Genomic DNA, 72089 nt, shown 5'->3' on the forward strand with positions numbered 1-72089 from the left:
ATACCTCACCAGGGATACTGTTCCTGACATCTTGTAGTCCATCCTCATGTGGAATATTGGTGTAAAGAGCTTCTACATCCATGGTGGCCAGGATGGTGTTTTCAGGAAGATCACCAATTCATTGTAGTTTCCTCAGGAAGTCGGTGGTGTCTCAAAGATAGCTAGGAGTGCTGGTAGTGTAGGGTCTGAGGAGAGAGTCCAAATAGCCAGATAATCCTGCTGTAAGAAGGCCAATGCCTGAGATGATGGGACGTCCAGGATTTCCAGGGTTATGGATCTTGGGTAGCAGATAGAATAACTCTGGTCAGGGGTCTAGGGTTATGTATGTGTAGATTTGTTCCTGTGCTATAGCAGGGAGTTTATTGAGCAGATGGTGTAGTTTCTTTTGGTACTCCTCAGTGGGATTGGAGGATAGTGGCCTGTAGAATGTGGTGTTGGAGAATTGCCTGGCAGCTTCCTTTTCATAATCCGACATGTTCATGATGACTACAGCACCTCCTTTGTCAGGCCCTTTGATTATAATGTCAGAGTTGTTTATGAGGCTGTGGATGGCATTGTGTTCTGTACGTCTGAGGTTATGGGGCAAGTGATGCTGTTTGTTCACAATTTCAGCCTGTGCACGTCTGCGGAAGCATTCTATGTAGAAGTCCAGTCTGTCATTTCAACCATAAGGAGGAGTCCACGCAGGATTCTTCTTGTAATGTTGGTAGGAGGGTTCCTGTGGGTCAGTGCACTGTTCAGTGGTGTGTTGAAAATATTCCTTGAGTCGGAGATGGCGAAAGTAGCCTTCCAGATCACCGCAGAACTGTATCATGTGCATGGGGGTGGTGTGGCAGAAAGGGAGTCCCCGAGATAGGACAGACTCTTCTGCTGGGCTAAGTGTGTGGTTGGATAGATTAGCAATATTGTTGGGTGAGTTAAGGGTACCACTGTTGTAGCCCCCTGTGGCATGTAGGAGTTTAGATAGTTTACTGTCCTTTTTCCTCTGTAGAAAAGTAAAGTGTGTGTTGTAAATGGCTTGTCTCATTTTTGTAAAGTCCAGCCATGTGGAAGTTTGTGTGGAAGGTTGGTTTTGTATGAGCGTCTCCAGTTTTGAGAGCTCATTCTTGATCTTCTCCTGTTTGCTGTACAGGATGCTGATCAGGTGGTTCCTCAATTTCTTTGAGAGTATGTGGCACAATTTCCCACCATAGTCACTGTAGTATGTTGATTGCAATGGATTTTTTAACTTCAGTCCATTTGGTATGATATCCATCTGTTTTCACTTGGAGAGGAAGATGATGTCTGCCTGTATCTGTGATAGTTTTTTTCATGAAGTTGATGGATTTCCACTTCATATGGCTAAATTCAGTGCCTTGCATGGTGCCAAGTATCAGAGGGGTAGCCACGTTAGTCTGTAACAGACTAACGTGGCTACCCCTCTGATACTTGGCATCTCTGCTATGAATCTCAAGAATTGTATTCATGTCTGTATGTATCCTGATCCTTTAACCAACACAGTCTACCTTTTCATTTTAAATAAATGTTAGTTTAGTTAATAAGAATTGGCTGTAAGCATGTATTGGGGAAAGGTCTGGTATATTCATTAACTTGGGAGGGTCCTTTGTGATTGGTAGAAACTTTTTGATATGATGAATAAGATTTTCAGAAATCCTCATCAGACCTGACTTTGGTGTCTAGATGGAGGTCTGTGGCTGGGTTACTTTAAGGGAACTGGGTTGCTGACTTCTGAGTAATCAGTGAGGTATAATAGAAGCTGCTTTGTGCTGTCCTGGTAAATCTAAGTATTGGAATATCCACCAGCTTTGGGGATTGCCTGGCCCATTCTTTGCAGTTCACCCTAACTGAGTGACCTCAGCTAGCTCCCCTGGGATTCCAGTCACACCCATCCTCCCCACATATGTCATCCAATCCATCCCTGCCACCACCTCAGCCCTTCTGGTGCCTCCATTCCTAATTTCACTTATATCCCCCCACCCCTCTCCCCTTCTCTTGCCATCTATGGAACTCCTACTCCATCTCTAAAATGCCATACACCATCTTCATATATCGCTCCCTCCAGCTCTTGGCTGTCACAAAAACCTCTGCAAGTGCCTTCTCTTTCACAGGCCTCTCCTTTTCTTACACCCCCAGACCCTGCATGAGACCATGGTGGGGCTGTTGGACTTCTCTCACATTCCTACCACTTCCAACCCTGCCTCCCTCCTCCCCCTTCCCACTCTTTCACCTATTTTGAACAGCACTCCATCCTTATTCTTCTCTCTCCCTGTGAGGTAGTACCTCAGCACAACAGCGTCCTCTCTGGCTAAGTGTGGCACACAGTGCCTGGGTTCACATAGCCTAGTGGGGCTGTCTGTCTATCCCTGGTGTTCAGGAGTCTTGAAAACCCTTTTTTCACTTCCAAATCCATCAGGCGGTCAGTAGAGGAACCCAGGCTGCTCACTACACTGGGTTCCAGCTCAGGGCCCTTAAGCTAAATAAGACTGCCAATCCGCAGTGGCCAGTTGCTGGGCTAGCGTTCGATACATATACATCATGACACTCCTCTTCCATATTTCTGTCATCTATTGTCCCCCCAACTCCCCTCTTTTGACTTTGACTCCTGGTTCTCTCTTTCTCTCTCACTCTCTCTTCACATTCTCCCACATTCATTGTTGGGTGCCTTCAGCTTCCATGTTGATAACCTATCTGATGCCTTAGCTGGACATTTTCTCACCCTCACCTCTTCATTTGACTTACAGCCCTAGTTCAACTCACCCACTCATCAAAAGGACTTTTCACTTGACTTCATCTTCACCAGGCACTACTCGCTCACTCTCTCTGATCTTTGTGATCATCATCCTTTCTGATCATCATCTGGCCTCTTTCAGCATCACCCATCAGCCATTGCTCTCTTGCGTTATCACTCAGCCTTTCTGTGAGTTCCAGTCCATCAGCACATATGATGTCTGGGCTGCTCTCTTCTATTTATTTCATTGAGATAGTTGTTGATTCTTTCCATGGTTCATTTGCCTCCAACTTCTTGCCCTTCTCTCTCATTGTAAGGTCCATTATTTTAACTTCAACACCAATATTTCAACTAGTGTCAACTACCTTTTGACTATTATTTTCTACTACTACAGACATCTACTACTGTGAGAGTCATATCCTAAGGTCCTTGTTTAGTTTTCTGAGGGCTTAATCAGGCAAACTCCTATTGGAGAAAACTCTCATTGAAGCAATTCTCATCATACTGGGGCCATAGATTATAAATCATCACTGTAAGGAATAATAGACACAATAAACATTTTTGGTTCTTGACAAAAAAACCACTTAAAATATTTTCTACTTATCATTGCTTTTATTTCTCTTAAATCTTTGACAGTTACTAACGGGTGGGTTGGTGTTGGCTTTAGGCCTTGTGGTTATTCTTTATATAATTGTTAGTCTTTCTGATATTATGGATGCCAGCTTTGTCATGTGTAATTGGCTTCATTTTACAAATAAAAAATGAGTTAGATAAATATCGAGTCAGATTTTTTTTTTTTTTTGCTATGGTAATGTCATGTCCTTTAACAGTAATAGAGACATTTTGCTGAGGGAGATTTAAACATGAGCACTAATAATGTACCCTTCTTGGTCAATTTCTGTCTTTTTTGACATGAACAATAAACATTTTGTAGCTGTGCTTCAGAATGACCACTCCAAAAGAAGGGTAAAAACACTGGGGTGAGATCCTGTCTGTTTGAAATCAGTGTGGTTTAGCCATTGACTTCACCAGGTATTTCAAGTGGAAAAAAATTAATACTTTGGGATACTATGACCTAAAAGAAAAGGAGGACTTGTGGCACCTTAGAGACTAACAAATTTATTTGAGCATAAGCTTTTGTGAGCTACAGCTCACTTCATCGGATGCATTCAGACTAACACGGCTGCTACTCTATGACCTAAAAGTAACTTTTACAAACCACACTCGTGAATTAGGGTATGTGTAGCATAGATAGATTACTGGAGCCAGAGGAAAAAAAAATCTTACTGAAATTCTGTCCCTAAAAAAGAGTGAGATGTGAAACTCATGAGGACTGGCATTCTATTTTGGTTTTGAGAAGCATCCACAGGCCCAGTACTGAGCTATCCTCACCTCTTAAGTCTGTAGAGTTATTTGGAAATATCTGAAGAACATGCTTTTCCAGAAGATTTATGATCTTTTGTGTTTCTGGTCACAGTAGAAATACTGTAGTCTTACTCATTATATTTTGGCACTTTTGCTTCTGGTGTGTAATCATTGCTTCATTGAAGTAGATAGATAGATCTCTTCCATATCATATCCCCTCTAGGAAAACTGCAGCTAAGGTGAGGTCATGTAACAACCTTCTGAGGAAACTGGCCAGCACTTAATGGGGAGCAAAATGCTCACACTCTCTGAACATCAAGTTTAGCCCTCAGTTACTCCGCAACAGAATACTGACCTGACTCCCTTCGTCTCACATCCAGTTGGTTGACACACAACTATATTAAACTATTCGCATTGTAACTGGGATGATTTGACATACACCAGTACCATAGCTCCAGTGTTAAGCAGCATCACTCCTCCACGCATTTGTCGAGGATGCTACAGCCAGAAAGGTTGAGAAGACCAGGGCAAATCTGACCTAACAGTATACAGAGACATCTTCAACCACCCAAGAGTGTGCTTGTCGTCAAGGCACCTATTGTGGGCCCACTTGCCGTGCCCAGATTTCTCTGGGAAGTCTATGTGGCAGGAAAAATGGTCTGCAGCTGATGTCAGAAACCAATCTCTTATAACTGACCTGACCATGTTTGTACCCAGCATTGATGCTGCTCCTGGGTGCTCCTGAACAGATTTAGAAGGGGCCAGGGTCAATGGGCAGCCATCCTTAACACCTGGGCCAATGAGAGGATCCCACATACGGCTGTGGCCAAAGACAGACAATGTCTCACATCACTGTTGACTGCCCTCTGCTTAGATTTGATGGTGGTCTGAGGGCTCTGCACTTTGCTGAGAAGGCTGCTGCAAATTCACTTGGCAAGATCTGTATCTGATAAGATGAATTGAAGTCACTGGGGATTTTACCTTGACTTCAACAGGTCCAGGATTTCACCCATGATCTCAGTCATAACATAGAAATAAAGAGGCCACAGAAAAAAATGGAAAATAATGGAAAAAAAGCAGACAACTGAACCTTAAAGAACTGAGAAAGTTGGATTAGATCTGTAGGTAAATGACTTTGAGGAAGTTATTTAACTTCTCCTTACACAAATGCATGGTATTCGGTTTAAAATAACAAACAACCTGCAGATATAGAATACTCCACCGTCTAGGAGAAATTACTTAAATATATCATATTGACTTGTTTTGTTTCTATAAAATAAAAATCAGATCTCTACAAGATTGAACATTCTGGGAATGGCTACTCAGTTTTTATTTACTTATGTATTTTGTGTTGCTAAAATCATTAAAAATATTTCATGAGCTCATGTCACATGATATGGAGCGCTCACAATCTTTATTTGTGTTTATGTGTAGAGAAATTTGGGGGATTAAAAATTATTTGCTCTGAGTGCTAGTTTTTGATATTATTATTCCACTGAGGGCTATTCGACTTAATTATATTGTAGATGCTTAGTGGTTCCACTATAGTTATTGAACCAACTCCTCTGTGTTACTTAGGATTACTGACCCAATCCTGCAAACACAAACAAACAGGCTTGACTTCAGTGGGACTAGTCACATACTGAAAGTTAAGCAAGTAGGTAAGTATTTACTGGGGGGAAGGAGAACAAATAAGCACAAATAGTCCCCATTCTAATGTTCATAGAATCATAGAATATCAGGGTTGATATTCTATGATTCTATGATTCTTGTTTGATGTTGTTTAGGTCTACCAAAAAGCAACCATCTAAAGTATTGAGAAATTACTTAGCTTAACCTTGTTCTGTAGTAACATTTCACCAGATTTTATGTGGATAGTTGAAGTCACCCACTGTTACTATTTTATTCGACAGTGTGCACTCAATATCCTTTGCCTGATCAGGAAGCTAGTGCAGTAAACTTATTGGTATACTTGTACAATTGCAACTTGGATTTTATATTCATACAGATTCTGCTTATTGTCCACTTCACTCCGTAATTTTATCTTAGATTTTATATACTCTTTTTTGAATATCAAGATACTGTTTGATCTCTCTTATCTAATCTTCCCTTTCTGTATATTTTGTAGCAAGGTATTATAATATCATATTAATTGCTATTTTGCTATGTTTCAGCAAAGCCTTTTATGTCAAGATCTTCTCCCATTGCCAGGAGTTCTAGTTCACCTGTTTTTGTGTTTTAAAAGTTCTCACATTGGCATATAATGTGGTACCAGGCATATTTTATTGTTTTAATTGATTGTTAGGATTTTCTCTACTTTACTCCAACTGCTACTCACTTAGGAGCCTGCTCCTCCTCAGTACAAGATTCCCACTCAGTTTTAACATCTTTGTGCACACTTTCTCAGTGCCCCCCTCAAACTATGCCTGGGGTTAAAGGCAGGATATGTAGGTTCCAGTGACTTAAATGAGAATCTATTGGTTTCAAGGAATATGAGCCCATTTCTATTAAAATGTTTTGTCTGGAGAGCTGATTAATTAAATGTTAGATTAATTAAACTCTAGCTGGTTTCATTAGACTTAATTAAGCATTTGTCAGGCAGACCTGAGGTCTTTAATATTGTTCCATGCTCTCTAGAACAATGAAATGAAATCACAAATTCCTTCTTTCCCTCCTTCCAAGAGTGACTAAAATGCAAGTACAATCTTATTTTTAAAATAGTTTACACTTTTATACTTTTATAATTTATTTGAATTATATTTATATGAACCCGTGCATTCCTCAAGAGGAATGTCATCTCCTATAATGTATTAGGTTTTGTAATAAATAAATAAAATAAAGGATTCATAAATATCTTACAGGAGAAAGCAAGAGAATGTCACTCAGGCAAACAGACATGGGGCAGGAGGGGAGGTTGCCTGGATAAGGGATGAGTGAAAGCTGAATAAGAACTTAATGATTTTGCCCAATATGTATAGATGTGTTTTTTCATTAATTTTTCATTCAAAAGTATTTTGTCTTTAAGCGTACCCTTACAGTACATGCCGTCTAAGCATTACCGAACTGTGTTAGCATAAAAGAGCAGGAATGCAAAAGTGATTCAAGGCTTGTTACAAACAGAAATGGAACTTACTGTTCTATTTCCATTGTTGTTTTAGCAGCATTGGTCCTGGGATATTAGAGAGACAAGGTTGGTGAGGTAATATCATATCTTGGACCAACTTCTGCTGGTGAAAGAGACAGACTTTTGAGTTACACAGAGCTCTTTCACCAACAGAAGTTGGTCCAAGAAAAGATATTACCTCATCAACCTTGTCTGTTCTTTTTTCATTATCCGGGGGGAAGAAAAAGTAAACAGCATGCATTAGGTTTTTTTTTATGTGACATCAGTTTTGGATTCTAAGGTCTGATTACTATGTAACAGATCCTGATCACTTCTATGACCTGTGTGTGGAGAGGACTCTATACATTGATATCCCACACATGTACAGAAAAGGAGCCGAGATGCATTTGTGGCAGAATCCCCTCTTGGCATGTTATGAGGTGGTGTTTGTATGCTTGGGTATAACCAGGTGTGTGTGCTCCGTGAGATAATAGGACCAAATTCCATGGCAACAGTCCCTCAATTCCATAGCAATGTTCAATTATTCTATTACTGTGAAATACCCTTTTGTCCCATCCCTCATCCTCCATATTTACTGCTTCATAGTAAAAAAAATAAATAAATTCATGGATGTAAAATTGGTCAGTGATGATTTTCAAGGACACTTGTATAGCACAGTACGATGGTGCCGCACAATCTGCTAATCTGCACACAGCCCTGGAGGGAGGAAAGTCCTACTACGCACCGTTTACAGATGAGAACTGGATTACTAAGAGACTACATGATTTTCACAAGAAAGTCTATAGCAGATCTGGGAATTAAACCCAGGTCTCCCAAGTCCTAGGCTAATACCCTAACCATTGAACCTTCCCTCCTCCTCCCTATGCTGCTCATTTCCAGGCTGCCAGGAGATATAAGTGGTACAGGGGCAAGAAGTGTGGGGAAGACCATTCCTTGCACTGAGCTCTAGTGACTGACTGATGCACAAAGCAGTACTGAAGTGCTCTGGAGAGAGCTAAATCTTGCTTTCCCTTACAGAATGGAGCATAATTGTAATATAGAACCATTAAGATAAAAATTAAGGCAATACTTGGGGGGAATATTTAAAAAATGAAATATTAAACTGCATATAGAAGCCCCTGTAATCTTTGGATTAATTTCAATGTGAACTAGATAAAGTATTGGAGGAGATGCAGTCGGGAACTATCCTGTACTGGCCCCAAGGGAACAGATGTGATAGCCCAATATGTCTTTTCCATCTCTAATTTCTGTGGCTAAATTGAAAGATGGTCCTTGGATTTTTTTTAATTGGATTTTTTCCCCCAAGGATGCTTACAAGATTTTTACGTGATCAAGATTAATGTCAATTAAAGACACCGTATATATTACTGCGAAACTGTGCTGCCTCAGATCACGCACAGTTGCTTTCTGCTTTTTTTACTAATGTTCCGATTACTGTAGCAATAAAAGGGAATCTGATAAAAACAGGCCTCTTTTATGCTCTTTCCTTGATGGAGCTGTTCAGTGGTGTATTGTGTCTGCTTTGTGACTCTTTCTCACTCGAACCCATCCCTGATTTGCTGTAATGAATACTCAATAACAAAACGAGTAAAAAGAAAAGGAGGACTTGTGGCACCTTAGAGACTAACCAATTTATTTGAGCATACGCTTTTGTGAGCTACAGCATTCCACTGAATGCATCCGATGAAGTGAGCTGTAGCCCACGAAAGCGTATGCTCAAATAAATTGGTTAGTCTCTAAGGTGCCACAAGTACTCCTTTTCTTTTTGCGGATACAGACTAACACGGCTGCTACTCTAACTAACTAACCTAACAAAATGAGTGTTTCAGTTTTTCTGTGCTTTCTCCTCCAGCCACTTATCCAGCACTGAAGTATTTGGTTTTAGTTTCTCTTTCATGGTGTTTTTCTTTCTTTGCATGCTAGGAGAAATGGTGGAAGTCCCATCATTGCGTTGTGATAAAGTGGCCTAGATGAAGCATTGGAGAATATATAGCAGAGAAAAATCCTGTACAAATATCTAGGAGATAGACTAAATAACCTTTTCCATCTCAGTGTGCTAGGGTTTTCTTATTTCTAAACAGCAATGGCATATTTCCCATCACATAAAATGTGGCTATCTAATGTACTGAGATTTCCAGAATGCTCAGGACACATTCAGTGAGTATCCATTTCTGAAACATTTCACTCAGACACTGGGATGCTTTTCCCATAAGCAATATATTTCTGACATTCCAAATGAAAGGTCCTCCCTTCTTGGCATTCCGACATTTTAATGCCACCTCTTGTCCATAGGTATTAGCCCCCATCTCTCAATTTTATAAGGTGTGTGTTAGAATTTTAAATTGTACATTTTAAAAACAACAGACCCCATCAAAGTCCGATGTAATTGTGATGGAGCTTGTGCGAGTCAGAGTACTTTACTCATTGTTTTCTGTGAGATTTGCAATTTTGTCTTCCTTTCCCAAAGTACTCTGGAGGAAGAGTTACCATTTTCATTTGTAACATAAGATTTATATGCCTTTGATATTAGATATGTACAAATCCTGTCTTTAAATCAGGGATTTTTCCATCTATTTTATTTTCAGTTTTCAAAGGTTTGGACTTTCCTGCCAGTACCTTGTAGCTACGTTTGATTTTTCCACATGATAACTTCTCTTAAAATTGATCATGTAGGCTTAATAATACATCCTCCTGGTATTCATTATTGGACTTGTATACCCAGGGTCCCCCTCACTTTTAAAAATCTATTTGGAAACAACCAGGATAATCTAAATACTCCAAATCTTAGACTGTGTAAAAAAAAAATTGTTTAACTTCTGCTCTCTTTACTACTTGTCACATTTTCAAAGGCACATAAGAAGAGTGAGCATGCAAAATGCATGTGCATCTTCTGCACCTGTGATATCCCATGTTTGGGTGAGCAAATATTTAGCTGTTTGTGCCGGTACCCAGTTTGCCCATGCTAACAAAAGTTTGCAGGCATAAATACAGGGCTTCCATCTAAGATACTGATATGGCCCTCATTACAGAGCACCTCACAATCTTTTATGTATTGTCACAAGATCTGTGCGAGGTACTGTTATCCCCATTTTACAGACGGGGAGCTAGGGTATAGGGGGGCAACGTGACCTGCCCAAAGTCACACAGGAAGTCCATGATGGAGCGGGGAATTTAACCTGGATTTCCCAAGTCCTAGGCTAGTGCCCTAACCCACTTTCCTTCATCTCAATTTTTGTGGGTTCACTAGCTATATGTACAATTTAGGCTCTTGCACAGCTCTTTGAAATCTTGTCTTCATACATTCAAGTTCCTGCTCACTGTTATTTTCAGGAAGTTTGGGGGAAATGGTGAGAAGTGTTTTCGTCTGGAATTTGCTCAAATTACTTTTAGACTTGTCCTGAAGGAGGTTCAAATGTACTTGACTTGTCCCTTACCATGGGGTCTGGGTGAACTCTAAAATAATGAGGGAGCATTTTCATTTTAGATACACAGTACTGGCATTGAATTTATAATTGAAATCGTTGATTCCCCTGTTGTCTAGCAGCAGAATCAGCTTGCTTCTGTTAATTCCTGCTGCTTTGTGATTCCATATAAAAGGAATACAATGAGTAAAGGTTTTAAGGAAAAAGTTCTATGCTGGATCTTCTCCCAATCAGAATGGGAATGAATTATGCTAATGGCTTTGAGGAAAAAAATATACACCATTGATTTACCCCCTTTTAGGCTTTATATCACAAACACAGTTTTTGCTAGCTGCTGCCCTTAAAGTAGCTGCTCACACTCTCTCTCTCTTGAGTTCAGCTTTTGACCCCCATACTGAGATATAATTAGTTGATGAATTTTTATCATCTTAATAATCCAAATACACATTGCAAATAAAAACAAAAACAAAACACCAAACCAACCAAAGCCTGCCTCTCCTGGCTTACAAACATGTAAATTTCATTTCTCTGTGGCAGTCAGGTTTGTGGTACCCCACTAAGGACTTATCAGAGGGAGAGAGGCATATAGTGACCTCTCAGGGCTTTCTCCAGGGGTGAGGATTCACTGTGTTCCTCAGCCACCTTTACCACACCCCTTCCATCCCTTTGCACTGTGGGGGCAGGCTTTGCTGAGCAACTGCAGTCTCTTCTCAATATAAGTTACAATATTAATAAATAAGTCCATAATACATCTAAATCTGACTCTTATTTTTAAATTATTTTTATAAAGTAATTTTATTCTTTTTAAAGACTTCTATCTGGTAGCCCATCTTCCAAACTCAAAATTCCTATGGACTTTACTGGCACTTTCACAGTTAAAACAGCTACAGGATGGATCACACCTATTACACTGAGTTGTCTCGTTCTCTGAGCCAACTTGTGTCTGGCCCGAGTGCAGGTACAAAGGGGAAAAGAAGCAAGGAGCCTTTCTGCCTGTGCCTTGAACCTCCTGTGCAATACCCAAGGACAACTGTAGTCCCTGCATTTAGGGAGCCCAGGAATGGATTCTTCCTAGCATCCCTGGGGAACACAAATAACTCTACAGGGAGGACTGGAGGGCCAGGCTCACAGTTCCATCCCTTCTCACTGGCCTGAAGAGCTAGCTGGTTATGCTGTGGGGGCAGCATTCTGCATTGTCCAAATGGATGGTGCAGCACATGTCTATTTCTTGAATGTGGGCACACACTGTCAGGAATCAGGGCCTGTAACAGAGCCAGTCTCTGGTTAGCACAGCTGGCCTGTAGTAGGCTGCCTGATTGGCTATGCTGGCTGACTAATGGGAAGAGTCAGCAGCAGTGACAGATTAGCCACTGGGCCAATGGGATCCATGGCCAGGGGCCCCGACCAATTGTGGGATCCTTGAAAAATGAGCATCCCCATACTCCCGCCAGGGAGTGGAGTTGGGCTGCGGGGGTTTGCCCTGTTCCACCCACCTGCCATGCTTTGGGGGTGGGTGGAGCAGGGCAAGCCCCTGTACCCTGACCCACTTCCTGCCAGGAACTCCGGGTGGGTGGAGCAAGCCCCCACTCCCAGGCCCCAGGAGCGCAACACCTTACCCTGTCCCTGGTTAGTAGGCCAGGTCTTAAGCTCAGCAGGAGCAGCACTTTGGTGGCTACTCAAAGCGTATACCCACAGCTGCAATAGTTCCTGCCTCTGCCTTGGTCCCAGCCCTCCTCCTGCCTTCCCTCACTCCAGGTAACCTGGCTCTGACCCATGGTTCTGATTCCTGACTTTGGTTCTGACCCCTCAGACCTGGCCTCTGACCCCTCAGACCTGGCCTCTGACTCCTATTCCTGGCTACTGACTTGTGCTCTGGCCAGTAGGTATGATTCCTGCTCCAGCCACTAGGCATGATCACCGAAGTTCAGGTTTCTGGCACAAAGAAAGGGTTTCTTTGCCATTGGAGACCCAATCCCTCTGGAACTCCACCAAGGGTAGAGGTGACTTTGCAGTGCGCCAGTGAAGGCCATTGTATACATAACAGTCTGGCCCAGTCTCTCATACAGGTGGTGGAAAACCTAGAGTGGTATATCTTTTTCTTGTTGTTGAAACAGAACCACCTTTTCACAGAGCCTGTCTCTTCTTCTGTATGAGATTGTTTCAGTTTGCTGAATGCTGCTTCATGGCCTTCTCACCCAAACTGCTTATAGGATACGACACTCTAACACAACAAGAAAGAAGATTTGGTGAGAGAATGAACATATAACTACACTCCACCATCACTGCATTACAATCATTCCCTTGCATCGATAGAAAAATGTCTCTAATAGGAATAACATGGCACTGCCTGGCACCAATGAATGCCCATCCTAATGTGTTGATTCCAAACTTAGGTGTTCCTGCCTTAACAGTGCAGTCAGTAACAAATATGTTTTGAGTAAAATACGATTATTTAAGAACTCAAACATAATTTTTGCCACATAATGCCTTGTATAGCATGAAACCTTAGGTTATGTAGAGGGATGTTTTCTATGGGAGATTAGCAGCACGGTGTTGTGTGGGAACACAAGGCACGCTTTGATACTGGAACCTGACTCCTCATCTAGTTGGAGGCCCCTTTCATTCATGAGCACCCAGCCTATTGCATTTGTTGCCTCATTAAGATGACAAGGGCTGGCCAAGATAAAGGCAAGGGTATTATCTCTCTGCTGTAATATCAGTGTTATGTTTAATATTTAGGGACTGAGGATTAGCTTCATCTTCCAAAAAGGGATTAATATAATAAGGTTTTTGTTCTTTTGTGTTCACTGTAATGTGGAATTAATTTCAGCCTGGATGCACAAAGGTCCCTGCTGGCTGGTGTCACAGTAAGGTGAGTATTGGCAGAAATCCAGCAGGCTTCACACAATAGAGTCAGGCAGCCTTGGCTGAGCATGGCTGGCTTACTGGATTTTTTTAAAAAGCACTGGACATTTCTTCACCATATGAGTGTGAATGTTTAATGTGACTTGATTTTTTATTATTTTAATAGTATGATAATCTATGTTCAGTAAAACCCTCTACAGCAGGTTTCCCTCCCCCTCATAATGCAGGCAGCTTCCTGGCAAAAAATAAAAAAAAAACCTCTACATCATAAAATGATGGGAGAAGAGTGAAGTGAGATGGGTTGGGGAATAAAATGGGTCTTTGCATAGTCCCTGACACACTTTAGATAAGTGAAGATTGTAATGTAGGCAAATGTGAAATGTTAGAAATGAGGAAAGCACACATGTGTATGACAGAGACAGATGGAGAGAAGAAAAAGGATAATATTATGCAGCACTGGAGTACACTATTCCTTATAAGGCTATCACTCCACTGAGGGAGTGTAGAAAACTCATGCACAGTGATATTCATGTCCTTGTCCATGTGATTACCACCACAACGTGAGAGCGGGGCTTGATTCACCTGTTTTTCATTGGTGTTGCCCTAGTGGATTCAACAGAGTTCCACTGGCATCAAATTGCAGAAGTAAAATGGAGAATCAGACCCATACCATACAATATATTGTTCATAGATTTCAAGGCCGGCAAGGACCATTGTCATCATTTAGTGTGACATCTTGCATAACATGGGACTTAGAACTTCACCCAGAAAATTCTGCAATAATTCCTGTTTTAAACTACCAATCGATTACCTCTTACCACATGGTGTCTGAATTCCCCTTTTCAGGTATCTTGCCCTTCAGTTTTTTCATTTCTTTTCCCACAAATGTTATATTAAGATTAAATGTTGATACATTTTATGATCCAAAAGGTATAAGACAAAGCACTCAAACCAGCTCAGCTGAAGTTAATGGAAGCCTTTTCATTGACTTCAGGAGGAGCTGGATATATCCCATATGTGATAGCATAGCACACAGGTTCGCAACCTTTTTCCTTCTGAGCCCTCCCTGCACCCCTCCCCCGCACATGCTATAAAAACTCCATGGCCCACCTGTGAAGCAAGAACTGTTTTTCTGCATATAAAAGCCAGGGCCAGCGTTAAGGGGTAGCAAGCAGGGCAATTACCTGGGGCACCATGCCAAAGGGGGCCCTGCGAAGCCATGTTGCTCAGGCTTCAGACCCAGGCCGTGGGGCTTTGGCTTTCTGCCCTATGCCCCAGGGATAGCACAAGGAAGAACTGGGCCTCCAGAAGCACAATTCCTTCCCCAGCTCCTTGGCACAAGGTAGAAATGGGAGCACAGTATAGTGTAGGATTCTCCATTTTGTGTGACCAGCCAGTGCAGAGGTGGTATGGGGCCCACAGATACACATCCATCCCAACCTCTTTGGGTGGGGGTAATTTCCAGAATCAAAGATCCTTCATTCAGGAAACTGTCGTCAGAGATGAATGAAAACAAGAATGAAAATGCACAGTTTAACTATCACAGCTTCCAATTTTTAATAATTGTTATTAATTCATGTGTTATGTCCTCAAAAAACCCCCACAGTAAAGACATTGCCTCTGCCCTAAAAAGCTTGTAATCTAAATATGACATAATACAACAAATGAGGGTTGTGAATAGTCAAAAAGTGGGGGGGACAACAAAGATGGTATGAAAGGAGGGACAAGGGACCAATAATAAGATCACTTTATTACTCTGTAAGGCATGCATACATCTGTTAACACTGGGTTTTCAGTCCTCCTTTCCTGTCAGTGAGATGGCAGAAGTGAGTTTTTAGGATGGATTTGAATGAGTCAAGGTTAGCGGCTCAGTAATAAAGGAGGGTGTTCATCTGGGGCAATTTGGAAGAAAATATGGCGAGTGAAAGAAAGGAACAAAGAAGAGAAAGTTTTTCACCATTTGTGGAAAACAGATGACAAGGAGACTTGACAGAAGATAAGGTCAGAGATATAGGCATTATAATATTTCACTATTTCTATTATTACCACATTTCTTGGCCCTTGTTTCTATCAGTGTGGTTTGCATATTAACTGATGGACTGAAGCTGATGAGATCTGGATCTGGATCTCAACCTCACACAAATCAGAGGTGTTCAGGGTTTTAGTGTAGCCTGTCATAAAATTGCAAATGTTGAATTCAGATCTATGTTCAGATTAGGGATAAAATCAATATTCTGAAGACCTCCAAAATAAGTTCTAGGGGTCTCTTTTTTGTGGTTATTTAACTCTTACAGCATATATAATCTCAGTAGTAAATCTTTCCTTTTCCTTGCTAGTGATTCATTAAGAGTCTATTGAGTCAAATCAGCAGCTAGAGTAAATTGGCTTCTCTCTGTTGAAGTAAAGAACTCTATGCCGATTTACACTAGTTGAGTTTCTGTCCCAACTAAATGTCCAGTGGACAGGAAGTAGAAAAATGGAAGCCTTGTACAGAGAGAGAGAGAAAGTAAGTAAGAAATCAACAAAAATCAACAAATTAACAGGGTTACTGGGGAAGCTTAAGGAGAAATTAAAAATAAAAGAAAAGTGAAATAAGGTGGGAGAGAAAATAAGTGAAAGAAAGGGTGGAACAGAAATGAACAAGCAGCACTGTAAGTCAAAACTGCATGAGATCACCATATAAGTAGCACTGCCTTGACTTTGCAACTTACATGGCATTATTTATTAAGAAGGTTTAAAAACAAAGAGCCTCCTGTGGCTCTGAAAGCCCCCTGTGTGCTTCTGGAACCCACTGCAGCTAGAGTAACTAGTAATTAAAACAACTGATATGGTGCACACTGCTGCATTTCTTACCTCTCCCAGAGCTGAAGAAGAGCTCTGTGTGGCTCTAAAGCTTGTCTCTTTTACCAACAGAAGTTGGTCCAATAAAAGATATTACCTCACCCACCTTGCCTCTCTGTTTTCCTACAGGAGACAGGGCTTGTCTTTTCTATCAGGCTTGGTTTATTTGACTTTCCTAAGTGTAACCCTTCTGCCCGTCAGAGTTGGCAGCAACAAGGGCCGGGTTCAATATCTAGGGGTTCCATTCCAATAACACAATGCAAACCGGCTCGAGCCCCCACCCAGTGACCTGGGACAAATATATACCACCCCCGCTGGGCGCCTCCAAGAGGCAATACTTCCCCTCTCGCAAGCACATAGTCTGAGTGTAGCAAAAGTCTTTTAATAACAGAGAGAAACAATGTGGCATTATGTTGGGGAAACACCACCAACCGGATTCATAACACAACCCATGAGCAAAAACAACCCCACCCCAAGCAAATTGGGGCATGCCCTTTTCCCTTTGGTTCTTGAGTCTAGCAACCCCAAAAGTCCAATGCCCCAAAAGTCTCTGTCCCTGGTCAGGGCAGCCCCAGAGTTCGAAAGTTTATCGGCGGAGCTTTACCTCCCAACCTGGGTGGAAATGGGACGGGGGTAAGAGGCACCTTACGTGATCTGAAGCTGACCGCCCCATAGCTCCATAGCGGCGCTCCGCTCCGCCAGCCGCCCCACAAAACTCCTTCGCGCAGCTGCACTCCGCTCCACCAGCCGCCCCACGAACTCCTTCGCTCAGCTGCGCTCCGCTCCGCCAGCCGCCCCACGAACTCCTTCGCTCAGCTCCACGGCCCACAAGCAGCTCCTGCCATCCACACACTGCTCCGTGTCGAACTGCTTCACCAGCCGTCCCGCAAACTGCTCCACAATATATCTTCAGGCTCCCCCACTACTTAACACAACACTAAGTGATTTCAGCTCTTAGGTGAATTCAGCTTATAGTAGGGGAGCCCCAGTGCTGGTGCACTGTCAGCCCAAAGTGAGCTCAGCAGCCTATAACTAGACTTCTAATGAAATCAAAATTAGCTCTGATATTCCACAGTGGAGAGAGGAGGAAGTGCAATCAGCATGTAAGGCCCTCACCAAGGGGCCCATGCCACCAGTATTAATACTTGTCCCCAGCCTCTCTCCATTCACACAGTTTTGGAACCCATGACCCTTGCCTAGCGAGTGCTACTTAGATGATGGTGAATCCCTCCATCGTAACAAAAGGCCACGTACAGTTCCAAGCACAGTTCCCATAATCAGGGTAATAACAATTTATTCTTCCTGCCCCAATAACAGAGACACTGGGGATCCCACAGCAGCCAAAGTGACCATTTGGGCAGCTATGGTCTCATTCTAGGCGTGGTGGGTGTGCCTATGCAAATGAGATTGGCCCCTGAAGTTCTTTTCCACAACTTGCCACACCTCACCACCAGATGTCAGGGTGGAGCTCATCCTGACACTGCTTACATCCTCCCCCCAGCCGAGACTTTGTCGTCCCGACAAATCACACTCCCTTTATACCAACTCATTGGTTTCCTCCAAAGGGCCACAGGAAGCCCACTTTAGCTTCCACAAGCCTGTGTGCTAAATGTATTGGCTCCTCACTAGTCACCCCAGGTGCATCATAAGTTAACCGTTTCACTGGTCTTATCACCCTGTCTCGTCTATTGAGAATCTCTGTTGCCGAAGTAAGGGGAACATCCTCTTGAGTGACGGATGGAGAGGCTTCCCTGGAGGGTCCCTCGGCTACTGGCGTAGGCCCCTGCACTCCTAGTTCTAACGCTGGAGGGTCCAAGGTGCCCAGGACATCCTCTACCTGTCTGTCCCCATTGTCCAATAACCTGTGTGTGTCATCACAGGGGGGTCTCATCAGCAGCACCGGGGTATCAGAAAGGGGCCTAAATAGTTCCGCCATTGGGTTTAGGGCGGAAGAGGGAAAACTCTCGTTTGGTTCAGCTGATCGAGACTGAAATCTTGTCTCCATCCCAGGATACACCAGGGTTGTGTCTTCCTCCTCAGACTCACTCTCAGATGTGCAGAATAGGGGTAAGTTAGCTGCAGGGGGCCCACTGTCTGTGTTGGATGGCGGCTTTGGTCTAGCACCTCTGTTCTGCCCGGCGGCCCTGCCGTGGCCCATCTCACAAGGGGTGCTTACCAATTCCCGCACAGGGAGCAAAAGGTTTCTATGCACCATCTTTATTTGCCCTGGACCGTCTTCAGGTTTGATCTTGTAGACCGGCAGATCTCCCAGCTTTTCCATCACAAGGTAAGGTATTGCCTTCCATCTGTCAGCTATCTTGTGTTTGCCAGCAATACCCAAATTTCGCAGCAGGACTCTGTCCCCCGGCTGGAGCTCCTGCGAACGCACTCTAGCATCATATCAATGTTTGTTGCGGTCTGCGTTCTTCCGAGCCGCAGCGGTAGCTAAGCGATAAGCATCCCGCAGCTTTTCTCTTAGTCGGGATACATATTGCTGATGAGTTTCATAGCTATCTCCATCCTCTGATACACCAAAGCACAAGTCTATGGGTAATCTTGGTTCTCACCCAAACATCAAGAGATATGGGGTGACTCCCGTAGCATCGTTCTTTGTGGCATTGTAGGCATGCACCAGAAATGCGACATGCTGGCTCCAGGTTGCCTTCTGCTCTGGTCGCAAAGTTCCCAACATATCTAATAGGGTTCGATTGAACCTCTCTGGCTGAGGATCACCTTGGGGGTGATAAGGCGTTGTCCTAGACTTTTTAATTCCTGCTATCTTCAGCACCTCCTTCAGAAGGTGACTCTCAAAATCCCGCCCCTGATCAGAGTGTATCCGAGCCGGAAATCCATAGACTGAGAAATATTTGTCCCACAATACTCGAGCAACGGTGGTGGCCCTCTGATCACGTGTGGGATATGCTTGTGCATACCGTGTAAAATGGTCAGTCACTACTAGAATGTTTCCAACATTCCTCTTGTCTACCTCTACAGACAAGAAATCAATGCATACCAACTCCAAAGGTTTGTTGCTGGTGATGTTCTTGAGATATGCAGCCCTCGTGGGCAGAGTTTTCCTTTGAACACATCGAGCGCAAGTCTCACATTTCCTGTGAACATCTTCAGCCATTCGGGGCCAATAGAACCTACTACGAATAAGTTCCAGGGTCCTCTCCATCCCTAAATGCCCAAAGTCATCATGCAGGGCCCTCATGGCCAGGGCTCTGTACTTTTTTGGCAGTACTAGTTGTGCTCGTTGTTTTTTGTAAAGGGTCAGTGGTCATTCGGTGTAGCACTCCCTGAATCAGTTTTAGTTTGGTCCATTCTCTCAATAGTAGTTTACCCTCCGGGTTAGGTGGGACAACCGCAGTTGGGCTTTGCCCCTCCCTTTTGGCAAGTAGTGTATCACGAATGTCAATATCTTGCCGCTGGGCTTCTTGCCAGTCAGCCGCATTGAGCATGGGCAAAGGAGATTGGTCTAATGCAATATAGTTCACCGAAGCAGAAGGCATGCATTCAGGGGGCAGGCCCAAAGCTTCTGCAACACATCCCTGAAAGTCTTCACGGGCCTCTGGCTCTCGGCGACTCACACTGCAAATAGCTCTCACTCCATCTGTGGGTATCACAGCAACTTCTGGAGCCTGCGGACGCCTGGACAATGCATCTGCATCTACATTGCTTCTCCCTGATCGGTACTGAATGCTGAACTCATAGCTAGCCAAGGCGGCCACCCATCTCTGCCCTGTAGCATCCAGCTTAGCACTTGTTAACACGTAAGTCAGTGGATTGTTGTCTGTCCACACCTGGAACTGAGCACCATACAAGTAGTCTCGAAATTTCTCAGTGATGGCCCATTTCAAGGCCAAAAACTCCAGCTTGTGGGTGGGATAGCGAGTTTCACTATCAGACAATCCTCGGCTGGCAAAGGCTACAGGTTTACATTTGCCTTCCACTTCCTGGTACAGGACTGCTCCCAGACCCTCCAAACTGGCATCAGTATGCAGGATAAATGGTTTGCTTGGGTCAGCAAAAACTAGGACTGGAGCATGAGTTAGGCAAGTAATGATTTCTTGAAAAGCCCTTTCACATCTCTCATCCCACCGTGGCCCAAATGGTGCAAAGGGGCCATTGTGTCTCTGCACAGGAGGCTTTGGGGACCTCCCCTTATTCTTGGACTTAGATTTGTTCTTGCTGGACTGATGTCCCCTGGTAAGATCATTCAGAGGCTTTACAATCGTAGCATAGTTTTTCACAAATCTGCGGTAGTAGCCACTAAATCCAAGGAAGGTCTTGAGTTCTCTGTAGTTACTTGGACGTGGCCATGTAGTGAGTGCTTCTATTTTATCAGGATCAGTACTCACACCTTCTTGGGACACAATGTGACCCACATACTTCACTGAGGTTCTGCAGAACTGGCATTTGTCAATTGAAAGCTTCAGACCATAATCCTCCAACCCATCAAGCACTTTAAGAAGTCTTTCTTCATGCTCCTCTAAGGTTCTTCCAAACACAATCAGGTCATCCAAATAAACTAACACTTGCAGTAAATTCATGTCTCCCACAACTTTCTCCATGAGACGTTGAAAGGTGGCAGGTGCTCCAGAAATCCCTTGGGGCATGCGTTCGAACTGATAAAACCCTAATGGGCAGATGAAGGCTGTCTTCTCCTTATCTTCTTCTCCCAGAGGGATCTGGTAGTATCCACTTCGAAGATCCAACACAGAGAACCACTGGCTTCCCAGCAAACAGTCTAAGGCGTCTTGCACTCGAGGCATAGTGTACTGGTCGACCACCGTACGGCTGTTTAGGGTGCGGTAGTCAATACACATCCGGATTTTCCCATTCTTTTTGCGGACTACCACAATGGGTGAGGCGTATGGGCTGCGGGACTCTGTAATGATGCCATTCGCAGCCAGCTCCTGAAGATGATGTCGCACATCTTCCATCTCAGAGAGAGCAATCTTCCTAGATCTCTCCCTGAGAGGTCGAGAGTCATGTAGTCTGATATTGTGCTCTACTCCTTTTGCACATCCCACTCATGCAGTGAGAACACCTTGGATCTTTCACAAAGTTTCTTCCTCAGGCAATCTTTCCAGTCCTCGTACACTGGTGAATCTCCAAAGTCAAACTTTGCTGGGTCTATTGCCGGAACTGGAGTTTCATACTGGGGTTTTACAATCGACTCAGGCTCAAAGAGGTCTGCTATCTTTTGTCCTTGCTTCACAAAAATATCACGACTCGTTTCATTAGCAATCAGTATAGTCACCCTTTCCTGGGCTTCAGCAGGTAGGGTTATGACTCCACTGGGGACCAGCACTCCTTCAGGGAGCTCTCCTCCCATCGGCTGCTCTATCATTGCTAACGTCCCTTTACTGCCTTTCAGACAGGTACTCATGACAAGCACTTCTTGCTCCGTCCTTGCAGGCACTACTAAGGGGGTTGTGCCCGCGTACTTCAGTGCCCCAAGCGGTAGCTCAGATGTGTCCCTTTTAGCGCTCTCAATTTTCCTATAGGCTTCAGCACAAAGCGTATGGATCATCAGGGTATTCAGGTACTGGTCCCCAGCCCGCCTTCTGCAGTAATCCGCGAGTACCTTGAAGAGACTGGAGTTGGTCCCTATCAGCACAGACACATCAGAAGTCCCTTTAGGGTCAGGGCATATTAAGGCAGCTGTGTCTACCTCTTCTCTTACCCCAGCAACCTCCTCTGGGAATTCCAGGTGCACTATGACATACCCTTGATAGGGGTATTCATCCATGCTAAGGCCACATAGGCCAAGGCCAGTCAGTGGCTGTATAGGCAGGTGCCTAAGCATCTGTTGGTAGAATGACTGAAATATAATAGTCACTTGAGATCCAGTGTCAAGCACTGCTTTACACTCCACCCCTTCGATCCTCACCATGACCTCTGCTCGAGGCCCTATCAGTCCTGCAGGGATCCCAGCTGGACAGTCTTTTCTGGGGGAATCTTCAAATCCTGCAGACCTGGGGGGGTCCCCGTCCCCAGACCCTCTGGCAGCTACCGGATCTCTCCCAACTGATCCTCAGCTTTCCATACACTAAGGAGGGGTTTTCTTCATTACGGCACTTGGCAGCACTGTGTCCATCCTGACCACATCGGTAGCAGAAGAATTGACCTTTCCCCCTTCGCCTGGGGGGGATGGTGGCTCTAAGTGCGGGCTTCTCAATCGCCACAGTTTGAGGCTTCTTATTCCTAGAAGTCTTAACTCGGTCAACGGTACTTTGCAGCTCAGCTATCCGTTCCGTCAGGACCTGCATTTGTTGGGCAAGTTCCTCTCTGGTGCTCACCATCAGTACACTGGCCATTTGCAGTGGTGTTGTGCTGGCTGGCTCCGATGTTTGGGCTTCCCAAAACTCACTGGCAGCCTGCCTTTCTTCCTCCTCTCGGACCTCTTTTATCAGCTGGGAGTAACTTGGGGGATGTTCCCGTCGTTCTCTTAGCCGGAGATGAAGTAGAATCGGGTTCTGATACTGAGTTCCTCTTACAATTTGAGCCAGTCTGGTCTGATCCATCTGCTCAGCAGTCACTGCTCCCCTCATGACAGCTCTCTGAAGCAGTCTCTCCAGTCTCTGTATGTAGGCTGAAGCCTTCTCGCCCTTTTGTTGTCGGGAATTAAGGAACTTACAGTAGCTGTCTTCAGGGCCCTCTACGCTCCCAAAGTTGTGTTCAAGGGCCTCTAGGCAGTCCTTCACACTGACCCCAGGGTCAATGAGCTTCAGGGTGCGAATCACATCTAATGCTGGGCCGCCAAGGCTCTCTATAAGGCATCTTCGCTTTTCTGCATCTGGTACGGCCCACTCTTGCAGCATTTCAGTGGTATGCTCTAACCAGGGTTCAAACTCCTCCTCCCCAGCAAATAATCTTAACTTACGACAAGAGTCTGACTCAGCATGGGGCAGCACAACCTTTTCCAATATTTGCCCCAGAGCTTTTGTCCAATCATTAGCCGAGGCTGCAGCCTCCGAGCTAGAAGCTGCTGAGCCAGGGCCCAACAAACCTGACGTATTAGCCATTATACAAACAGTAATTTCCTCAAAATATAAGCACAAACAAAAAAAAATATAAATTGTTTCCCAATGTAGTGGATCACTCAACAGGTGCTTGCGAGGGGTACTGACCCAGGCGATCCCGGACGAGCCCCCAAAAATGTAACCCTTCTGCCCGTCAGAGTTGGCAGCAACAAGGGCCGGGTTCAATATCTAGGGGTTCCATTCCAATAACACAATGCAAACCGGCTCGAGCCCCCACCCAGTGACCTGGGACAAATATATACCACCCCCGCTGGGCGCCTCCAAGAGGCAATACTTCCCCTCTCGCAAGCACATAGTCTGAGGTAGCAAAAAGCCTTTTAATAACAGAGAGAAATAATGTGGCATTATGTTGGGAAAACACCACCAACAGGATTCATAACACAACCCATGAGCAAAAACAACCCCACCCCAAGCAAATTGGGGCATGCCCTTTTCCCTTTGGTTCTTGAGCCCAGCAACCCCAAAAGTCCAATGCCCCAAAAGTCTCTGTCCCTGGTCAGGGCAGCCCCAGAGTTCGAAAGTTTATCGGCGGAGCTTTACCTCCCAACCTGGGTGGAAATGGGACGGGGGTAAGAGGCACCTTACGTGATCTGAAGCTGACCGCCCCATAGCTCCATAGCGGCGCTCCGCTCCGCCCGCCGCCCCACGAACTCCTTCGCTCAGCTGCGCTCCGCTCCGCCCGCCGCCCCACGAACTCCTTCGCTCAGCTGCGCTCCGCTCCGCCCGCCGCCCCACGAACTCCTTCGCTCAGCTGCGCTCCGCTCCGCCAGCCGCCCCACGAACTCCTTCGCTCAGCTCCACGGCCCACAAGCAGCTCCTGCCATCCACACACTGCTCCGTGTCGAACTGCTTCACCAGCCGTCCCGCAAACTGCTCCACAATATATCTTCAGGCTCCCCCACTACTTAACACAACACTAAGTGATTTCAGCTCTTAGGTGAATTCAGCTTATAGTAGGGGAGCCCCAGTGCTGGTGCACTGTCAGCCCAAAGTGAGCTCAGCAGCCTATAACTAGACTTCTAATGAAATCAAAATTAGCTCTGATATTCCACAGTGGAGAGAGGAGGAAGTGCAATCAGCATGTAAGGCCCTCACCAAGGGGCCCATGCCACCAGTATTAATACTTGTCCCCAGCCTCTCTCCATTCACACAGTTTTGGAACCCATGACCCTTGCCTAGTGAGTGCTACTTAGATGATGGTGAATCCCTCCATCGTAACAAAAGGCCACGTACAGTTCCAAGCACAGTTCCCATAATCAGGGTAATAACAATTTATTCTTCCTGCCCCAATAACAGAGACACTGGGGATCCCACAGCAGCCAAAGTGACCATTTGGGCAGCTATGGTCTCATTCTAGGCGTGGTGGGTGTGCCTATGCAAATGAGATTGGCCCCTGAAGTTCTTTTCCACAACTTGCCACACCTCACCACCAGATGTCAGGGTGGAGCTCATCCTGACACTGCTTACATAAGGAAGAAATTTATTTGTTTCCAGATTTTCTTTGCAAGTGACTTGCATTCCACTTCTTTACCTTAATGCAAACTGAAAGTGACACTGACGTGGCTTTTGTCAGTCTATCTAAAGTATCTAGTCTACCCAAAGCTCCAGGAAGCAGTGGGGAGCCATGATTTTAACACCTCTATGTTTAGACAAGGTGTTATACTGTCAGGTAAGAGAGAATCCCAAAGGAATGCTGGTTAACCTTTATGCCACACCATATCATCATTAACTTTCTATATCAGTGGTTTTCAAACTTTTTTTCTGGAGACCCAGTTGAAGAAAATTGTTGATGCCCGTGACCCAACGGAGCTGGGGATGAGGGTTTTGGTCTGTGGGAGGGGCTCAGGGATGGGGCAGAGGTTTGGAGTGCGGGGATGAGAGCTGCCGGGCAGGGCCAGGGATGAGGGGTTTGGTGTGCAGGAGGGGGCTTGATTTGGTGGGCTCAGGGCTGGGGCAGGGGGTTGGGGTACAGGTGGGGGTCAGGGCTCTGGCCTGGGGGTGCAGGCTCTGGGGTGGGGATGAGGGGTTTGGGGTGCAGGAGGGGGCTCCGGGATTGGGGGGCTTAGGGCTGGGGCAGGGGATTGGGGCGCGGGGTTCGGGCACGGACTTACCTCGGGTAAGTGGGGCTTCCTGCCTGCCCTGGCACTGCGTCCCGCGCTGTTCCCCGGAAGCAGCCAGCAGCAGGTCCGGCTCCTAGGCGGAGGTGCACAAGTGGCTCCGGCAGCTCTCTCTCGCAGGCACCACCCCACCAGCTAGGTCCCATTGGCCAGTGTCAGCACCACGGCGTCAGAACAGGTAGGGACTAGCCTGTCTTAGCACTGCTGATGGGACTTTTAACGGCCCGGTTGGGGATGCTAACCAGAGCCACCGCAACCCAGTGCCTTATATTCTGCAACCCAGTACTGGGTCGCGACCTGCAGTTTGAAAACCACTGCTGTACATCTCTTATGTTACTGAAAAACTATTTTAGAAATGTTTTTAAATCATTTTTTTAAAAATCTAACGGAGACTATTTTTGTAACCCTATTCCTGTAAAGCGTCAGTCTGAGTCTGATAACGCTGAAACACCTCTAAAGAATTACCTAAAATAGTCTTTCTGTACCTAAAAATGTCATGATTCCAAAGCCCCACAGTTGCATGTGAGTGGTGGATCCCATTGGGAAGTGCAGAATCTTTCCTTTTTGCAGTTGCTTCTAAACAGATGACATCATGTACTTCAGAAAGCATGGTAGTGCATGGTTACCACCCTATACCGGAAACCTACTGACCGCTATTCCTACCTATATGCCTCCAGCTTTCATCCAGACCACACCACACGATCCATTGTCTACAGCCAAGCTCTACGATACAACCACATTTGCTCCAACCCCTCAGACAGAGACAAACACCTGCAAGATCTCTATCAAGCATTCTTACAACTACAATACCCACCTGCTGAAGTGAAGAAACAGATTGACAGAGCCAGAAGAGTACCCAGAAGTCACCTACTACAGGACAGGCCCAACAAAGAAAATAACAGAATGCCACTAGCCATCACCTTCAGCCCCCAACTAAAACCTCTCCAACGCATCATGAAGGATTTACAACCTATCCTGAAGGACGACCCATCACTCTCACAGATCTTGGGAGACAGGCCAGTCCTTGCTTACAGACAGTCCCCCAACCTGAAGCAAATACTCACCAGCAACCACATACCACACAACAGAACCCTAACCCAGGAACCTATCCTTGCAACAAAGCCCGTTGCCAACTGTGTCCACATATCTATTCAGGGGACACCATCATAGGGCCTAATCACATCAGCCACACTATCAGAGGCTCGTTCACCTGCACATCCACCAATGTGATATATGCCACCATGTGCCAGCAATGCCCCTCTGCCATGTACAAACTGGATAGTCTCTACGTAAAAGAATAAATGGACACAAATCAGATGTCAAGAATTATAACATTCATAAACCAGTCGGAGAACACTTCAGTCTCTTTGGTCACTCAATTACAGACCTAGAAGTGGCAATTCTTCAACAAAAATACTTCAAAAACAGACTCCAATGAAAGACCGTTGAATTGGAATTAATTTGCAAACTGGATACAATTAACTTAGGCTTGAATAAAGACTGGGAGTGGATGGGTCATTACACAAAGTAAAACTATTTCCCCATGTTTATTCCTCCCACCCCCCACTGTTCCTCAGACTTTCTTGTTAACTACTGGAAATGGCCCGTCTTGATTATCACTACAAAAGGTTCCTCCCACCCCCAGCCCCGCTCTCCTGCTGGTAATAGCTCACCTTAAGTGATCACTCTTGTTACAGTGTGTATGGTAACACCCATTGTTTCATGTTCTCTATGTATATAAATCTCCCCACTGTATTTTCCACTGAATGCATCTGATGAAGTGAGCTGTAGCTCACGAAAGCTTATGCTCAAATAAATTTGTTCGTCTCTAAGGTGCCACAAGTACTCCTTTTCTTTTTGCGAATACAGACTAACACGGCTGCTACTCTGAAACCTATCCTCAAAAATGTTTTCACTTATCCCAGACACAGCACTCCTTCATTTCTATCATTTCAAGTGTTGCTTCCATTAACCAAGTTTCATTTTCATTTTACAAAAACCTTTGCTGTTTTTTGTTGTGGACAAAAAGAGAGAGAGATTTTTGTAACAATTATGGGGCCTACACAGGAACTATAAGGACCCCCACAAACCTCACCATCTTCCACTCCAAGTGCACGGCACATTTCTTCAAGCTTGTCTTCACTATGAACACATTTAAAAAAACCCCAAAACACTACCAAAACAAAACACTGCACACCACACACAATTTTCATGTTGCTGAGAGAGAATGAACCACATGTGATAGACATGATAGATGTAAGTCATGAGAAACCACTATTAAAATAAACTCAGATACTAGGGTGATGAAGGGGTATAAGATCCTATATAGAACGGAAAAGAACAGAATCATGACACAACTTGTCTCTGAAATAGTTTCAACATGATTCCACAGTTAATATACTATAAAATTAACACTGAGGATCAGTTGTTTTTTTCTTCCCATTTTACCCCATTGCCTCATAGGATTTTACCATGAAATTCAAGAAACTTCCCAATGCTATTTACTGAATTAGGCTGATAAAGACCATGGGGGTGATTGGGATGGTTCCAGTAATCTGCAGAAGGTCACATTAACTGAAACAATTGCCACAACTTCACTCTTTCAAACAGAAGGTTGATATAATCCCTTTTGCATTTCTATTTTGGCTTCTTGGGCTGGGTTACTCGTGTGTGTGTGTGCGCACGTACATACATAAGCAATTTGTATAGGTTTGTCCCTGTGGCACTACATCAGTTTTCTAATGTCTGTAAAACAAATCCACCAACAAGACCAAGAAAATGGAGGAGGTAGGAGAAGGAAGTGAACTGTATCAAGCCTGAGAGAGGTTCCTGGCAAAATTATTAATCTTTTATGAGCTTTGCAGCTGTGATTTATATGGTAAAACTTGGACTGAATTTTCATATGTACAGTAAACTTAAGTAGTTCAACTGAAAAAAATTAATGTTACAATAATTACTAACTTAGCTTGTGTCATATCTATCATTAAAATGTAACGAACACTCTCATTCACTGTGAATGCCCACTTGGAGAATAAGTTTACCAAGCAGTGTGGTAACAAGATGAATCCTACTATAAAGCCATATAGATTGTAAATAGCCAAGAATCCAGGTGGTGGGAGGTAGCAAATTGGAGGACATATGTAAAGGGAAATTTGGAAACTATACATGAGTCTGGTGGGACACTGGATATTGCGGGAAGGTGAATGGAGATGGGAATAATTTTTAGGGAGGCCTGAACCTAATGATGGCTAAAACTGGGGGAATCTGGGAGGAGGAAACTCTGGCAAGTATAAAGGGGGCAATTCTATGGGTGCAGTGAGTAGGAAAGTAAAAGATGAGTGAAGAAAGAGACTGGGGAAAAAGAGAGTACGGGAGAACAAAAGGGAAGGGGAGCTAGAGATAGGGAGAGTTGGGGGGAGGGGCAGATCCTGTTCCACAACTCCTCTGTCCTGCCCATTTTGTAAAACTGACTAGACACAAAATGTGGTTCAATACACAAAGTAAACAAATCCAAAAAGTATTTTTTTAAATCTTTCAGTAAGAAGCCTCCAGTAAACCTCTGTGGCAGGATTTTCTCAGGTGGGCAAAGGTGGCTTTGAATTATCCTTATACCACCCACAATTCTAGGACATGCCATGGACCAGTGCAGTCCCCAGGGTAACTTAGAGCAGCCTCTGGTTTTGGGGATGGGTGGTGTACACAGCTATGGTGGGTATTTGAAGCACGACGATTTGTCAGTTCAGTGTGAATGCCCAGGTAGCCAGCTAAACTGGCATAACAGATAAATCAGCCACAGTGGGTACAAGAATCTTGCTCCTTGTTTTATTTATCCCAGTGATGTACAACATATATTACTGTCTTTGTTGTAAAGATAAGATTTACTGTACTGTCATTTGCCAGAAACTGCAGTACTAATTGGTGCTTTCAAACATTTGTACTTAGGCTGGAAATAGCATTGAATTTTGATGCTTTAAAGATGTGTGCAATCCTCAGAAGTTAGGCAGCTATTTTTTAAAATAATAGTCTGTTCATCTCTGACCAAAGCCAAGACGACTGATTCGTCATGCTCTTTATTTTCTCATTTGCTGTCACATTCATTCTGAAGAGCTTTCCTTTCAAACAGATTTCCATCATGTGTATCTGATTTTGTGCTATCAGGAAGCAAATGTTTCTTAAAGGGAAAAGCTTTGAGAAATTAAAAACACACTACCAGCATCTTGGGGTTGGTAATTAAAAGGCTGAGTAATATACACAGTTTTCCCCACATATCACTGATGTAGCACTTAAATAACTAAGACAACTGTGAACTTTGTGGTTTGCTTATGAAATACATTGTGCACAGGTGCAGAGTAGTAAATTGGACCCTAGGTATGTGACTTATTAGCTCCAGTCAGCTGTCTCAGTACTCTTGACTAGGGACTGTCTCCCCTCTAGTGGCTGCTGAATCCCCAGTGAGTCAGCTGCATGGGATTCAACCAATGGTGAGAAAGTATTTCTAATCCCCAGTATTTTGTGTAATTTACTGTGTTGAAAGAAGAACTCAAGCTTTTATAAGAAAGATGATTACACTGCATTGTGTTTGGAGAAGCAGACTGATTATCACTGCCAGCTTTGTATATACCATTTTGATCTTTCACAGTACCCCAATCTTTTAAGAATAATTCTCAGCATATTTTCAGTATGGTAAGTTAATAGCCATTCCGACCAACCAAAAATGTTCAGCACAAGCCGAGATGCTTCTTGCTGCTACACAAGAAAGGAGACATAATGTAAATTAAAGCAGGTGAGAGTGGTATGAAAGGGGAGGAATCTCTTTAAGTATCTGTGCTTGGGAAACCTGCCTACTGGAAAACTGTAGAGAATAACTTAATTTCAAAGGAAGAGTCTGAGGGAAGCTTAATATTTCTTCTACTACTTTAATTGGTTTTATAATGCTTCTTTCCCCACATTATTTATTTAGTGTCCTTGGAGAGATTTCTGGCACAGCAAGCCTGCTTCCCCTAATTTTTTAGAATGAACATGAATAACATCTTTGGGGGGGGGGGGGTCAGTGCAATAGAGAAATACTATCGCATTCTGTGAAAGATAAGTTCAGTTATTCAATTTTCTATTTTTTTGTCTAAATCTCTGCCCTTGCCAATAGCAAAATAAGATTTATTTTATCTTTTTTTTTTTCTTTCCTGACCTGTACTGAGCATTTTTGTTTCAATTTGATAGTCTGCACTGCAGACTAGCATTATCAAAAGGGTCTTGGAGTCTGTATTTTTCTTGTTTAAATTAAGACAGGTGACACAGTGGGGCTCCTGTGATTAATGCTTGAGGAGAAGGGAGATGCTTCCTTTGTGAGCGTTTGCAGCAAAACTATAGAAAGGTCATTGTGTCATAAAGCAGTTTTTCATGTCTGAACTGACAGGTCTTTCCTTCCTATTTACTTCATCAAAGGATATGAATTTAATATTCCCCATAAAGACTTCCTGGGCTTATTATGTTATGCCTTAAGACCTACTTGTCTCCTTTAAAAACCCAGTTGTAATTCTTTTAAGTAGTCTTTACATTAAAAATGTGGAGGGCTCCAAATATTTTCTAGGCAAGGGTTAGAATGGAAGATGCAACAATTGCACCAGCAATTCTTGCTCAAGACTATCCCTATAAGAACTTTGAATAGCTATACTGAAACTTTGTCCAATCATCCTTTCCAAGGGAGAAATGTCATTTGCAGAAGTATTGCTTTCAGTGGCAGTACTTCAGGGGATAAAAGTTAAACATCACAGTCACTTCTGATCAAGGGACAGTGGGCATAAAAGCATCTTTCTTGTCCAAGGGCCTTTTAGTGTAATCTTCTATTTCTTGGGGGTACCTGCATTTTTAAAAGCTATATATACACACATCTTTTGAGAAGTAACAGAAGCAGAGAAAACATGTTGGGTGACGTTACAGAGCAACCACAAATTACGAGAAGTGTATACATGGGTGTAGCAGAGAGGGTGAGATGTTAGGAATTTAGGCTTGGATCATGCAAAGTGCAGAGCACTGTGGCTCCAGTCCAGCTAAACACTTGACTACGAGTTTAATTTTAATAGAGCCAGAGAAGTGAGCAATTGTAGGATTGTACCTATAAAGACAACTATGCAGTCTGCTAGTACATTAAAAGAAACCGCTACCTGTATTATAAAAAAAAGCAATCCAATGTATCCTGACTCTTAGTTATTTTTGAAGGATGATTTTACCCATATTCTAAGAAAGGAAACTAAATTGTATAGCAATCACAGGGTGTATTTCTGTATTTTCAGTGAACTTTTGTATAAGTGTAACCCCAACCTTTTCAAACCAATGAATTGTGTTGTGGGTGGGTGGGGGGTCAGGGTTCCTTCTCCACTCTGAACTCTAGGGTACAGATGAAAGACCCCCTAAGCTTATTCTTACCAGCTTAGGTTAAAAACTTCCCCAACATACAAACTTTGCCTTGGCCTTGAACAGTATGCTGCCACCACCAAGCGTTTTAAACAAAGAACATGGAAAGAGACCACTTGGGGGGATATTTTGGGGAAAGACATCTCCAAGCCCTACACCCCTTTTCCTGGGGAAGGCTTGATAATAATCCTCACCAATTTGTACAGGTGAACACAGACCCAAACCCTTGGATCTTAAGAACAAGGAAAAAATCAATCAGGTTCTTAAAAGAAGAATTTTAATTAAAGAAAAGGTAAAAGAATCACCTCTGTAAAATCAGGATGGAAAATACTTTACAGGGTATTCAGATTCAAAACACAGAGGATCCCCCTCTGGGCAAAACCATAATGTTACAGAAAACAGGAATAAACTTCTCTCTTAACACAGGGAAAATTCACATAAAACAAAAGATAAACTAATCTGCCTTGCCTGGCTTACCTATACTGGTTGCAGTATTGGAGACATGGATTCGGATGGGTTGGAGAAAATGGATTTCTGTCTGGCCTCTCTCAGTCCCAAGAGAGAACAACCCCATAAACAAAGAGCACAAACAAAAGCCCCCCCGCAAGATTTGAAAGTATCTTGTTCCCTTATTGGTCCTTTTGGTCAGGTGCCAGCCAGGTAAGCTGAGCTTCTTAACCCTTTACAGGTAACACGATGTTGCCTCTGGCCAGGAGGGATTTTATAGCACTGTATACAGAAAGGTGGTTACCCTTCCCTTTATATTTATGACAGGGGGAGTCTCTTTTTCCAGTGCTAAGAAGCACCTTGTTCCTACCAAGAAATCAGAAATAAGCTTACAGGTTTTGACTACCTACCTTTTAATGAACCTCTTTTGTCTTCCTTCGATAATTTATTGTGTGTGTGTGTTGAGAGGGGGCGGGGGATTGCACTCTACTTTTTCTTGCTTTATGATTTATTTATTTTTGCTAACTTTAATGTGTAACTCAACAACATTTGCACAATGCAGTCTAATGAAAAGATCGAGAGAGCAAGTTTAAAAAATCTCAACTTTTGTTTTAACTGTATTATTTACCCAACACAGCCCCTACTCCCAATATAACTGCCGCAAAAAAAAGCGCCAAAAAAAAAAAAAAGATTAAATATACTCAGTTACAAGTTCAGAAAACATGCCTGACTAACCTAATTGCCTTCTATGATGAGATAACAGGCTCTGTGGATGAGGGGAATGCAGTGGACATGTTATTTCTTGACTTTAGCAAAGCTTTTGATACGGTCTCCCGCAGTATTCTTGCCAGCAAGTTAAAGAAGTATGGGCTGGATGAATGGACTATAAGGTGGATAAAAAGCTGGCTAGATCATCGGGCTCAACGGGTAGTGATCAATGGCTCCACATCTAGTTGGTAGCCGGTACCAAGAGGAGTGACCCAAGGGTCGGTCCTATGGCCAGTTTTGTTCAAGATCTTCATTAATTATCTGGAGGATTGTGTGGATTGCACCCTCAGCAAGTTTGCAAATGACACTAAACTGGAGGGTAGGGATAGGATACAGAGGGCCCTAGACAAATTAGAGGATTGAGCCAAAAGAAATCTGATGAGGTTCAACAAGGACAAGTGCAGAGTCCTGCACTTAGGACAGAAGAATCCCATGCACTGCTACAGACAAGGGACCAAGCAGCTAGGCAGCAGTTCTGCAAAAAAGGACCTAGGGAATACAGTGGACGAGAAGCTGGATATGAGTCAGTGTGCCCTTGTTGTCAAGAAGATTAACAGCATTTTGGGCTGTGTAAGTAGGGGCATAACGAGCAGATTGAGGGACGTGATCGTTCCCCTCTATTCGACATTGGTGAGGCCTCATCTGGAGTACTGTGTCCAGTTTTGGGCCCCACACTACAAGAAGGATGTGGAAAAATTGGAAAGAGTCCAGCGGAGGGCATCAAAAATGATTAGGGGTCTGGAGCACATGACTTATGAGGAGAGGCTGAGGGAACTGGGATTATTTAGTCTGCAGAAGAGAAGAATGAGGGGGGATTTGATAGCTGCTTTCAACTACCTGAAAGGGGGTCCGAAGAGGATGGATCTAGACTATTCTCAGTGATAGCAGATGACAGGACAAGGAGTAATGGTCTCAAGTTGCAGTGGGGGAGATTTAGGTTGGATATAAGGAAAAACTTTTTCACTAGGAGGGTGGTGAAACACTGGAATGCATTACCTAGGGAGGTGGTGGAATCCCCTTCCTTAGAAGTTTTTAAGGTCAGGCTTGACAAAGCCCTGTCTGGGATCGTTTACTTGAGGATTAGTCCTGCTTTGAGCAGGGTGTTGGACTAGATGACCTCCTGAGGTCCCTTCCAACCCTGATATTCTATGAAAACTCATGCAGGGGCCAGAGTTTGTTATTTACCTTCAGCATCTACTCCATGTCTCCTGATTTTCATCCTCGTGTAACTGTACAACCTTATTTTTAGTCAGGCAGACTCCGTAACAACTGCATCACTTAAAACAAAACAAACAACTAAGTATCACAAATACCTGGTAAGTGCACCAACATACAAAAGGAGTTCAGCAAAAGAATTGTCACATTATACTTGGTCACTGTGGATGAAACAAAACGTTGGGAACTTCTAGAGTTTTCAATAATGGTCACGATTAGCAAAGCTCTTAAGCAGATGCCTAACTCTGGAAATATGCTGAAGTGCTTTTTTTGAATGAGGATGGACTTAATTGTGTGTTTGTGTGCTTTGTTGAACTGTGTCCAGAGTGAGCAACTTGTCACTGACTGTGGATATATTATTATTTATTATTTAGTATGCACTGTTTGTATTACCATGGAGCCTAGGAGTTGTGGTCATGGACCACGGCCCCATTAGGCGAGGTGCTGTAAAAACACAGAACTGGTTTTATTTTGACAATAATAGATTCTGTATAATTTTGTAGCAAACATTCTGTGTACACATAAAGGGGACATCATGTATTAAATCATACATATTACATCAGTTGACAATGCATCTTAGGTTGTAAGATACCCTAAAACTCACCAAAGCGTTCAGAATAGATGAATTTTTCATCCACCTCACCACAAAGCCCAACTAAATGGGCTTTTTGTGGGGTTGTCTGAAAGATTTGCAAGGAGATATATCTATACACAAACACACAAATCAGGGAATCTAAGGTGCATATTAATATTTTCCATGGGAATATATGGAATGAAATGAGTTCGGTCAAATGTCTTGTTTTATCTTTAAGACAAATTATATTAGACATTACAAAAATCGTAATACTCACCAAGTGTTATTGTCCCATTTAGTTTTCATATACATGCAGTATGTTTAGATATAATAAATGTATGGAAAATTATTCTTTGTCTGCTGAAATTGGGACTGCAATGATTGACTAGGGGCAGATGTGCAACCTGCAGAAATATGAAAAAAAATCACATTTCTTTATGGAAAAACTCAGCTTTCCAAACTGTAGGGGCCCAACCCTGTCAACACTTATTCATATGAATAGTTTGTATTCACATGATTAGTTCCACAAGTATTGAATTGGAGTAGATATAGTTGCTCAAATGTGCAAAGATCACTCATCTAAGTAAAGTTTTGTAGGATGAGGCCCTAAGCTTGTCTCACCAGGAAAATCAGACTGATATTTTCAGCTGCCTGCTAGTTGTGGGAAAACAAATGACTAAAATATAGGGAAATGGCTGGAAGAGTGGAACTGTGCTGTGTGATGGCTGACTTAATAAGGTGAATACTAGCATAATATACTATTCAAAACATTTAACATGTTACTGAAAGCAGTGGCCTCCAAACTTTTTTGATCGCGCACCCCTATTAGTAAAAAATTTTTGAGCACGCACCCCCAATATATGTATATTTATTTATGTATAAATTATATACATGTACTATGGTACTACTATATTGTGTAAATTATAAAACATACACAAAAAATAGAAATTAAAAAACGATGAGATAAAGATGAAATAAACAATATTTTAAAAAAATATTTTATGTATTAATGGTACAAAAAACCTTTTTGCTCTCACTACAAAAATTATTAATATTTTTAGTGAGAGCAATGTGATGGAATATGCTTTATTATTTTTGAAAATCTTGGTTTCACACTTTGTGATACAGCAGGCGCTCAGGGTGGGGGTGCGGGGTCTGGGAGGGAGTTAGGGTGCAGGAGGGCGCTCAGGGTGGGGGTGCGGGGTCTGGGAGGGAGTTAGGGTGCAGGAGGGCGCTCAGGGTGGGGGTGCGGGGTCTGGGAGGGAGTTAGGGTGCAGGAGGGCGCTCAGGGTGGGGGTGCGGGAGGAGGCTCAGGGCTGGGGCAGGCAGGAGGTGCAGAGCACTTACCTGGGGCAGCTCCTGTTTGGTGCAGGGGGTGTGCAGGTGGCTCTGAGCAGCGCAGCACCACCCCCATGGCCACGATTCTGGGGGCCGCGATTCTGGGAGCTGCTCCCCCACCCCCGGCAGGCAGGGCCCCCGGAACGCAGGGGCTTTAGGGGCTTCAGGGCCCTGGGCTAAGGGGGCCCGGGGCCCTGGCCTGCTGCTCTAAAGCCCCTTTCGGAACGCGGCCCTGCGAGCACCGGCCGGGGGACTCAGGAGGAGCAGGGGCAGCCGCGCAGCCAGCGGCCGGAGAGAAGCCGCACTTTCCCCTTCAAAGCGCCGCTTCTCTCCGGCCGGCTTTGAAGGGGAAAGTGCCGCTTCTCTCCGGCCGCTGCCTGCGCGGCTGCCTCTGCTCCTCCACGGGCCGGAGGACTCAGGGCCGCCCTTTCCCCCGCCCTCGGCCCCTGCGGCGTTGCTGGTCCTGCCGCGCCGCCCTTTTCCTCCGGGGGCGCTCCTCCTGCTGCGCCCCCCCATCGATCGTCTTGCGCACCCCACTTTGGAGACCACTGCCCTAAAGTACACTATGCAACCCAACGCTCAACAAATTCTGCAGGAATACATCCCTGCGGAAAAATAAACTGGTTCCTCTTTCTTCCACTGACATGGAGAACAAACATAATTTCTATTAAAACTATGAAGCCTTCTCCACAACATGCAGCGTTGGAGAGAGAGAGGGAGAGAGTATGCTAGGAAAGAGTGAGCGGCATGTGTTCAACTAATACCTGTGTCTCAAAGCAGAGACTGAGGGTGGCGTGTAGTCCTACTCACACGTCTCTGTTCCTGCACCACTTTCCTGCTCTGAATGATGATAGTCGAGACAAGGAGGCCTTATTTCATACTAATGCACCCCCATAATTTTCCTCTCAGAAAACAAGCTCTGTGGGTGGTACAGGTAAATTTGGCTGGCTGTAAAATTAGCCATGGAATGAGAAACAGCTGAGAGGCATAACTCTGAGAGGAATTGATTCCAGTTTCAATAGCTTTAATAAAAAAAAAATACCTCAGCGCTGTGGCTAACACACATTGACAGAAATTACTGCTAACCAGACACAGCAAAGGCTCCTAACTGCACCAGGTGATGAGGTGTTTGGGAATGCTAAATGTTTGGGTGATGCAGTCATTTCATTTGTTAAATAATTTTAGGTCTAGAGCAAATTATTTTTATGTTCTTTTTCCAAAGTTCAGATTGCAGAACATTCCGACAAAACCCCAATTCATTCTTTCAGCCTTTCCTCCAAATAAGGCCCCATTTTAAATCCCCTGTAGCTAATGGATAGTGGAACACCTGTGGAGGAGTTCACATGACATTCCCCCAAACTTAGGAAGTAGACATTCAGTGTTAATATTTAGGGTGGAAACATTTTTGTCTTCACCTGGCCAACAAAGCTCACAAAATATAGCTGAAGAGATAAAATGGTATTCTGCAGAATGGCAGGGAAGTAAGCTTTATCTATTCAGCTATGCAGGACCATGGCTGCAGCTGTCTGAATAGAGACTACTTTCCAAGTTATGTGGTAATAAACATATTCTAGGAGAGAAATTTAGAAATTTGATCCAGGATAAAAATTTGCCATTTTGCTCACTTCAAACATGGCCAGATTTCACAGGGTGTCAAAAGAATCCCCTCCCCCGCCCCCCGCCAATTTTTCCTCTCAGGATGAAATTTTGCCTTTTAAAAAAATACTGGGTTTTTTCCACAGTGAAATTTTTCACTTGTGGCAAGACACAGATGTGTTTCTTTTTTATGTGTACATGGGGGAGGAATATTTGCAGATTTCATGGAATTGTGAAAATGTAAATTTTTTTCTGGTAGTGAGAATTGTTCTCACAGACTCAGCGAAGAGAAGACTGCTGTAACCACTGGCATGTGGAGAGCATTCCACAATTCCTCATCTACAGGGTTACATTACATCATTGAGTATAGTGCAACCTTTAGTGAAGTGTTTCACTGGAGGTTTCAGGAAGCTCTTTCCCTCACCCTTTGGATATTGCAAGTATGTACACGAAGACGTGTCCTCCTAAAGATTTATATGGCTACCAGCCAGGAAAATGCCAACATTTTAGGTGAAAAAGATGGCTAAAAGGCAAATGCCCATTAAAACCAAAATCTCCCCAGCCGTGAGCTGACGAGGAATTTTCTGTTGGAATAATTTTCATTTTCTACTGGGAAAATTGAAATGAAGTAATTCGTTTTGGGTTGGTTTGACCCATATTGCATTTTTTGAATTGACCTGAAATGTTTCCTTTTGAATCAGATCAAGAAAACATTAAACTTCATTTCCCTTTTGTGGCACATAGCCATGCAGGAATTTTAGTTCTGGCCCCCTTATGGGTCAGGGTCCCTGGAGGACTACATCTCCCGTACGCAATGTGTTGATTTCCTTCTGACTCAGCTGTGTGGTGGTGCATTGTGGAAGTCACATAATTCTGGGTGCATTATGGGAGATATAGTCTGGCCAGGAAGCAGGCCATTTCAGAGATGAAAGGTGGAATTACTGGATGGACTAGAACTCAATTACTGGATTTTTTTTTTTTTTTTACTGATCACTTACTCCAAGATGTTTTTCACATGTGACTTTTTTATGAGTGCAAATCACTCCTCTAGGAAGCAGGTATAGCTCTTATCAAGGCATTCTAGATGTGCAAAGGTGGTCTTGTTTAAGGTAAGTGATGCCAAACAGTGGTAAATACTATCCCAGAGCATCCAAACTGGCATATCTTATAAACTTGATGGAACTCTACTAGGCTCCTGGCTCGTAAGCTTGGAACATAGTTTGTGTGTACGGATGGTTAAAATAAAGGCTAACCAAAGAGATGAAAGCTCATTCAGATTTAAAGGGTTTTTATAGCATTCCGTATCTCCACTCCCCCCTTGCAGTTTTATTTTTTGATCAAGACAACTAGAGGTTTTTTCCATCTACTGCACTATGTGAAAAATGTTAAAATTAACATATGTGAAGAACTGGAATATATACAGAAGGGCAAAATATATTTTAAATGAAAAGTGCTCTTTTCTAAGAACTTGATTCTGCCACCCTTATTCACATAGAGAATCACTTAACGTCACAAATAGTGCTAGCGATTTCAGTGATCTGCTCCTAGAGTTAAGACCAGTATGGCATTTAGTTGATTACATTTGAAATCAATAGGATTGCTAGAGGCATTAAATACAACTCAGCAGGCACTAGGGTGGCAGAATCAGGCCCTCATGTCTTAAGAAAAAACACATGAATTTATCACTGACAACTGACACTTTGGGCCAGAATCACTGGCTTGCTCCATCTGCTTTTTGCCATTCTGAGAAGTTGCCATTTGGTGTAGGGGTTGCATAATTGACTCCTATGCTAGTCTCATGTGGGCCTCACTTCAGAGGGCATGGGAGGCTGGGTAGAGAGGCATGGTTAGAGCGAGAGGCATGGTTAGAGCATGTTGTGCTCCACCAATCTCCATCTGGTACATGGGAGCCATAGCCAACTAGTATAGATTAGAGCATATCTAGATGAGGGCAGCATAGAAGCAGGCCCAGGATCAGGAAGATGCAGCTGTATGTCAGAAGTATAAATGAAAGGAAAGAGAGTGATCTCATGTAGTATTTCTGAACTGAAATAACTTTCTTGTGTTTCATAAAATCTTTCGCCATGGATACCATTATCTCTGCAACCCACACACGTCCTGGAGAAGGGTTACATCTCAGTACTCAAAAAGAATGTACCCCAGGAATTGAAGTGACCCAAACTCCTCAGTGCTTTTATTTGGGAGAATATTCATGACTCAAGTTTTCCCCCCAGCTCTAACTATTGCAGTATATGTAAGGATCTGAATTTTCCACAATCTTGTGGCCTCAAAACTGGCCACATGCACAGACCAGTCTTTTGCTTGCTGGAAGAGGGGTCGGGGGGGGGGGGGGGAGGAATTTACACTGCTGGCCCCATTCTAAGTAGAGGCAGAATTTCATAAATATTCATGCAGACAGCAGGAACCAAAAAAAGTTTTCAAGACAGCACTATAAGGATGGAACTGCTAATCTTCAGCATTTAACTACTTTATTTAGAATTTTAACAAGCAGATATTCAGCTTTCCAGGCTTAACATGTCCAAAATTGAACCAGAACACAATATTTTTTAAAAAACCAAAACCTATCCCAAATCCTGCAGAATCCAACAAGTTTTCCAGAACTAGGGCTGTGACATATTTGAAATCACAATTTCTCCACTGGACAACCCATCACCAGAGAGCTCAGACCTTGGTTGTTATTGTGAATAACAATTACATGTGCATTCATTGCCTGCCTGTTCTTTGGTGAGTAGTCAGGTTATTAAAAATTACAACACCCATGTTCTCCAAACTCATAGGCAGACAGGCAGATTGGAGGGATGACTATAGTGGAAAGATGCATTTAAAGGAAAAAAGGGAAAGAAATGTATGTCATTTCTTGTTTTCGTTATAGTAACGTGAACAAAAAGTATTAATAGTACAAGAGAAACTAAACAATCTAAGAAATGAATTATTCCCTGTTTATTCTTTAAGGGTGAAATTCAACCCTTTGCAGAAGACCCATGTAATGCATAGCTGGTCCCATTTTAAACTCTATTTTGAGGATTTAAGTGGGACTTAAGTAGTGCACAGACTTTGAGAGCCAGCTACTTTTTACTTCATTACATTAAAACAGAGAACTCACAGCAGTCAGCTGCTAATATCAATTCCTACAATTCTGTTTTCATTTTCCATATAAGAAGACTCACTGGGGTGGATGGAATTACTCAGATGCATAGGTCAGCTGAATTTGGCTTTCCAGGACAAACCTTAATGAGAATATACTATTGCCCAGATGCACCTATCAGAATTTGCAGACCATCTATACTAACACAAAGGTGATGAAGGTGCCAGATGTTTGTAGGAAAAACATGATTGGTTGGGTCATTAGAAAACTGCAGTATTAGTAATACAAACAATATCTTTACTTTGCAGAGCTTGAGTCTGCAAGAGTGTTATTATTAAAGCTGGTTGGAAAATGTACTTATTTTCTGTAGAAAATTTCAGTGAAAATGAAAATTTTTGTCAACATTTTTCATCGACAAGTTTGATTTTCATTGAAAAATCAGACACTGAAATAATTCATCTGAAAACCAAAATATTTCAATTTGAAAATGCTACTGTGGTGCCTCATGGGATTTGTAATCTTCAGTTCTGGTGAGGTAGTTGCTGTGACAGATACTGTAACCACATGCAGTATCTTTGTGGGAACATATTATATTAAGTTTATTCACTGTGGCCAGTGATTGTATGTATGATTGTGCCCTACAGAAGTGTTGGAACCCATAAGACTGATGGGTGACTTCTGGTAAGCTTTTAGCATGCATATAAGAACTATTGTTTTTCTCTGTAACACTTTTGCCTTAAGAAAAATGTGCTTGCTTAGAAAGAGCTGCATGGTAACTTGTAACTGCTGGCATTACTTTGTTCATAGCCCTTGGAGAGAAAGCAAAGCACAGGCACTGACTGACCTTTACATAGACTGGTCTCTTTGGGATATTGCAGTGTAAGACAGAACTGTGCAGCCTTAAAACCTGGGTCAGGAGGGAGAGAGATGCGGCTCTTACCCAGGAGAGGTGATGGCTGAGAGCTGGAAATCTTAAGTGGGTGCCCTTAAGGGATCCTGGAGGGGGAATAGCAGTGCAGTAACATTGAAATGGTGACAGTTGCAACATAGAAATCCCTGGTCTTGATGCATTAAGGGAGATGTAGTCCCACTGAGGAACCCAAAGAGAATAATAGAGACATGAGGATGCCAGACTACAACTCCCACGAGGCAAAATGGCAGTACAGTGGAATCAAGATATTGTGGCTGACAGGTGTCTGGTTTTTGATGAAAAATTGAAATTTTCCATAGAATGCAGACATTATTCATGAAAATATGTTTGTTCAAAACCCAAATTTTCTGTTAAACAGTTTTGATGGAAAACTTTTGGCTAGCCCTAGTTAATATGTGTTGGTTAAAGATAAAATTCTAAAACTTTTCTTAATTTCCTTTTAAAGTAAACTGTTCATGTGCAGAATTCTGATTCAGTCCCTGCTTTTGCTTCATTGGATAGGAATGCTATTTGATTAATTCTGTTTTTAATAGAGTATCATACATCTGCCAGTCTGTTTGAGGTTAGTAACTCTTTTTTTAAACTGAAATGGAAATAAATATATTATAATCAATCAGTTTAAAAGACAGCCACTTCTAGCACTTCTCCCTAGCTGACGCTCCTCTGCAATGATTTCAGTTAATTGTACCAGCACCAATGCAATCAAAATAACCTAGCTATTTAGTGGCAGAAATACTGCATGATATGGGACATACAGGACTTTGGACAGAAGTCAGAAAAGAGAAAACTATGATTTTCAGCACAGGTCAAAAAATAAACATGGGGTTTTATTTTGTATTATTAAATTACACCTGACCCCATCAGCCAAAGTAACAGGGTTTATGCACTTAAAAATGCTAGTGAATTCAAAAAAGTCACAGCAACCCGATTTTTATTGCCAGACACATTTTCAATTTTTATAATTTTTTTTGCTTGGGGGGGAAACTGACTGGAAAATACATGGAAGTGAAGAAGTAGGTAAGAGCTTTGGCTCTGAATTAAGCATTGATCCTACTGTAGAGAAAAAATGAGTGCTAGCAAACAGTGCTCCCACTGCCTTTATCTTGTTCTCTCTGTACCAGAACAATGGCTATCTCCCACTGCCACCAAATAAAAATCTGGCCTATTCTAAAAAAAACCTGCAAACATAAAATCAAACAACTGCGTACCAGCTGGGCACACCAGTATGTTTGCCATTGCTAATCCTTTTTTTAGAGACATAAGGCAAGCTTACTTAGGTCTTTTCAACACTAACCAGTCCTGTCTGTCCTGACGGGAACATCTGACCTTAACAACTCACAGGCATGGTCTTCATACAATATGAAATTCACCCTGACCCGAGGAATGAAGTGACTTTTTGCTGTCTGTCTTCAAAGAGACAAATTACACCCAGAATGTATATAATTCTTTTTACTATTAAATAAAGTGTTTTTATTTTATTTGGTGATATTTTAGCGTTCCCATGTTCTTACAGTCCCCAATGGAAACATATTTGTGGCACTGTTAGAGATGGACCCCCTCCCTCACCTTTAGCCAGTTCTGGCACCTGATATTTTACTAATGTTAGCCTTACCCATATGTATTGCATTATTTAAGACAATGCATTATATAAAAAGCATATGTTAGTTTTGATGAATGGAACAACATGAGGTAGAATTATTTGGTCCAATGAAAGCTGCACTATCTGCACCAGACCGAAAAGTTTCAGCACATTTTATGGACTTCTCTCTCTGCCTCAGAAAGCATCACAGAGGAACTTAAAGCCTCTTTTGGAGAGAGTGGGCTTAAAAAAGGGGTGTGTGTAGTCTTTTTTGAAATCAGAGAGAGGAAGCAACTGAAAAAAAGAAAAAGTTGGCAACAGACTCAGTTTTTCGGATGTTATTCATATGTTGTGCCTCCTTCATAGCAGCTGTCATAGGAATGTGAACAATAGGAAAAATATGGAGTCTCTTCCCTGCAAACATGTGCCCATTAACAATGATGATGCGCAGCAAAAAACCCCAAACAAACCCAAAACAACACGGCAACAAAGAAAACAGTTGTGAACAGCTTGCATTTAGTATAACTAAACTTAAATAGACATGCCCCACACAATGTACCCCCAGATCTCTGGGAAATCTTCTACCTGATCTGATTGTATCCAGTGGGACAGGAAGCTGGCTCTTATTTTTAAGAACTTCTTTTCATTCCTGATACTTTTAGTCTCTGATAAAAATGACCTTATTTATGGACTAAAGACATGGTGGCCTTCTCATTAATTTCAGTCTCCTAGTAGCTCACAGGAATAGTGATACATATTACTGATTAGAGTTGGGTCGGTACTATATAGAGTATTCACAAACGTTCAGTTGAATTAAACCCATATGTTTGCTAAAATGTGTTTGAATTGCCTGTAATTCACTCTTCTTTGACTTTTTGTTTTAAGGAATGTTCTTGGAAAGCGAAACTTTCACAAATATTCATGTATGCATTAACACAATGCATACTTGTGCAAATGTAGCCATGTGAATGTGTGCGCCACAACCACCTTTGTTCTGCTTATAAAACTTTCAGTGGTCAATTAGGGAACAGAAACAACCTCATGTGACTTAAGCGATCAGTCACATAGTGAAAACTGTAGCTTATGAATAGCAAATAATCAAAGAAATAGACTGAATAGTCTCTGAGGCTGACACTTGCTCTCATTTAAAAAAATCCATAACATAATTTTGAATAATTAACACATTCATAAAAATCTAAGCCTGTTTGTAGAATAAACTGTTAATTGAAAAGAGTTTGCCTTTTGTTTGCACACCAAGAACTAAATCGTCAAGAATCCATTCAATTCCACTTGGATACAATTTGGCTCTTGAACTAAAATATAATGCATATCCCAAACACTATAAAATTCAGCTGTGTGCTAAATAAAATCATCTCTGTAGTAGCCTTCATTTCAAAGAAAAGTAGAAGAAAAGACAGAATGTGAATCTTTTTTTATTCTTTTGTTATGTTGCTATATGTGAAAGTTATAGGGTGATAGGATTCAGAATGCTGGGCTGAAACACAGAAGGCTGTTCATTAAGGAGCTTGGCTAACGCTCATCTCCTCCTCAATAAAGTAGTTGAAACCATGACCCTGAGTAGCTGGTCTGCCTGATCCTAAGGGCACCAGCATAAGTCGGCATTGTCCAGAGTTTATAGTAGTAAAATTAGAGCTGGTCAAAAATGGTGGTAGTGGTTGATAGGAAATTTTGATTTTTGAACACAAATTTAAATACCAAAAATTTCTGGCCAAAAAACAAATGGAAAAATCCCTGATTTGGAAATGCTGCTATAGTGGGTCATAAACGTTGTAGTTCAGATTCCTCATGATTCCCTATGATGATTTAGGGAATCTGTCTACTTACAATTTGTGTTCTGTTTGAAATTATGAACTCACTGTGTTTAAACCCTTATTGTCTGTACTGTATTCTTGACACATACTTCTTGACCTGAGGAGATGAGTATGTGCTGGCATGTCTGCCTAAGCACAGGTCAGTCCTTAAAGATTATCAGTAGCTGAATAGATCTTGCCTGGGCAGACCAAAGGAGTAACTGCATCCTAGATTGAATCAGTTTTCTCCAACTTCTGTGCAGAGAGCAAGGGTTCACAGCAGTGGAATTTCAGCAGAAGGTGAAACAAAGAAACCATTTAAAAACTCAGAGGGACTCAGAGAAACAAAGATAAGTTTGGGGCAGGAGAAAGGAACAAAGGGGCTTGCTTTTGTAGCAGAAGGGACCTTTTTGACTGTTAAACCAGCCAAGGCTGAAGGCAGCTGGCTGCTGGAAAAGCCATGTGCAGGACAAGGGCATCCTGGATGCGCTAGAAGACTCTGGTCAGATCCCAAAGAATGCTCAACAGTGGCAAGGAAAGTGAGTCTTTGCTTCAACTCTCACATGTCCCTGAAGAGGTGAACTGGAAACCAGAGGGTCCACAAAATTGGAAAGCTACTGGGGAGCTAGCATTAGTCTGAGGGCCTAGAAAGTTGGACTCTGGGGCCTCAGCTCAGAAGAGGGTGCTAGGGAGAAAATCTGTGTCCAAAGAGTGTGCCCAGAAATCCAGAGGAAGTACCTGGACTCTTGTCAAACTCAGGAAAGCTTAAAAGCATGTGAGACCCAAACACAGCAACCTGTGAGTGTTCAGCAGGGGGAGCTAGATAAGGGCTGTGACTCCCAAGCACCTCTGCAGAAGGAGAAAAAATGTTTCGTCTTTCTTTAGAAAAACATTTTAGCTGGAAAAACTGTGAGCAGTCATAATTAAAATAAATTAATGACAGGAACATAAAAGGTGCTTCAAATAGGGCAAAGAGGGAGCTTTTACATCTTCCAGCCTCATGACACACAATCAGTCCATGAGTAGATATTTATAACAAGTAGGGATATGCCACATTATTTTATCATGTAAGCGCTTCAGTTTGTCTGCAAATTAGAGAGGTCACCAGTTTGCAAACAGCAAAAGGAAATCTGATAGTCAGTCCTCGTCTATGTGATTCAGTAAATCCAGGAAGTGTTCCCACTCAAGCCATCCACACTGCTCAGATTAATTAAAAATCTCTGTCAAAAGCAGGAAGGCACTCTGACAGCCCCTGCCAGGCTTGAGAAGTGCTTGGTAATTGCTGGTTCATAATGTTGGCTAATTTCACTATTGGCTGTCAGACAGGCAACACTAGTAGGAAGATGCATGGAGCGGGGGAGGTAGCAACATAGCGCATAGAAAATCTTCTCCCTAAAGGAACATAAAATAATAAGACTGGAAAAATGTATTGAAAACACAAAAGGAAGCAGAAAAAATTAATGTACTGCATTGTTTATAAGTAATGTTTATGGACTGTGCTGGCTTCCGAGCACTGAGCTTTTACCTAGGTGCTTATCAGCTATGGAAGATCCCCTTCCAAAAGCAATAATAGAACTAAAAGTTAGCTAATGAATGTGGTCTTCTCTTTGTGCTTTATGATTTGTGACTGCTACTGACTGCTGCCTTATTTAGCTACTTCTGGCTGCTCCCATTCTTTCCCCATAGTTAGTATTCAATGAGTTACTTTCTTGGCAGGCAATTGCCAATAAGTAGCACTATTGTAAAAAGGACTTCTGTGGCATTAGTTGTTTTTTTTTAATGTTTGCAAGTTATTTGGTTTGGGTTAATTCAGATTCTAGCAAAGACCTCAAATATCATGTATCTTACCTTTCTTCCCTCTGAGCATACTTCTTCCTTGGCTTAACTAAAAGACAGGAGGAAGGAGCAGGGAATTCCAAGTTTCACTGGGATTTCATTAGTTTCCCTCTAGCTCCGGCCTTGTGGCTAACTTTTCTGTCCATTGGAATGTGGTATCTAACCTATAAAGGAGGAGAAAAAGGGTAATCAAAAGTCAAGGAGAAAGTACAAGACATTTCTGTGGCTTGATGACAAGCATTGAGGCTTCAGGACAGTTAATTTTAATGCAGTATCCTCTCAACCCAGTAAGGAACCCAAGAAAGAATCCACTCACCGTGATTGGTGGGGCTATACATGGGTGTTCTTTGCAAACTATTTACTCCCAAGCCACAAAAAGAGAAAAGGAATAGATGACCAAGCCACTCCATTTACCTGTGAGGTTTTTTTTGTTAAAAACTAGCTCTATTTAAATAAAGAACCTTATCTTTTTTTTACCCTCAAATTGTATCCCTTGCCTCAGTTAAGCAGAACCCAATAAACAGAAATCCAGCTTAGGGGTGTTTACTGTCCACCTGCCATGCCTTACACAAAAGCAAGAAACTCAATAGAGATGAAAGAAAAAGGCTCATATCTTTATTCTTCCTTCTATAAATTGAAGCACCTAAATACCATATGATCAAGGACTTCTGTGTCTTTGTGTCATATTGCCTACTTGATAGGCCACATTTGGAATGCAGGCAGTTTCGCTTCTTTCTCAATGGCATAATTCTTCCAAGAGAAGGACATAACCTGTAATTATAATTTGTGTGGCCTTGCTAAATTATGTTTGACATGACAGATCATGCTCGGTCGGTGCAACTAGAGGTGCAGGAAAACGAGCAGCAAACCAGCTCAGATAAACAAAAACAAACCCGACACTCCTCCTCTTCCTCCTCTCTGAACCCGTGTACACATACACTCGGTTCCCATAAGGTCTACATCACTTGGCTAATAGTAGGGCAGATTTTATTACCAAAGTAGAGTTTGTGTCAAGGAAGAAAGGGTGTGATTTGCAGATCTCATCTCTGTGCCTCACAGCACACTACAAATTGAGGCCCATTAGCCACTCGAGTACACTTATCTCTCTTGCAGCTTTCCTTGAAAAATGGCTCTTCCTATTAGCTGCCACAGAGGCCTCGTGTCAGGCAATGATTTATGAACTGCTTGAGGTGCTGCCGGGGTTGAAGTACTGTTTCAGCCAACAGCCAGCTGTTGCACACTGGTCAAAGGAAGAGCTCTGTGAGCCTTTGCCTTTTATTAGAGCAGAGAAATTATTCTCTGGATAATTTGCATAATATATAATATTGATAATCAGTATTTGCATACTTAAGAAAGATTCATCTAGAGGAGATAGCACTGGAATGCCTATAAATTCTTTCAGGTAAAATTCAAGTTTTTATTATACATTTATATATTTATGCATGTGTAATTTGTAAGTGTATATAATATGTAAGTATAATTTGTACTCTTAAAACACTGTTCTCCTCATTCAATAACACTGCTATTTGTATCACAGGAGCACCTAGGGATTCCAATCGTAGACCAAGATCTCATTGGGCTAGGTGCTGTACAAACATATAATGAAGATACCCTGTCCCAAGGAGCTTACACTCTAGGGGTCTGTCTACACTTGGAACTGGGGGTGTGATTCCCAGTTTGGGGAGATGTATCCATGCTAGCTGTCATCATGCTAGCTTGTTAAAAACAGAAGGTAGCTGTGTCAGTGTGACCAGTGGAGCTTGCCACCCAGAGTACATCTGTAGGCTCTCTGATGGGCTTGTACTCAGGGTGGCTAACTCCTCCTGTCACTTGCGCTTCCACAGCTGCCTTCTAGTTTTAGCATGCTAGCTTAATGAGAGCTCATGTGAATATGTCTTCTCGAGCTAGTAACCACACCCCACATCGCAAAGTGTACACATATCCAAAGTAGTTTGCTTCAAAATGGGCTATACTGTGCCTGGCCCTAGCATGGATGCACAAAAGAACCAGGCACAATGCCAGTCTCTGCTGGGGAGTGTGGGGACTGCTCCTACCATTTGTCCTCAGCGCCATAAATGTGATGAAGGAAGGATTGGCCCATGGAGCTGGCCAACTGCAAAGGGATGGTGAAGCGTGCACATTGCTTTTACATGCTTAAACTTTTCAAGCACAAATCATTTCATAAGATCTCCTTAAGACCAAAGGGTTTGCATCACCTCTAATGTAGGCCTCTGTCTATCTGGCATAGTATGGCCCAAAGAGTATAATGGGCTAACTGACTGTGAAATTGGTTTTAAATAGAGAAAGTCCTCTTAATATGATCTGGCCTGACTTCTAGAATAGGGCGTTTTCATCTTTAATATGGTGACAGCATTGGAAGGCAGTTATGAACGTTCTGGAGAGCTTCTGTAATATGACTAAATGTAAATGTATACATCTAGGAACAAAGAATGTAGGCCATACTTATAGGATGGGTGACTCTATCCTGGGAAACAGGGACTCTGAAAAAGATTAGGGGGTTGTAGTAGATAATCAGCTGAACATGAGCTGACAGTTCAATGCTGTGGCAAAAAGGGTTAATGAGATCCTTGGATGCAAAAACAGGGGAATTTTGAGTAGGAGTAGAGATGTTATTTTACCTCTGTATGGCACTAGTGTGACTGCTGCTGGAATACTGTGTGCAGTTCTGGTGTTCACAATTAAAGAAAGATGTTGATAAATTGGAGAGGGTTCAGAGAAGAGCCACAAGGATGATAAAAGGAATAGAAAACAGGCGTTATGGTGATAGACTTAAGGAGCTCAATCTATTTAGCTTAATTGGTTACAGTTTATAAGTGGATAAGTGGAACAAATGCTTAATAATGGGCTCTTCAATCTAGTAGAGAAAGGTATAACACAATCCAATGGCTGGAAGTTGAAGGTAGACAAATTCAGACCAGAAATAAGGCATAATTAACCATTGGAACAATTGACCATGGGTCATGGTGGATTCTCCCTGAGTGACTGAAAGAAATGCTCTAGGAAATATTTTGGGGAGCTTCTATGGCCTGTGTTATACAGGATGATCTCAGACTAGATGATCACAGAGACCCTTCTGGCTTTAGAATCTGTGACTATGAGGTCGGTTCATTGGATTTGACATTTTTGGAATCCAAGCACCAATTGTCCTATATTTTCTTTGGAAAAAGCTCTTTATAAACAATGGCTTTGTAAAGAGGGTGCAGTGTGTACCTTGGTTAATTTTCTAAAATGATTATGTGTAAAGCTTTAGGTGATTTGGTAGGGCAGCATGAGGAAGCTTGCACCTCTGCTGCATATTCTGTACTATGTAGGTTTTTATACCACGCTCATCAGTGTAGAATCTGAGCACCTTCCAGTAGTGCATTAACCAAGATGATTACACATATGTCATGTGTTGTTTATTCTCTCAACCTCTCCCAGAGGGAGAAACGTACAGTAGAGTGTCTTCTTTGCTAGGGTTTTTGGTGTGGTTTTGTTGCGGTTGTTAGAGAAGGCAAGGTCAAAGGAATATGTGCGCATTGGAAAGTGGTAAGTATTGTGACTGTTGTTAGTTCCTGGAGAAGTTCATTTCATAGTCTCAGACCAAGTCCCGAGAAAGTCCCATCTCCTGCATCGACGAGCCTTACTCTTATTGTTACTCGTATTGTTCCATTGTGCCAGAGGGGCAGACCAGTCGAACATGGATGGTCTGTTAGATATCTTGGGGCTCAGGCCATAGAATGGAGTGCTTTGAAGATAGTGACTGAGACCTTGATTTGATATTCTATGGGACACCACTATTGAGAGCGGAGTACAGGTTTGATATGCTCATAGTATCCTAACTGCTGAGGAGAGATGCTGCAGCATTCTGCACTAGCTAGAGTTTCTTAAATGCTGAAGGTTTCATGCCCAGGTATATCACAATGCTGTAGTCCAGCCATGAAGTAATGAAGGCGTGAATAACTGGGGTCGGAGTATTCTTTTTCTAGGATGAGATGGAGTCTGCTAGCCAGCAGGAGATGGTAGGAAGCATTACTTGTGGTTGCTGCTATGTGAGACTCCAGCATCAGCCCATGTTGTATATTACCTGTTTTGCTGGATAAGCAAAGGGGTTCAGTGTTCGGGGCAGGAAATCCAGCAACTTTCCCAAGCACAAACAGGTAACAAAAAAAGAGAAGGTGGAAAAAGTGTGTTCTGTGATTCTGAACACTGGTCATTCAGATGCAGCTATTGCACTATAATTTACTAAGATTTACATTTACGTAGACATACTGTAATGTTATTAATAGGAGTTTACCAATCTGTCTGAAAAGAAAGAGATTTCTTTGGTAAATGGGTTTTTAATACATTGGAAAGACAATCTGAGTTCATTCCAATCCAGAAGTGTCTTTCACTGCAGCAAATCTCTTTAAAAGGCTATGACCTTCTTGGGGTTTATCTTTTTGAGGACAGAAAATACTTTGAGCTTTTCTACACATAATTCCCTTAGAAAAACACTCCATAGGAGAGAGCAATATACTAAAAGCACAATTTACTGCTACTTCCCACCATTACAGGCAGAGTCAGTACAAGGGCATTTCAGCCATTTCATTTGAATTGGGTTTCCACCATCCCCATCCCAGCTACTTTTCTAGTTTAAAATAGTGTGGCCCTGATTTTCTGTTCCGACTAAGCTAAACTCTGTGCAGAATAGCGGGCAGGGGGAGGAGGCCACCTTTGCACCCCTGGATTCTGGGGCTAGCTAGGGAACAGAGAAGTCCCAAGGGCTGCTGTAATTTACATTCTACTGCAACTGCTCTCTATTGTCCTTTGCAATAGCCTAGACCAGAGGTGGGCAAACTACGGCCTGCGGGACCCTCCTGCCCGGCCCCTGAGCTCCTGGCCTGGGAGGATAGTCCTCGGCCCCTCCCCTGCTGTTCCCCCTCCCCCGCAGCCTCAGCGCCCTGCGTCGCTGGGGCAACGCTCTGGGCGGCCGGGCAGTGCCGTTGCAGAGCCGCGGCCTGAGCCGGTGCTCTGGGCGGCGCGGCTGTAGCGCCACCAGCCACCCGTGCTCCAGGCAGCACGGTGAGGGGGCAGGGGGGGTTGGATAGAGGGCAGGGGAGTTTGGGGGCTGTGGTCAGGGGTTGGGGCAGACAGAGGGTGGGGAACAGGGGGGTTGGATAGGGCAGAGGTCCTGGGGAGGGCAGCCAGGAATGAAGGGGGGGGTTAAATGGGGCAGCAGGGGGCAGTCAGGGGTGGAGGGTCCAGGGGTGGTTAGGGAGCAGGGGGAGGTGGATGGGGCAGGAGTCCCGGGGGAGCCATCAGGGGGCAAGAAGTTGGGGTGGGGTCGGATAGGAGGCGGGGGCTGGGCCACACCTGGCTGTTTGGGGAGACACAGCCTCCCCTAACCGACCTCTGTACAATTTTGGAAACCTGATGTGGCCCTCAGGCCAAAAAGTTTGCCCGCCCCGGCCTAGACTATCTACAGCATTCTCTAACCATGCCTTCTCCCTCTCCAAGCTATGCCCTGGCACAGCCCTACACTAGGGTCTGCAGAGGGTCAGCAGATTCCCAAGTGGCATGTTTCACCAACGTTATGGTCCTGTACACTGCCAGAAGTGACATACGTGAGTCACAGCAGAGCCTAGAGTCAGGGCTGGTGTTCTAATAAAATGCTAACAGATGCCAAGAAACTGCTTGAATTTAATCTCAGAGCATCTAGAAGCCCCAGCCTGTGGTGGGAATTAAGAATGACAGACTTTTCCCCATCTCCCTTCCATTTGCTCAGGTTGAGCATACTGGTGATGAGATTCTGTCCTCCATTCCACCAGTCTCAATCCAGTGGTTGTGATGAGAAATGCCATCATGACAACCATCAGCTGATTTAAGTTGGTACATCAAAGAAAACAATCTGATATTCCATTTTTGTCAATAAAAAATAATGTGAATGTATATAATGTAGGCCCTTTTTCTTTGACTAGTCCAAGATTTTTCATATTTTGAACTGTTTTAAATTACGCTCTTAGCAATAATCTCCAGGACACTGTAAAAGCCAATGACTTCCTTACACGAAGGAAAATAAAGGGATAGTGTGTAAGGGAGTAACCTTTGAACTAAATATACTGAGTTCCCTTCACCAGCCCTGACCTTTGTACCTGGGGAGGCAGGCAATTCACCCCAAAGGAAGAAAGGCAGTGTTGCCACCTGCCCTCCCTTGAGGACATTGTGCCGTAAATTATACTTGGAGCTCCATAGAAGCCCTGACAGCAGAGCCTTCTCAATGATCTGCTTTGCTTAATCAACACATTGCCCAGCTGCCCTGGTGATGCCTCTTTCTGATGCTTGCTTTGCAGGCTGCAACCCGGCTGAAGATGAAGTTGTGGCCATTTTCTTCTTCTAGATTATCTCCACCCTCAGTGATTTTCAATCCATAAGGACCTCCAAGAGGGTCTCCCTTAGCAGAGTGTAGTGTAGACCTGGGAGCTGACCTTACCAACTCTGGACATTATAAAACACTGCCGTTACTCACAGTGAATCTTCACATGTTTGTGAAAGTAGAGCCAGTGTATGTTTTAGATTATGCTATTGGGGCCTTACAATCTTTGAAAAATAATCTTGGAAATGTATCTGTAGTGTAACTATACTGCAGTGTTGAGTACTGTAGAAATTCCTATAAAGAAATAAATATTTACAAAAGCATAATTAAAACTAACATGCACTAACGTGGATATAATATTGCAATTTGTGAAATGTAGCATGACAGTTAGACCATTTGTCCAACAATAAAGAAGCATTTTCGATTGATTAGAGTCTGTGTAGAAGGCACAGGGATGAAGTGGGCAGAAGGTGCCAGTTTATAACTGTCAAGCTGAGGGAACAGAATGCCAGTTAAAAAGTACTTCTGCATCAGTAGCATAACATTTTTATGCACTATGAAAGAACTGCAGAAATCCTCTAGACAAAAATAATTCGTAATTCAATATTCTCTAGTTCCATGCAACTCAGGCATTTCGTTCTTCTCATTTTGTTTAACAAAATAACTGTAGCCTTAATTTTTTTCCTTCAGCTTTTCTAGTTATAGTTCATACCAGGGACTTAAAAGAACCCAGAAGTCAGTTGTGCTATGCATTGATCAGCAGTGAACTGGAATCCTGACCAACACTTTCTGAGGGTCTAGCATTTGTTCTCTGAGGGACTATAGCATCTCTTTTTACTAGCATGCACATAGATTTCAGATTCCTGAACTTGTACCACCTAATCAAACCTCCAAGGAAGTTCACTGCCTCCACCCATGGCATGTTGAAGAACTGGAATATAAATCACTTATGTAGAACTATACAGCTTTTTTAGAAATGCCTAATAGCATGGGTTTAGAGGAAAAACCTTTCAAATTACTTTTTGTTTGCTAATAGTCCTCTTAGGAATACCTTGGAAGCAAAGCTTCCCACCTGCTGCAAGTTTTTCTGGCCTTAAGTTTTGTCTTTCTTACATGCCGTCATACTGAAACTAAATTTGAATGTCGTCTCTGTTTTGTTTTTAATATCTACCTAGACTTTTACCAGGTGTCGCTTTGGATTGTCTCCTCTGTTTGGTACACTGTAAAACCTCCCCCTAACAGTCTTGTGAATGAGTACTTGAGTCCAGTCTCAAACTGAGATTCATATATCAAAACACTACATTAGTCAGATTTTCAAAGGAAATACTCTATCACGCAGATGCCTATAACAATAGTCAATAGAGTGAGAATTCAGCAGATGCTCACAAGGATGCAAAGCCTTACCCAGCCTTTGATACAGCTGTGCTGCTGTAAGCTATGTAGTGTAGCCTTAGCCTCATGATAGCTGGGGGGAAGAAGAGCTAATGGGTACTGGGATTTCTGAGATTCCCCCACCATATGTGGAAGGACAGTGTATGTGCAAGGAGACAGTATGCATAGCAATTTGTCCAGCTGGAAATGAAACGCTTGCAAATACTCCAGTTCCCTACAATTCAGTAATGTATTCTCAACACTCTATCTCTGTGTGCAGTGTTTTTCTGAAATAATATCTAACTTACCCCACAAATATTGGCTTAAATTAATTCCCCTTTAATATGTTTGAAAACAATCTTTTAAATGGTTTTAAGCAGGAATTAAAATCCTAAACCGTGATCTCAACATTTAATCACAACAGCTAACCAGAAATGTAGCATTAAAAAAAAAAACACTTTTAATTTGAAGATAATTTATTTTGACTAATTAAATGAGCAATGGTAGTGTGTACTTGTCTGACTTTTTGCCATTGCCAGCAATAACGTCTGCTCGGAGCAACTTGAACTTGGAGGAGCTCAACAAATGAATCACATCATGATGTTCAGGAGAGAGCTGCAGTTCAACAACAGAATTGTGATTATATCTCAAGCATAGAGTACAAATCTATTGCTGAACTGTGGGGTTAAGGAGGAGGATACTTTTGCATATTTATGCTTTGAAGAAAAGAATGTGGTTATCCACAATAAATGTGTTGTGTGCTGAGATGAAAATGAAGGGGAGAAGGATAAGATCATCCTCCTGAAGGATTCTCTGTCAGATGAACTAAAAGCATGCCTGGTAACTGCCAAAAACACAGCTAAATGTTCTTCACTAAAGGAAACATTGACTCTGTCCTTCACACACACACACACACACACACACACACACACACAACCGCCACCCCTCAGATAGTACAAGAAGACTGATAGACAACTCTCATCAAATCAGGAAATATAACTTGCCATACTTTGTACGTGCATTTTAAATGTGCCAACAAACTCAATGTTATTCTTTATTTTTATTTTCCCTCTTTGTTTGGATGTGCTATCTAATTTGGCAATTAGAATTAACTTGTTTCGTGTCTACATAGATTTTGGGTATGAACGAATGTTATGTTAAGTGAGCTAATTCAGTAATTTGATCAACGAGATGGCCAGCACATTTCTCACATTTGCAAATTGGGGATCATCATGGGAGATTGTTAGGCGGATTGTTATCACTAAAACCATCTGGATAATGTTTGGCAGTAGTAAAAATGGCAAACAATATCTTGGGATGTGTGCAGAGGAGACTGGCATATATATCACTAAGTCATTTTGGCATGATAATAAGCAATTTTGCGACTAAATTTGGAGTATGGGTTCAAATTCTGCTCTTAGGTACATGCATGCAATGAGATTGATGCCAAATGACTTTGGTTTATATTGTGCAAATCTGGTACTTGCTTCAATTTTAAGAAAGCAGATTGGAGAGGCTTTGAAAGCACCGTGGTAGCAGGGAGAAAGGATCCTCATGTTATCCAATGACATTGGTGCATTGCTATTAATGTTTGTTTATAACTGAAGTGCAATATAGCTTAATGGAAAATTGATTTGGGTACCATAGGCCAAATTCACTGTTGTCCTGCACCCTGAATAGTCATGAGGAGCAGTGCAAAATGTCACCATTCTGATTTGGTAGCAATTTGCACTCACTTTACCTGGGTGTAAATGATCAGACAAGCTGCAGGGCAACAGTGAAGGCTCCATGCTCTCAGTTGTCCCATTAAGACACAGTTTTGAGTGAGAGATGGTACAGAGACATACTTCCCCCAGGAGAGCTCTAGGAGGGATTGCACCTCAAGTAGCACAGTCCTTTACGGTGCTCCCTTCCACACAGTGAAGCAGACTTACTATCTCTGTCGTTTAAGATGCTGGAGGCTATTCTCTCCTTTGCTGAGCCGGATAACTTTTCTGTTCCCTGCCTCCTTTGGAGTGCCTTGCAGTTTGGAAGGAGCAGTCGCTGGGCTTGGCCCCATGCTAGGAAATATACATAAAGCAATAACATGAAGGAAGGCAGTGAGAGGGTAACTGAAATGGGAGGTGCACAGAGTCCAGCTCAGAAAATGGGTCCACAATGACATAGCATATTTAAGGCTACATTGTGGAGTTACCACAGGCTCTAAGTAATGGGCACACTAGGGACCAAACAGAGAGTCATAATTCAGCCTCTGGTTCTCCTTTGTTCTGGAGGGAAGTAAGATGCTATCAGTCTGTTACACAGTGTAGTTTACTTTCCTCTCCATGCAGCTCAGCTGCACTTGCTGGCATGCTGTGTGGAGGTGGGAAGGATACAGTCAAGACCCCTCCTGCCTGCCCACATGTGCGGGAAGGGAAGGATAGATGCCCTGCAGAGGCTGTTTTCCCCTGAACAGTGATCACAGTGCAGGTAGTCAGCACAATTGCGTAAGGGAGCACTTTACATTCCCTTATTCCACTGAGTGGGCATGTACCACTAGTCATGACTTAGCCCATAGTAAGATAACACATGCTCCTGTTTAAGCTCTTGCCAGCTAGTCAATGAGGTAAAACTATTTTAGGTCACATGTTACTGTCTTGTTCATTCTAGCAAACACAAAAGTTTGCAAAGGCACTTTTGTTATAATCTGTGGTGTTTAGATGCTGCTTGTAATTATTAGAACTGGGAGCACTAGCTGTTGGGAGTCTGAAAGGACAGGAAACAGGAACGGGGGAGGAGTTGAGGAGGCTGCGTGAGAGCTACTGAGGGTGCAGCAGCAGCTTGGTAAAGAGGTTTCCACTTTAAAAATAAAGTCCTGTTGAAGTTTGTTAGTACCTTGCCCGGTTGCTACAACATAAACTTATCATTTCAGTTGCTCAGAACTTTTGGAACACATAGATTCACCCTCTCTCTTTCTAAAATGGCATACTGGAGAAACCAAGGATATATACACAAAATTAAATATAGGCGTTTGTGTTGCTTTTACTGTATATGCCTGTGACAGCTTTAGCAAGTGTGTCCTGATGGTGAGAATAGGAGGGGCAACCCAAAATTATCATTTAAGAACAGACTTTCAGTAAAAGAGCTCTAGGAAAAACATTCAGAGTGGTCAGTCCTTGAAAATATTTGAGAACTGGTGAGTACTCAGAATAATGTACCAAGATGATGCCCTAGTTGTTTAAAGGCTGTGCATCAGTGACTAACATTTCACCAGTAAGACTTCAATGATTAGTGTCACTAGTCAGGTCACATTAGTAGGAACTAAATTTCTGTGATGGGTTTCCAGACCTCAGTTGCACATTAGCAAAGGCTTTTGTTTCTAGGGAAGAGAGGCAGTTTTCATGAAGATGTAGTTAAAGTAGAACTAAATGGCATTGAGCCCAGTCTTGCTCAAAGTCAGCATTTCAGCAATGTGACAAAAGACTTACATTAGCAAACAGCTTGCAATGGATTGCATAGTGTGCAACTTGCTGACTGCATGATACATAACATCATTTCCATTCTGCCAAACCCAAGGAGTTCTTTTGGAGTACAACACATATCTATTGTGTGAAACACAATTCAGCAAATTCTAATCGCTAAACTGGCATGGTATATCCTTAGTGCAGATATTTTTACCATTAGTGGGTGAATATCAATGAGTATTTTCCTGATGAAGGACCCAGTAAAGATTGAGTAATGACTCAGAAGTTGACCCCCATTTTTATCCAAATTGCTTGATTCTGCAAAACTGATGTGGAAATCTCATGTGTTTTTCAGTACTTTGTGCTTCTGATCTGGTTGGAAATACATTACAAATTCCTTTTGGAATTTTAGTACCAGAACCAGTAAGTGGAGAAACATAGAAGACAAGGTTTACTAAATTATTCTAAATCTTGAGGTTGGGTTGGGCATGAGTTCTGGTCAGTGGTAAGGATTGTTTTTTTTAATCTATGCAGGTTCACCCATTTCTAATTCTTACTTAAAAGTTTTATTGGGGCTTAAGCATAGTATAATGTGAACATAATACATACAGCATGAAAAGGACAAATGTAACATTTTTTTATCATTGTTCTTCCTTGTTTTTTGGAGAGAATGAAACAGAGAAAGAAGATTCTGTAGACTCTTTGACAGAGTGTAATGACATTAGCTAGCCCCTCGTGAACAAGGGGTTGACTTCAATTAATCTTCCCCAGAGAAAGGGCTATAAAAGTAGTTGTTGGGAAGACAATGAAAGAAAGTAGAATTCTACCACTGGGTTAAAGATGAAATCTGGATTGGTTTGAACTTTTCTGTTTAATCTCGATATATGTTAACTTATTTTATTTCTCAGTGTAAACCCTAGCTCTTGGGGAAGAGACCGTGCAGATTGCAACTGTGGGGTTTTTTTCTGCTGAGTCATTTCAGCAGTTTGCAGCACGCCAATGTAATACAAATATATGCTTCATACATCAGCCAGAGTCTTATTGTGTTTACAGCATCCATTGTAAAGAGACTGAGCTGAAAATACATTAATGATGATGTGCTGCTTCCTGTATGGTTCCTCGAGTGGGAAGATAGGAGTAAAGTGCTATCAAGGTGAAGTACAATAAAAGGCAATCATGGAACATTAAAAAAAGAGGCAAATGAGTCTATGAGCATGTCTACACTGCAGCTGGGATCATGCTTCCCAGCATGTGTAGATAGACATGGGTTAGCTCTCACTAAAAATAGCAACCTGGGAGGGGCACAGGGTAGCATGAGAGGTGGCTTGGGCTAGCTGCCTGAATACTTCCTCAGGGAGGTAGGTGGGTTTGAACTTAGGTGGCTATCTCAAGCCATCACCTGTGCTACCCTGGCTACAATGCTATTTTTAGCATGCTAGCTCAAGAAAAGATTGCACATGTCTGTCTACCTGTTCTGGGAAGCAGCTGCAGTATTTAAAATAATATGGAGGATAAAATCCTAACCTGTTGAAGTCAAAGAGAATGTTGCTGTTAACATTGATGGGTCCAGGATTTTACTTTGGGAATACACGAAGAAACAATTCTTCCAGAGATAAAGGACATGCCACTCTAATCTGCCAAAGAATGGGTAATGAAGAGTCCATAAGGTACAACAGAGAAATCTTACAATTGCCTTAGAAATAGGCTTGCAAACTTAGCATGTTGAAAACAAATAGCAGTTGGTAGGTTTGTCAGTACTAATTTTGAAACCTATTTCCACTTGGATGACCTCCAAAATAAGTATCTCAAGAACTTCATCAATACTGTAAAAGTCTTACTGCTGATTCAGCGAAACAAGATAAATGAATAGTCATCTTTTTCTGTATGCGATTTAAAGCATTTGATTATTTCTCTGTGACCATATAATGGACGCTTTGGGTCTTCCATCTGCCATGATCTTCCTCTTTGGCTTGCTGCCTTCCTCTGGTACAAGATGGTGCGGTGCCAGCCAGTAAGTGCACGCTATCTTTTAGTGTTGGCTTTAGACATCCTGTTGTTCCACGACAACTGACATTTAGAACATTTATGGGGTCTAGTTTCTTAACATAGACAAATCATTGGACATGCATACTCTGCTGTAGAGTAGCACACAGCAATAGCAATAGGTTTGAAAAGTAGTTGGATTAGCTCCCCACTTTGAGGTGACCAACTTTCATAGGATGTTGTTGCTGGCGCTAACTTTCCCTTTCGTCTTCTCCACATCTGCTTTGAAAAAGTGTTTGGCCCAAAGTCACATCCAGGTAGACAGGGTTCAGGTGATTAGCTCATGGGATTCCATTTATTTTCTGCTTGGCTTTTAGATGACGTAGGTGAAAGGCTGTCACCTGTGTCTTGGTGGGGTTGGCACAAAGCTGGTTCTTATTGTAATAAGCTGAGAGGTTGCTCAATGCCCATGTCAGTCTGTTCTTGATAATGGTAAAGTCCTTCTCCTGTGACATGATGCGTAGATCATCAGTGTATATGAAGCTCCTCATATTGCTCTGTATGAGCTGGTCATTGGTATATATGTTGAAGAGGATTGGTGCTAGCACACTGCCCTATGAGAGGTCCTTTCATTGTCATCTCCAGTGGCTCCATTTCTTGCACAGTTCTATGTAAAAATATCTGTTCTCCAGAAGTGATTGGATGAGCTGCACTAGGGGGTAGTCATGCATCATATCGTAGACTTTGGCAAGAAGATTTTGGTGGCTGACTGTATTGTATGCGCTGATAGGTCTATGAACACAGTGCCTGTTATCATCCCACTCTTGAATCCATCTTCTATATGCAGGGGATATTTAGTATTTGGCCAATGAGGGACTTTTCTGGTCTAAATCTGGCTTGCTCCAGTATTAGATGCTGTTCAATATCAGGTGAGACGTGATTGAGAATGAGATGTTCGTAAAGTTTATAAAGGTGACGTAGGAATGATATTGGCCTGAAGTTCTTTGGGTCAGAGGCATCCTTCCCTGGCTTCTGTAGAGTTATTACACAGGGTCGTCGCCATAGCTATGCTAAGGGTTGATGAACAATTGTTAAAAAGGCATAATACCCATAACTTGGTTGCAAGACCAAAGTGCTTTATTTGCTCCATGCATATGTCGTTAAGTCCAGCTGCTTTGCAGAATGTCAAGTGACTTATTCTGGCATTGACTTCATCTATTGTGTATGGCATGCTGAAATGATTTTTTTCCAGATCAGTTGCCATCTAAGTAGTATTTTAGGCTGCTTGTTCAGAGCTTTCCTGTTGAGCAGAAGCTGGAGTGCCACCTGGTTGGCTGTGATATTGTGGTGTTGCTCTACTTTCTTTGGGTCATTACATAAGCGCTGACTCTGTGGGGGTTCCAGGGCTGGAGCACTCATGGAAAAAAACATTGTGGGTGCTGAGCACCCACTGGCAGCCCCTCCTATCAGCACCTCCTCCTCCTCCCTCACCCCAGCACTTCCCACCAGCTGTCGGTCCCACTGATCAGCACCTCCCCCTCCCTCCCAGTGCCTCCTGCCCACTGCAGGTCAGCTTCTTCTGTGGCGTGCAGGAGGCACAGGAGAGAGTAGTGAGGGTGGGGTGTGGGGTGGGAAGAGGTGGGGTGGGGGTGGAATGGGGGCAGGAAGAGGCAGGGAAGGAGTGGGACCTTGGGGGAACGGGTAGAGAGGGAGAAGGGCCTCGGGCGGAGCCGCAGGGGAGCACTCCCTGGTACATTAGAAAGTCAGAGCGTATGGGTCATTATTCAACTTGCGAAAGGTCAAACATGCTTTCCTGCTAGTATGGATCATGTCTGTTCCTTCAATCAGTTCTTTCCATTTCTGTCACCTCTCTTCTTGAAGCTTGTTAATGGACAAGACTTCAGAGTAATTTGCTCTGTCATAGATGTGCTGACAGTGAGCTCTAGTTTCACAAAGATAGCGCTACCATATTTCTCATGCTGCCTTTTGATTGCTAATCTCATCCCAGGAATCCACGGCCTATTGTTATTTGGCCCTCTGTGTGTCTCCTGGAGACAGAGCATATGACATTTATAGTTGGTGCAAATCCTGGTGAGGATATCCTGTTTGACTCCTGTGAGTCCTTCACTGTTTGCAGAGATGACCATCAGTGCCAGCCTTGAAAAGGGCCCATATTTGTGACACTATTTCCAATTGAAGGTTTGACTAATATTGGTTTGAAATGGTTAGTGACATGGTGTGCAGCAGAATATGCAGATTCGTAAGACTCTAACAGGGCCTGAGACATGAAAGCTTCTTCTATGGCCCCTTAATACACTCCGTAATATCAATATAGTCTGATTACACCATCGTTTCCTACCTCTCAATGTATCAGCCAATATCTTCTATAACTTAAATATGTGTAACACTTGATATGTCAAGGAAATTATATCCAAGCTTCAGAGACAGTAATATGTGAACTTTATTAAGATAGTTTGAGGATAGATCACATGGAAAATGCAAATTAAGTATATATTAGATACATACTCAAACAAGAAATCCTAAAAATATACATTCTTCTGTTTGGGATACCATAGTAATAATTTATTGTGCAGATGTATATTTGTCTCCAAAGGAAGACAAACATTATTGAATGTGTAGACATTTGATGGTGAAAGAATATTACAATACATATTTCAGAGAGAAGAATCTTTATTGACATAAACTTTTATAAATAATATATACATACAATAATATATATCATTAAGGCAATTAAATTAATGTTAGTATTCAAGAGTGAATTAAGTACAAGATGCAACCTATACTTGTAGAAAAAAAGTATTATATGAAAAATAGTATGTAACCAATATTAGACTGTATTGTATTGCATACTTAAAAGGGGCAAAGTTAATGCTGCCCTTTCAACGTTAATTGTGGTGTTTCCTGATTGTCAGGTGTTTCAATGCACATTCTTAATGCTGCATGAACTTAAATTTTCATCTAATAGCATGTATTGGTAAGGAGGTACAGGGGAATGCTCTCTGATGCTGAGACTGGAGGGCATCCAGATGGCAAACTGCTATGCCTTCCTATCAGACTAATTTAGAAATGTAACTTCAATTTAATTGTTTCTGTATATGTAATTTAACTTTTATTTGGAGTGTCACTTTATGGCCTTCTAAGCAGCTCAATAAAAAAACTGTTTTACACTACTGTACTGGCCTCAGACATAAAACAAAACCATTTCCTTTCTCCACAGGTGGCTATTTTTTCATTTTCTCTCACTTTTAAGTTGCCAGCCATTTGGTTTTGAAGCAGAAGCAAAGATTGTCATCAACACAGAGCATAAATGTTGCTGGCTCTGAAAAAGGAGACATATTGCATTGGCCATTACCTAGGGAAACATGTTTATCACAGATAAGTATTTACTTTTAATATTGCCTAATGCTGCTGTGAATAACATCTGCTTTGTAGAGTTCTTAAGTGTGATTTAACAGTAGTAGTGGAGGAGTTTGGGAACTATGGCTTCTGAGAAGTTCTTTTGTTTTGTTTTGAAAAACAATTCAGGATGAGAGGGGATTAGGTGATGCCGTGAATTAGTGCATTTGTCTTTCCACCTCTTAAGAAATGAGCCCCAGGTTCACCTGATGCACATAACATAATATTCTTATGTAGACTGAGCTCATGAACTAGTTAATATTTATGAGTGTCACTTGTGAACCCAGTTTTGGAAGATTGTTCCTTAAATTCCTGGAGGAGGTGAAGAGAGAAAATTAAGTTCAATTCACATTCAGATAAAACACAAATAAAATACGGTTATGAGATGAATGGAAATCAAAATTCTAAAGTATCCTGGTGATGTGGGAAGGACCTCAGGTCCTGATGTGTTGCTTCACCAATCATCGCCCCAAAATTTCTACCATCAGTCATTAACACTGTTCTTCCTTGGAATTCATTTCTAATTTTGGGAAGGTCTTGGCCTGTTAAGCATACAGGACAAGGCCTCCTAGGCCTGAGTATAAGGACTGGATTCTCTGATCCACCAAGTTCACTTTGTGCTGCTTATGCTTATGCCAGCTCCTTCCCTCACCACTCCAGTATATGAGGAGAAGAGGAGGGGGTATCAACAGTTGGGGTACAGTGGTGGAAGAGCGGAAGAGTGGGTAAATAGGGGAAAGAAGCTCCAACATGCCCAATTCTCCACTGTTGTAGGGTCCCTGAGTGATTTTCCTTTAGTGACATATGTGGAAGCAGCTTCCCTGCAGCTTTAATTTTATGCCACAGCCAAGCAGCTAAGAACTAGGGTGTTGAAACCAACTTCCTGAAAGCCTCCCCCTGTGTGCCGAAATCAAACTTAGGTCTTCTGTTGGGCAGTAGGATTTGAGAAAAAGCTCTTGGATGAAATTTTACTCCTGGACAATTTCATTTTAAATTATTTATTTAAATGTTACCCACAATATGTGAATATTGGCCTGTTTGCATAGCCTGAGACTCTAATCCTGCAAACCTTTTTGCATATGTTTAACTTTACAATCCATTTATGTCCCACTGAAGTAATGGGACAACTCATATGCCTAAGTGTTTTCAGGATTTGATCCTTAGTGCTCATGTTCTGACTTTGCCCTTATTTAAACTAAGCAGTCCTTATGAAATATGAACCCCCCAATTTAAACAACATTTTGAACTACCAGGTCTACAGCACTGGATTGGGGCCATATTGACTAAAATAACGAAATAAGGAAAAAACATGAAGATTCCTGGGAAAACTGATGAAGATTGATCATTCTACTCATTATAGTCACAGTAATTATGTCATGTCAGTAGCTTGGAAATAACTTCCAACTGCAACACTGTGATAAGTTCTCAGGTGTTTATTTGAAATAAATAATTTGTTGAAAACTGCTCCCAAGACCAGTAGTGAAAGGGTTAATGTTCATACATAATAGAATTTAAATCCAGTAGAGCCATGTGTATGTATCTCGTGTAGGCTATTTTGTTGTTTGTTTTGTTTTTACCAATTACATTCCTGTCTCCATGAATCATGCATTGGAGGAGCCCAGCTCAGATCCTATCTTACTCAGCTGTTAAAGAGTTTAGTTCATATTTTCAATTCTGACATCAATTCTGCTTGCTGTAAAAACAGATCTAACGTGGTGATGAGGCAGTGCCGCTGATGCCAAATTAATCTTTACTTAAAATGTGGATCTGTTGTGTCTAAATTTCCTTTAATTTCATTTCATGTTTTAGGGCCTTGCCATTAACTCTGACCTCTAATTAAAAACCATGATGTCACACTCATATTTTACCTATATATATATATATTGGCAGGTGCATTTGCAGTCTCTGTGCTGTTCTCTCTTTGTCTCTCGTCTTCTCTTTCTCTTTGATAACCCTAAATTATCAGGTTCTCATGCTCACTCAGAAGGAAAGATAAATAACTTACATTCTCATTCTATACTTCCTACTGAGTTAATTTATCTTACACCAAAATTCCATCAAAACTGTGTGATGGCAAAACTCTCATCTCTACTGTTGTAAAATTACTAAAAATAATTACAAATGGAGGATCAAATAAAATAATTTGTCCTGTTATTCCCACACCACAAACCATAAAGAATAACCCCAATGACTTTTCTTGTACAGCGATAGCTCATAATAACATAAGAATGGCCATACTGGGTCAAACCAAAGGTCCATCCAGCCCAGCATCCTGTCTACCAACAGCAGCCAACGCCAGGTGCCCCAGAGAGAGTGAACCCAACAGGCAATGATCAAGTGATCTCTCTTCTGCCATCCATCTCCACCCTCTGACAAACAGAGGCTAGGGACGCCATTCCTTACCCATCCTGGCTAATAGCCATTAATGGACTTAACCTCTATGAATTTATCCAGTTCTCTTTTAAACTGTGTTATAGGCTTAGCCTTCACAACCTCCTCAGGCAAGGAATTCCACAGGTTGACTGTAAGCTGAGTGAAGAACTTCCTTTTATTTGTTTTAAACCGGCTACCCATTGATTTCATTTGGTGGCTCCTAGTTCTTATATTATCGGAACAAGTAAATAACGTTTCCTTATTCACTTTCTCCACACCACTCATGATTTTATATACCTCCATCATATCCCCCCTTAGTCTCCTCTTTTCCAAGCTGAAAAGTCCTAGCCTCTTTAATCTCTCCTCATATGGGACCCGTTCCAAACCCCTAATCATTTTAGTTGCCCTTTTCTGAACCTTTTCTAATGCCAGTATATCTTTTTTGAGATGAGGGGACCACATCTGTGTGTGGTATTCAAGATGTGGGCGTACCATGGATTTATATAAGGGCAATAAGATATTCTCCATCTTATTCTCTATCCCTTTTTTAATGATTCCTAACATCCCGTTTGCTTTTTTGACTGCCGCTGCACAGGGTTTCAGCTGCTCTATTTAGCATAATTTATTATATTACTACATTTGTACTAGTGAAAAGTGAACTTCAAGAAGCTTCGAGGTCTGGTTCCTCCAGATTTTGAATGCTTATCTGAACTTTTTGGATCTAAGTACATTTTGGGGTCCAAAATTCTAGTGAAAATTAATATTCAACAGGAAATTCACAATGTACATATTTGGTACCTAAATTTAGGCACCCAAGTACATATTTAGGCATGTAAAGAAATGGCCTGATTTTCAGAGATGCTCACTACCCTCAGGTCTCACTGATGTAAAGGAGAGATCCAGGCTCTATGGATTTAGGTGGCTAGGTGTAGGAATCTTGGTTTGAAAATGCTGGCCTGTCAAAGCACCAGAACTGCTGCCACAGTACATTATCATAGAATCATAGTATCACAGAACTGGAAGGGATCTTGAGAGGTCATCTAGTCCAGTCCCCTGCACTCATGGCAGAACAAGTATCTATCTCTGAAGTATGGCTGAGCTCTGGGCTTTTTCTTCATGTTGTCTTTTTTTTTTTTTTGTAATGCTTGGTTTAATTTTCATGATATTTTGGTGAAAATTACTTTTTGCTAGTGCTCATTCCAATGTGGTCTATTGAACAGTATGAAGAACATTGCCCTCTCTCATAACATTGTACATGATGCATTTATTTGCCTTTAAGTTTTCATGGTGAACACATCGATAATCCACAGTGAAGTATGTTAACTCTCATGAAGTCACATTTAACACACTTCATTGTATACATGAACCCACATCTTTTTACATAAACCTGAAAAGAATTTTTCATCTGTGAAATTTATGTACAGCCAAACACATCCATGATGCAGAACAAGTCAAATTCCATAGACATGTAGGCTTTCATTAATACTAAGAATACAACAACCCACCCACCCTTTGGGTCAGCCACATAATGCCTCAGTTCCAAGCCTGGCATGGGTAGAAAGAATTACTCATCTCTCAGTGGACTGGTGGAACAGAATATGTTTAGTGCCTCCCTGACTCCATGTGATTCATGGGATCCTATTTGGCTGATTAACACCTGGGGAGACTTAATGGGCTGGAGATTCAGTTCCATTCCCTTTGTCCTCTCTCTACTGCCATGACAGTAGAGTGATGGCTAGTGCAGTATAAGGGAGGAGTGACATCTGCAGCACAGAAAAGGATAAAGAGAGATTTGGATCCATGGAGGATTTCTTAAGGTTGATTAGCACAAGTTCTGTCCTCAGCAGCTCTTCCCCTCACTCTATGAGAGGAAGTTCAAATCCCTTCCACCAGTCCATTGTGCAATGGGTTAGCTGTGGCCAGGAGTAGTGAGACTTTCATGGAACTGGCATGGGGCAGTAAAATGCTTATAAGCTCCTTGCTTCATCATAATGTGGGCTCCAGATCAGGCCCATAATAACTAAGATCATGAAGGAAAGTAAAGCAATGAAGAAAAACAACTAGAAATGCTGAGTGGTTCTGGAGCAATGTGATAAGAACTGATCTTTGTATTGTATTATAGGCACAGTAATTATACAAAAACATTATCTAAAAGGAATAATATGAATCCCTATTTTAAAAAAATAGTAGTGGAAGGTGGTCCTACTTGTCATATTTTTTTTCAGAATGAATGAGATATCACGTTTAAAATAGGGCATCCAACACATTTTTTTATCATTTAATTCAATGCAGATAATTATACTGAAGAAATAAAGCTGATGTTTAGAATCCACATATTGATTTTCACTTTAAACTCTAACTATTGACTTCATTTCTTATGGTTTCCAACCTAGATAACAGAAGCCGTGATTGATCTTTTTGTCTCACACACTTACAGGATCTCAATATTTCAGTAAATAAGGTCCTATAATACATTGTTGATTCTCCAATAATAATATCAGATTCACTATATATTGATATTAAACAAATTATTTACCACTTTAGTGAGTGACACAAAAGTAGATCTTATGGGACAAATCGGGTGGGGCTGCAAACCATCAGAAGTAGGTTACTATGTGGATTAGTCATATGGAAATATCTCAGCTTTCTGTACATTTGTAAAAGTGAATTGAAGAGCCTACAAACTTGTTTGATTGGTGCAACTCTAAAGGAAGGCTTGCCTATGCGTTCATGATAGAACTATGTAGACCCAGGGATGGAATCTTTCCTTATTTGTATCAGATAGGGCTGAATCAGATGTAGTGTAGGATTGCTAACTAGTTAGTTACTGGACAGATTTTTAGGGATGAGTTATATAACATCAATCAGTGGGTGCAAATTTAGTACTTGTCAGTGGTTCCAGGTCAGAAACCAAATCCCTTTATTTACCCACTAGGCAGGAACAGTAAGGGCAGCAGTAATGTAAGTTTTCCCATGTTGCCCCTCCAGTGTGTCACAGTCGCTACTGAGAATGGAAAGTGAATTACCTTCTCCACTACAGAGGAGATACCTCTGCTTTGTTGAACTTCTGAGAATGTTGCAAGGCCTTCCTTTCCAGCCACATATTTTCTTGACCAGGATTCAATTACAGAGGCTTTTCCCATGTGGGTCTGTGCATGCTTTTTCCATGTGGACCTTGCAGCAGACCCAGAAGATTAGCAATTTAAACTGAGTTCAAGAGCTGACACTGATTACAACCGAGGTAACGTGGCATGGAGAAAGAGGCAGTTTCTCATGTGAGCACGTCTGACTCACTAAGGCTTTATGGGTTAAAATCAACATCTTGCACTTCACTTAGAAATTTATCACCACCCAATGGAGAATATGGCAACTGGTGTCATGTGATATCTGTGTGGCACACTGTTAACTAGATGGGTGCATTCTGCACTAGCGTCTGTTTCTAAATGGTCTCTGTTTAACCTAATGGCATGCAGAATACATTACAGAAATCTAAGTAGGAAATGCTAGAGGACATGAAAATCTTTTCCTGTCCTTTAAACAAGAATATATATACAGTATATCTGTCTACATACACAGACTATAGATTTTAAAATAGCTGTGTTCCTTCCTGACTAAGAGAGATAGCTATATGGCACATTTATTGGCTGACCAGCAGATTTTTCTTCTCTTTGTCACTTTCCAACTAATTAATTGTGACTCTATTCTGCCTACAAGGTGGCAGGTCAAGTACTTCTTGTGTGAATATGCTTGTCCACACATGAATAGATTTCTACGTGCATGAGTGCCTGTATATGAATTAATAAAAATATTTAGCCAAACATTTGTGCAAGCAAATACTGGTTGCATGAATGTTCAAGGAAAAATGAACAAAAAAAGGGTCTGAACAAGATCAGAGTGAGTTGTGAGTCAGATTTAGCTAGCATGTCCAAGAATAATTTCTTCCACTATGTTTTCTACTCTCTTCAGAATCTTTGAGTTCAGGTTTTATTCCTCCATTGATTTGGCCAGATGTCTGTAAATGTCCTTACAATGTGTGGATGGTGCCAATTAAATCTTCTAGGACAAGGTTGCCTCCTGGTTTTTTACTTCAGTATGAGATAGTTGCTCAACTAAAATAGCTGGAACATTCTTTTGGATGGCTATAACTAAGCAGATCGTACTGGATATGTGGAAATACAGGGAGGTGCAGGGACTCTGCCAGAAAGAGGGGAGGAAGCAATGAATGCCGAAGAATGCTGTTTTTCATACTCTGCTCCTAATTCTTCTGTCCTTCTTTTGGTTTAATATCTATCACCACATAGCACACTGATATTATTAACCACACAGCTATTGATATTGCTAATGTATTAAGCCTTGCAACACCATCAGTGCCCCTGGGGGTAGGTGAATATGAATAACTTGATTTTTGTAGCTAGGAAAAGTTAGGCATGGAGAAATTAAGAGACTTACCCACCCACCGGCAAAAACCCACAAAAAGCCAGTAAAAGAGCTGGGAATAGAAACCATATCTGCAGACTGCCCGCTCTGTACTTTAATCACAAAATCAACCACATAGACACATAGACAAAGTGACTCCCAAGAATCAGTGATCAAGAGAAGAAATTTCACTAATATGAAATGAGCTTTCTGATCTAGAAGTTCTAGAGTAAAATTATATATACTGGGACAAATCAGGGACCCATATGAAATCCATAATGCATATGAAGCTATTTGAATAAGTAGAGGGGTGCATCAATTTACTATAGGCTCCTACGTTCATTTTGGTGATAGCAGTATATGACTGTGTGCATGCACATGGTAGAAGGGGAGGACATCTAAAGGATGGTATTTTAAAATAGGATTCTATATCAAAGTAAGCACAAGTTCTTTCTCCAGTATTCTGAGTAGTAAAGATTATTCATGGGCTTTGAATTTTGAAAAGAATAATGCTGTGTGATGAGATGATGCAAATAATAATAATAAATTATGAAACTCTTGAAATCTACTACATTAGCTATAAAATGCAATAATCTAAAAACTACTTGTCTGAATAGTTTTACATTAATAACTGATGCATTTAACAATTTTATTTAATATTTAATTGCAAAAAGTTAGGATTCCTATGGGCATGGCTCTTGAAACTAGGGTTAGGGTTCCTATGGATAGGGTACTTGGAGAACAGTTAGAGTTCCTATGGGTAAGGCTCCATGCCCCAGGATTCAGGTTTCTATGTGTAGGGTACTTGGAGACAGAGTTTGCATTCCTAAGGCTAGGGCTCCTAGCCCTAAAATGTGGGTTCCTATGATTAGAGGACTAGGAGCTAGGGTTAGGGTTCCGATGAGTAGGGTACCAGGAGCTACATTTAGTGTTCCGGGCTAGGGTTCCCCACCATAGGGTTCCTGTAGGTAGGGTACTTGGAACTAGGGTTAGGGTTCCAGTGGTTAGGGTAGTTGGACCTAGGGTTAGGGTTTCCTATGGGTAGCTTACTCTACCCCTAGATTAGTGTTCCTATGGGTAGCGTACTTGGAGCTATAGTCGGGTTCCTATGTGTAGGGCCCCCTGACCTAGGATTAGGGTTCTTATGGGCTGGGTACTTTGAGCTAGGACTAGGGTTCCTATGGATAGGGTACTTGGAGCTAGGGTTACAGTTCATATGGGTATGGTACTTGGGGATATGCTTAGGGTTCCTGTGGGAATGATACTTGGAACTATGGGTAAGGTATCTACTTAGTATCTGACAAATTTTGAGACAAATAATTGAATTTCCTCTCATTTGTTAAAACTGTTCAACTTTAAATGGTATTTTGAAGAAATAGTTTACTTTCCATTAAACTGTATTAAATACATTAAATATTTCCAATTTCATTATGATTGTGACTTGCATATTTAAATTGTTACTAACACATTAAAACTTCATTCTTTTACTTGATCTGTAAATCAAATGTTTAATTTGTTTTCCTTACAAACATTCAAAAGCCTTGTTCTTTGAAATCTGTATTTTTCCACTACTGTGAACAATTAATTCTGTGTATTTAAAGAGCT

The 72089-nt window shown here is 42.2% G+C and overlaps 1 long non-coding RNA gene across 2 annotated transcripts; it reads right to left on the reverse strand.

Moving 5' to 3' along the window:
• Nucleotides 1-9317: 9317 nt before the first annotated feature.
• On the reverse strand, nt 9318-36643 carry LOC140911473 (uncharacterized). Of its 2 annotated transcripts, XR_012158982.1 has the most exons (5): nt 36277-36643; nt 35207-35333; nt 34326-34417; nt 30136-30260; nt 9318-12860 (listed from the first exon to the last, which is right to left on the reverse strand). It is a non-coding gene; the product is annotated as an uncharacterized lncRNA (long non-coding RNA). The 2 variants fall into 2 exon arrangements; XR_012158981.1 differs by lacking the exon at nt 9318-12860 and having other exon boundaries at nt 29184-30260; nt 36277-36639.
• Between the last annotated feature and the right edge of the window lie 35446 nt (nt 36644-72089).

The sequence above is a fragment of the Lepidochelys kempii genome, chromosome 5 (assembly GCF_965140265.1).
Source record: "Lepidochelys kempii isolate rLepKem1 chromosome 5, rLepKem1.hap2, whole genome shotgun sequence".
Classification (NCBI taxonomy): Eukaryota; Metazoa; Chordata; order Testudines; family Cheloniidae; genus Lepidochelys; species Lepidochelys kempii.